The 71,863-nt window shown below is 45.0% G+C and overlaps 1 protein-coding gene across 1 annotated transcript; it reads left to right on the forward strand.

Moving 5' to 3' along the window:
* The first annotated feature begins 34,577 nt into the window (after nucleotides 1–34,577).
* On the forward strand, nucleotides 34,578–55,123 carry OLFM4 (olfactomedin 4). Its single transcript, XM_047082145.1, has 5 exons — nucleotides 34,578–34,763; nucleotides 39,573–39,725; nucleotides 45,976–46,188; nucleotides 47,169–47,328; nucleotides 54,321–55,123. Exons 1-5 carry the CDS (start codon nucleotides 34,578–34,580, stop codon nucleotides 55,121–55,123), a joined length of 1,515 nt encoding a protein of 504 aa, XP_046938101.1.
* Nucleotides 55,124–71,863: the final 16,740 nt, after the last annotated feature.

Here is a 71,863-nt window from a genome sequence, read left to right on the forward strand (position 1 = left end):
GAAGAGATCCTCCACAAACATTTGCTGGATGAGTGAAGGAATGATCTGGTTGACCTTGAACAAGATACATAAACTTTCTGCTTAGGAGTCTTTGTCTCCATCATAAAGATGGGGGAAGGAAGGAATGATGCTGTCATTCTCTGGGGCTGTATTAGATGTGGATGCCTTCCTCTGATGACTTTGGAGCCCTTATAAAATAAAGGTGCAATACAAATTCTAGGCATTCTCATGGACAATTGACCCTGGAGTAATACCTTTGTTCTCCCATTTTGTAGCAAGACATGAGTGAATTCTGATGACATTATGGCAGAGCTGATGCTGGTACAATGAGTCTACTAATGTCTTCTAAACGAGATGGCTGACTTTTAAAGTAGTACAGAACACAGCCAGGGCCCAGAGTCTGAGAAAGAAATAAAAGTCCAAGAGGGTAGCCTCAAGACTTTGGTCATGACCAAGGGACAGGGGCTAGGGGTCAGGGGTCTCCCCACAGTCCTCTGTCCCAGGGCATGGTTGACCTCTAAGTGACTCTTTCATTAAAATTCTCTTTTCAAACCCTGTTTGCAAATGCATTTATTTACTTGGAAAGGGAGTTGAAGTATAAGTAGGCTAGCATTTTTTTTTTTAAGATTTTAATTTTAAGTAATCTCTATACCCAACGAGGGGCTTAAGCTTACAACCCTGAGATCAAGAGTCCCACGCTCTTCTGAATGAGCCTGGAGGCTAGTATTTCTAAGAAAATGTTTAGGACACTAGTATTTCTTTTTTTTTTTTTTTTTTAAACTTTTTTTTTTTTTTTTCAATATTTATTTTTGGGACAGAGAGAGACAGAGCATGAACGGGGGAGGGGCAGAGAGAGAGGGAGACACAGAATCGGAAACAGGCTCCAGGCTCTGAGCCATCAGCCCAGAGCCTGACGCGGGGCTCGAGCTCACGGACCGCGAGATCGTGACCTGGTTGAAGTCGGACGCTTAACCGACTGCGCCACCCAGGCGCCCCAGGACACTAGTATTTCTAAGAGACCAGTGGTTAGAACTCATTTATGGTGACAAATTAAGTATCGATGTCTTTTTCTTTTCTATGAATTAGTTTAAATATGTTTACAAGTAACTCCCTCATTTTTTTCCTGTCCACAGTCTTCATTGTAATAAAAATTAGCACTCAATGCTCTAAGCCACGTATTCTAGATTACCGGAAGGCTTCTGCTTCTCAGAAAACATTTAGGCTATTTAGGTGCTGTAAATTTTGTGTAAGCGTTTATGAAATCCAGGCTCATTTGTTTACTTGAGGTTTAGAGCCCAGGAAGAGCCTCCCACAATGTCTTCATCCAACCTCTGCTTTCTGAAGCCGAGGCCAAATGCTGACCTCCCTCCACCGTTGATGAGAAGGAGCAGACCTCCTGTCTTATATTTAATGAGCAGATTTTCTCCTTTGAGATCAAAATACCTTTAAAATTTTTTTCGGGTGGGAAAACTAAGGCCCAAGGACATCAAAGGTCGCCCTTTTTGTTGTTTTGTCTCTCTGAAGTGGGTCTTTTCCCAGGGTGCCTCTCGCCTATTTATTTTGGAAAAAACATGAGTTCTGACTGTCATTAGGGAAAGTGGTATCATTTAAAGGTGAATTAAATATTCCCCTCTTCTAAACTGCTGTGGGGAGAGAACAAAGGAAGTGTCACATGATGGCGGTTAACACAAAGGTGCTTTTTTTTTTTTTCCTAGTGTAAATGGTAACCCGGTAATAAGAAAGGCACTTTTGTCAAGACAGCGGGGCATAACCAGCGACAGTAATTTCAAGGACTTTGAGTGAGCTGTGTGGTTAGGCTCGGTTGTCAGTCCCCAAAGCATCAGGCTGGAGTCAGTTCCCAACATCATTGAGCTTCAACTTCTACCTTTAGAGCAGGGCGATTCTGCATGTCAAATCTGGAATCTAAATGAATGTGAAACTCTGTTGGAGAAACCTCAATTCCTCTTTGCAGCCACAGCTGGGCGGCCACCAGAGAGTTTCAGGCTAGACATGTTTTTCCCCAACATCTGTCAGCTTAGCTAAATCAGAGCTCCAAATGAACAGTGTAATACCCAAGATCATTATCTGGATTTGTGACACTCCCTCCCTGTTCTCCCTGGAGGATTTAGGATTCAAAATGAAAAACAACATTTGTAAGGGATCAGGAAAGGGAAGATTTTCATCTTTATTATTATTACTACCAATAATACATTTTCATTAACATGGTTTTAATGGTATGAAACGAGAGAAATGAAACATGCCCCCTCCAAGTCAACACATTCCCCTGTGCCTTTTGCCTAAGGTACTGTATCCTAGACTCATTCAATCCAAGATAAGCCTATTAATTAAGCTTCCGTCTACAGGTGCGGTCTACACAGATGTAATTTGCTCCTGTGAGCTAACTGAGAACTTGCAGATGGGCTCTGGGTTTTGCACTTTTTTCTTTTTTTTTTTTTTACAACATGGAAAAGATGTGGTCTCTGCTCCAGGTAGAAGGAGAGAGTTAATCCACTAATCAAGTCAACAAATATTTATTGAGTGCCTACTTGATACTCAGCTAGGTGCTGGTGCTGTAAGGGATGCATGAGGAGAAAACTTACACCTTTAATGAGGAAACATGACTCACATTACAAGCAGTGTGGCACTGTGGACAGAGCATAGTGTCTGGAATCAGGCAGACCTAGTTTGGAAATCCAGTTCCACAGCTTAAAAATGGCATGACCTTGAAAATTTTATTTCACATTGTAGGCACCTGGTTTCTTTTTATTAAAACAGGATATTAATACCTTGAAGATTGTTGTAAGCATTAGCAATAACTTTGTAAAGCACCTGTTCCATCAGAGACACTCCAAAAATATTATTATAAGGTGGAGATATTTTACATATATATTATGCTTTGGTTATGGTTATGCAAAGATAGTTATGCAAATACTCAGAGTCAGGAGAGAATAGTGCCAGCCAGAATAGATGGGTAAACATTGAGCACAACTAAGGTAGCCCTTAGTAATGACAGAATCAAATTGCTGGAAGGAATCTTACAGGTCAACCGGTGGTCCAAACGACTCATTCTACCAATGGAGAAACAGAGGCTCAGATAAGTTGAATTCCCCAGACTAGTAAATAAATTGGGAGCAGAGGCCAAATTGGACTTATGTGTGACCCTGCTTTTGGAGCTGGTGCTATGTGATGTGGTGGTTCCCAAACCTGGCAGAGCCCTAGGATATCTTGTGGGCTAAAAAAAAAACAAAAACAAAAAAAGGCTTTTAAGAGAGTCTGATTCACGAGGTTGAAGTGAGGCCCAGGAAAATGGTTTTGCAGTGAGTTCCCGGCTTGAGGACCAGCTCCCTGGTGAGCTTTAGGAGCACTGAACTGGGAGCTACAGACCCAGCACTTCCTCTCTCCTGCTGTGGGAAAGCCAACCTGGGCCGTTCTTGGCCTTCTCTGGCTCTTGAAGGGGTTGCCCTGGTTGAGATCCTGGGCACCTCCGTTGCTCATCAGCACTCTGTTATACCACGTCAGCTTAGCCTGGGACTGAAGTTTGGGTAGGGTCTGGCCCGGCAGGGAGTGAAGCCAACAGAGGTGGTGGCAGGAAGGTGGGGCTGTGAGACAAACCTGGCTGGGGAGGTGGTTCCTGAGGGAAGGAGAGGGAGGCCTGATCACATAGCTAGGAAAGGGCTCAAGGATGGAGAGCTCTGTGGCATGTGTGTGTGTGTGGGGGGGGGACATCATTTTATAGTGGAGCACGTGCTAGGTTGTGTTCTGTGGTGGAACATGAGGCCTTTGAGATGCTCTAAAAGAGATCTCTGTGCACATAAGTTTGGGGAGATGCTACATATTGCATCCCCGTGAGATTCATAATGCACAGGGAGAGCTCTGATGAATCTTATTAACTTCACTTAGACTGGAATGTTCCAAATGTATCGGATCACAGGGCACTTCAAAACAAAACAAAACAAAACAAAACAAAACCATTAAGTAATGTTCCACGGAACACATTTTGGGGAACACTGTTATAGCAAATAGAGTCATTATGAGTTCTGTGCTCGGTCTTAGAGAACTTTTAGAGGAACTCAGGGAAGTGATCATTAGAAAGAGCACTTAAGAAGAGCAGGAAATGAACTGGAATTTCTCAGCCTAGAGGAGAGAAGCTTTACGCGACGCATTTTTAGTTATATGAATTGGTATAATGAGGGATATGATTGATTGTTCTTCATATTCACGGAGCATCAAGCCAGAAGGAATGGGCTTAAGAGTTAGGCCTAGAGATTTAGGAGGAAGAAAACGGAAATCTTTCTGATAAGGGATATAAACTAGGATAGTTTGTCTAGGGAAATAACACAATTTCCAGAGTCTCATCCATTTCATGGAATAAAATCAGAAAGGAAGCCTAGATAACGATGGACTCAAGTCCCCTGCATTTTCTTCTCTGTCTTTTGATCTTCAGGGATCTATGTACTTACACGGATGACACAGAGCAGCCTCGCGATCTGAACAAAGATCCAGCAGGTTAGAGAACCATAGATTCAGAAACAACTCAACCTCTTCTCCAACTTCCTACCAAAGTGGGCGTAATTTTGGCAACACTCTTGCCCCCTGGCCTTCAGGAATATGCTGGGAACACCTCCAATGACAGAGAAATTGTTCCTTTTCTAAGCAGCTCATTTCATTTATGGATGGCTTAAATTGTCAGGCAGTGCGGCCTTACCACAAACCAAAATATGTTTCAACTCATTTTACACATTTCAGAGCTGGCTATTTATGTCGGAGCTCCACAGAGCATGCTTGTTACTTTTTCCCTATGAGATGACCATTCAGATGTCCAAAGACAAATATCGTATCTGCACTAATACCTCCCCAAGACAAATCATCCAAGTCATTCAGCTGTTTCTCCTACCCCACATTTCTAGAAACTTCACCACGCCTCCGGTGAATATGGGTTGATCATCGTGAACTACAGCTGGGTTACATCCCCTCTGGCACTGGCAGAGTCCCGCTGCAGAGAGCCATGCGTGCAGGGTGAGTCTCTAAGGCCAGTCTAGGATGTCTGGAGGGCTGGTCCGGCAGATCTATCCGGTCTCTCAACACGTAGGATCGAGGGGCCACTAGAAGGAACGAAACACACACTGATATAAAAAAAAGGTTGATGAGCACTAGCTTGGCAAGGTCATGGACTCGCAGGAAAGGGCATTGTGCCAGAGCTTTAGGGGTTAGAAAGGGTCAGACCTATGATTTCTCCAAGTCCCTGAGCGCACTAGCCGAAGCCGCTTTGTGAACCTATTAATGGGGTGAAATATGGAAATGCAGGAGATGTCCCCGCAGCCTCCTGTGTCGCATCTTCCCAGCAGTTATGCCATTGCTAGGGGGAGTAGGAAAGGAGGTTTGGAGGGGCTCTGTACCTGGGGGTGTACGGGAGGCATTCCTGTGGGGGTGGGCAGGAGTCATTCCCAGAAATACTCGTCATGGCCCTCACTGGGACCACGCCTGCCCAAGACCTCACCGGCCTGAAAATACAAGCCGGACTTTATCCATTTGTTCAGTCCTTTCCGCTTCCAATAAAAACAAAACAAAAAACAAAACAAAAAACTGCTCTTCTCAGTTCGTGTTGGTTAGCAATCTTGTCACTCAGTTAATGAAAATACTTCCCCCCCCCGCCCCCGCACAAACCACTATCAAGTTCTTCCTCATAATGCAGTAAATTCTTTGAGTCTAAATGCAGGATTTTACAGTTGTCCTTGCTATATTTTTATTTATATGACTTTATTGATGATTTGTAAAATTGTTTCTTTTGAAGTGCTGGATATTCCTGATATCTTGGAGTCTCTGCTTTTGATAAACAAGCCTTCCACCTCTTCCTCAAAGCCTTGGTACGGGCACACCAGAAAAGGATCAGGGACGAGAGTTTTGTGGCTTGCTGCTAGAGACTTCTCTTGAGCGGGACACCAGCCCTTTCATCAACTCTTTGGGTTAAAATGTCCAGAATGAAAATACGATACATTCATAGAGTAGGACGATTGTCTCTCCGTGTTTCTCCGTCTTGTTCACAGAGAAAGGAAGGCTACTGAAATCAAGATACATTATGCAATAGTTTGATTTTTTTCCCCCTTTCTGTCTGATATTCATGGGAAATTGGACTTGCTGGGAGACTGATGCTGTCTTTTAGCAGACGGAATTGCTAACTCTGGGTGAAAGAAGTCTTGCCTTCCCACTCACAGGCACGTCCGCTGAGGAACAAGAAACAACTGCCTTTCACAGTGTGGAGCTCCAACTCTTGGAGCAGTTTACATGGCCTTAGCCAATTGGCTCCCTTTTCTAGCCTGGTCTTTCTTTGCTTTCCCCCTCCTGCTCCAATCCTCTTAATAGGGCCACACTCCCTAAACTTGCAGCTATTAGTGCTTTCCTCCCAGTTCCTGAACACAGGACACTCTTCTCCCTCCATTTTGTTTGACTACCTCCTGCACAGCCGTCCCTTGAGGGCACTAACCTCCACGTCTCCAGGCTGGATCAGGTATCCTTCCCATGCACTCCCTCCCATCCAGACTTACCCCTGTAGTAACACCTGCCACTCAGGTGTCCTGGCAGATGGACTTCTTCCACTTGGCTGTTAATTCCTTGAGTGGAGACTGTGTCTGGTGCAAGGCAGGCTCTCAGTGAGACAAGTAGAAACCACCAGGCTGGGAGATCACAGGGTCTGAAGACATATTAGAATATTCTGAAAGAGCTCAAGGTCCTTTGTCGATATTTAGGATCTGGCCGTGAGCAAGTCATTGTCTTTTGGGGCTTCAGTTTCTTTATCTGTGAAATGAAGATGATCTCTAAGACTCTAAGCTAATGCAACAAAGAGCCTTCAATTGGAAACTTGAAGTCCTGACTTTGACCTGCAGAGAGATTGGGAAAGACATTTAACCCACTCACTTCTCTGAGTCTCAGTTTCCTTATTGATAAAAAGGCTGACCTCTGTGCAGTTGGATGGTGTTGGAGACAGACAGGTGGCTGTTGAGCAAGTCACTTCGTGCCTCAGTTTCCTCAGTTACAAATCCTCATTGCTCGGCGGCATCCTGGTGAGGACTAAATGAGCTATAACCCCGGTAACTAGGGAAGAGGATAACAACATATCGAACACCAACTCTGTGTTACCTGCATTTGCTATAGAACTTGATCCTGCCAATAACCTATGTGATAGGTTTTACAAATCTCATTTTCAAGAAGTGGTTCAAGGTCACACTGTTTGTAATTGGCAGGAGGGCTTCCCAGGGTGACTCATGCCTGTCCCATTTCACCCTGTGGCTCCGTTCCTCCTTTGTTCAGTGCTCAGCACTGGGCTCTTTCCGCCTTTCGAGGTCCAAGTCTGGCTGCAGGACCCGCTCCAGCCCCAGGAAGGAGCCCATGCTAACATGAACCTCCCTGGCTTGCAGATGGAGTGAGGTCTGGCTGGAGCCTGCTGGCACTGAGGGCATGGCTGGCTCGAAGCCCCGCTCATGATCTTTCTCCGGAGTGGAGGCGGCTGGGGGGGGAGCAGGCACAGAGGCGTCCAGGCAGCGTGCATGGTTTATAAAAAGCCATCAGGAGCACTGTCCTGGGACTGCAGTCATTTATCCGCACTTTTTCCTTGTAAAATGTTACTGACTGTTTTACACCAAGGGCAGTTTATCCTGAATGGGATGTACAGGCATTCAATTCACCTCTACTTTTTGCCAACTCTGCTTTTTCCCCCCCTTGCTTCTGAAGTTATATATGGTTCTGAGAGAGGAAGCCATTTTCTATCTGAGGGAAAAAAAGAGCTGACGGCTTTAAAGAGAAACCTTCCATCATAGGAGAGAACATTTGGTTGGAGAGATAATGCCTTTGTTTTTAAAAATGGAATCCTGCTTCAGTGGTATTACATTCTTCTGAAATTGACCCCATTTCCGGTCAGATGCTAAGAACATTATTACAGAGGTGATCTGTATCAGTGTTCCTGGTGAGGGGAAAGTGGAGGAGAGATATGATCAGCCCCATTTTTCAAATGGGGAAATTGAAGCTCAAAGTGGTTAAATCACTTGTTTAAGAACCCAGCGGAAGGCTGCTGGGGCAAATTGGGGTTAATAATGGAGAACGGAAAGAGAGAGCCCACCTCTGAACCAGATGCTGCCCCTCTCCTGCTCCCCCCCCCCACCGTACTTCTCCCCAGTTTGTGAGACAGGTATCGCTTTGTGCTCCATTGCAAATGAAGAGACTGGGTTTCTGTGACATTAGCGATTGGCTGAAAGTCACACACTTTGTTATCGCAAAGCAAGTCTCAAGCCCAAGCCTTCTGAATCCAGGCCCTCCAGCTGCCGCCCTTAGTACCAGCCACTTGCCTGCCCCAGCTTTCGCGGAGAATCTAAATATAATGGATTACTGCTGCAGAATGCCAGGATATTTTAATTTATAGAAAAGAATAATGGGGTTCAGGTGAATGCCCTCTTCTGTATATTCTCTTTGGAATGAGGCTTAGCTTTATTGTCCCTTTCACTTCCCGTTAGTTCTAGCTAAAGTGATTCCATAATGACATATAAACCCAAACATGAGTAATTGATGGCAGCCTCAGGAGCTTGAGCAGAATAAAACCAGACCGACTAGAATCTCCAGGGTGAAGAATTAACATTTATTGGTTTAGTGAAATGAATTTATGTCCCAATAAAGCTGGTTACGGACTAGACAGTGATTTAATGAGGTGCCTTCTGTAAAAAGAGCAAATATGAACTTCTGGGCTTGGGTTAGGGTGTAACTGAAATGGCACCCACTAAACCAGTTTTTCAGGTGGGTTCAGAAAAACCCATGAAATTTCCTCAATCCATGAAATTTGTGTTTAACCCATTTTGCTTCTATAGAGTTGAAAGTTGAAGGGACATTGAATCAGCATCTCTAAAACCATGAACGGTACATTTGTTCATGGCTCCCACCAGATCAGGGCTCTGAGCACTCCTGGAAGCTTGAAGAGTGAGTATTAGGACAAATGGCATCAGAAAAGAAAAGAGGAAACAACTTAATCTAGATATGCATGACACCGTTTAGGTCTATCGGTTCTTGTTCTGGGTCTGTAGGAAGATGGGGAGGGAAAGGGTGGAGAGAATAAAGGTCCAAGGTGCCTTGTCAGGATGTGAGCAGAAAAGGATGTCCTTGGCAATTGTCCCTTGGCCATCGGACAGTTCGTATCTGCCATCATAAGCCAAGACCATCCCTGCCCCCGCCCCTGCTCTCTTTGCTTCTTCATTAACAGAACTGAGGAATTGGTTTGCTTTGATAATAAAATTCTCAGGCCCCAAGCATCAGAGTCATGTTGACTCTTTTTATCTTGCAGCCCATATCTACCATCAGAAAATCCCAAAGGCTCTCCTTTCAAAATACCTCTAAAGCCTTGCCATTTTTCACCACATCCACTGCTACCTTCCCAGTTCAGCCGCCTACCCTCTCTTCGCCTGGGCAACTGCAATGGCATCCTAATTGGTCTTCCTCCTTCTATTCTGGAGTCTCCCTCCCAACTTCCACACACACATTTACAATCTGGACTTACTGGAGTGGCCGGAGGGGGGTGCTTTTCGAATAATAGTCGGATGCTGCCTCCTCTCTGTTCCAACCTGCCGGTGGCTCGCCATCTCACACAGAGTGAAGCAAAAGTCATTGTAATGACTCACCGACCCTTCCAGAGCGGGGCCCTCTCCAGGCACCCCTGCTCTCTGACCTCTGCCCCTATCACCGTGTTCCTGCAGCTTCCTGCTGTGGCCTCGTTGGCCTCCTTGCTTTTGCTCTTCTGCCTCTGCCTGTCTGCTGGCACTGCTCTTCTCCCAGACATCCGGGTGGCCGGCTCCTTGACGGACTTCACGGTTTTACTCACTCTCGCCTTCACAGCAGAAGTCCACTCTGCCTACCCCATTGAATGCTGCAGCCCCTCCAAGCCCCTCAAGTGCTCCTGATCCTCCTTATCCACCTCTGCTTTTCCCAGAGCACCTGTTACTTTTGGAAATGTTTTCTAATTCACTTATTTATTCGCTTTTGTGTATCTATGACTCTCTCATTTGAATGTGAGCTCTGCAAGGACTGGAATCTTTCTGTTCTGCTTACTGATGCAACCCCAAAGTCTAGGACAGTGCCTGGCACGTCAGAGGTGCTCTGTAAATGCTTGTTCAATGAACGAATGAATGAACGAATGAATGGGAAGTCTGCTGAAAGTCATCCTAGAGTAGATTTCATACTGACGGGAGAAGCAGGAGTAATTCAATTTTGTTTTCACCGTTGGATTTATTTGCAGCCTGACTTTTCTTACGTGTTTGTTTTTAACTCTGGAAAATAAGATACATTGAATTGGATTCAAGTGGCATTTTCTATGGCTACAAAGTCTTGAGATCGTGGGCAAATGAACTGCAGTTAGATGAAGAGGATTTTTATTTGAAGAATTCCTGTTAAATTCTATCTTGTTGGGGCATATTGGAAAATTTGAAATTTGAAACTAAGTGGAATAGCATTAGGAAAAGTGTACCCTCCTGTAATGTCACCATTGACACTGACAAAATATTTGAGCGCCCACTGGGTGCAGAGCAGTGGAAAAAAAAATCCCGTTAAATGTGTGGCACACACATCTGTGCCGCTGTGAGGCCAGATGTTCTAGTTGTGGGAGTTTTATGTTTCCAGTACTTCTAAACAGGAATGTCAGATTTCGTGCATTTAAATTAATGCTGTGAGGAGTACCTGTTAAATGTAAGATGTGGTCAACAGTGAAGAAAGCAGAAGCTGATTGGCTCAAGCAGAAATATCCTGCAGCACTTGGCATGATTTTTTCTTATTGTACTTTATCAGACAAAACGTAGACCATAGTTGTCATCCTAATTCACATTTGTTTAGCACCGTGCGGCTTACAAAGCACTTGCTTGTAATAGATCATCTCAAGTGTATCGTCTCTGGGAAAAGATTTGCCCAAGCCATTGTCTCTCCTGTTGTAGTTGGTATGTAGAGTTTGGTTTTGCAGCCCTGGGGGCAAACTGTTCAGTGTTGTGTGGGTGAAAAGGAACCCAAGACTAGGGGGCGGGCCGCAGGGCACTCACACATGTGCATCCAGAGCACAGGCTTCACCACCGTGCCTCCTGGTTTCAAATCCAGGTTTGCCTTTTACTTCCTGTGACTCTTGTGCCTCATTTCATCATCTGTAAAATGGGGTTAGTAATAATAGCTCCTTATAAGACACCTAGGAGAATGGAATGAATTTCTTTCTTTTTTTAAATGAGAGAGAGAGAGAGGGAGACACGGAAAGAATCCCAAGCAGCCTCCATGCTCAGTGTGGAGCCCGGCATGGGACTCGATCCCACAGTCCTGGGATCATGACCTGAGCTGAAATCAAGACTCTCATGCTCAACCGACTGAGCCACCCAGGTGCCCCAAATTCCTAAGTGGAGAGTACTTAGAGCAATTCCTGGTATCTGGGAAATCTCCCATGCATGCGAGCTGTTAGTATCAGTGAACGGACCTGCTTGTCCCTCATATTTCTTTCACTTTGTTGGTCAGACTATTGGAAAATTTCTTCTTGGGGTCACTCTTTTGGATATATGATTTTAACATTGTTAAGAGATAGAACCATAGGAGAATCAGATGAAAACTGTGGATTCCTTCTCCAGAACAGGCATATTCACATGTGTTGACATTTTTGCTTACAATTTCAGGAAGTTTGTAAATTTCTGAAATCCAGAGGAAGGATCTCCAGGTGAGAGTACTGTGTCTCCAGAGGCTCACATTAGATTGTCCCTGCTTGAGCCATCACATTATGCCACCCATGCCTGTGACCACAGAGCAGGAAACATTTGACATATCACATTTAGAACCTGGATCACTGGAAGAGATGACTCAGGGGATTCTGTTGTGTCCCATGAGGGAATAAACAGAGGGGACACAGACAGTGGAACAGGTGTCTTTAGAGACCAGCTTTCTTCACAAAATCACTCTCCTGGGGCACCTCTTCTCAACGACGCCCGGCTGCCTGGCTCTGCTCCAAAACCTGAGTAAGCCTGACATTCTCTCCTTCAGCTTCCTCCTGTGCTCAGTGACTTCTCCCTGGGGCAGCCAGCTGCTGAGAAGCCCTGAGAGGGAGGGGGTCATCCCGATGAAAGTGAAGAGGGTCTGAGCAGATCATAGCAGCAAGAGTGATCTGACAAAGGGAGTTACACCGTGGAGGCAGAGCTGTATAATTGGATGTCAATATATGTAATTCAAAACTCAGTCTCCAGGTATCCCAACTTCCCAGGGAGATGAAAAAGAATCTTTCAGTATGAAAGCTTGTTACATCTCAAAGCACGCTGGTGCTTCCCAAGGACAGAGCGAGAAAGTAGAGTCACAAGAGCTGCTGCGACATGGCATGTCATTGTCACCTTCTCCCATCACAGTCGGAGGGGCCTTTAGATTTTTCTTTTGTGTCTCTTCTTCTTCTGCAGCTCCCTAGGACAGGGCAGGGTGGTGCGATGGCCAGCATGTGGCTTGTGGAGGTAGCAGCCTCGTAGTTTGGACACAGATCCACTCCGTGGAGGAAAATGCTGATTCTCCATGTTTTCTCTCCTTCTGGAAGAAGATAATAAAAGCTTTTTTTTTTTTTTTTTTTTTTTTCCCTCTTGGGGACTTGGTGAAGATTAATTAGATGCTGCCTACAAAGTGTTTTAAGCTCTGGCAGAAGAAGGTGCTAAGCACTATTTCAAAAGTTAGCTTCTTTAACCCATTCTGTGTGACAGGAATCTCCATCCACTAATCGGGGTCTGGGTGGATGCAACCCATTCTCCAAAGTAAAATGGCTGGTAGGGGGATGGGGGTAGTGGGGGTCTGATGGTGGAAACAGAGGCCAATTTCATCCACTCACTTCAAATGGGAGACCTTATTATGAACTGAGGGTGCTGACTGAACACACCAGGAAGAGACAGCAGATGCAGCCAGGCAGGTGCTGCCAGAGCAGGTGGGGGCCCCTCTGAGACTTCTTGCCTTAGGGGTTGGTGACAAAGGGAGGGGGGACTCATGACTGAGAATGGGGTAGCCAGAGGCCCCCAAATGGGAGTTTCTGCCTGGCTTCCTGCAAGGCGGAGGGACAGACTGGAATACCTTGGCCAGGAAAAGTCAACTCATTCACTGCCCAAGCTTAGAAGTAGGCCCAGGGTAGATTAACTGTACCCCGCTGTATCCCGGTGTGTGGCGAGACCCAGTGTGAGAAGGATCTTCTCAGATGGTCTTCCACACTTCCAGAGGAAAGTGTAATCAGACCCCTATTCTAAAATTGAGGATAAGGTCTTGAAACAAGAAAATTTCTTTCATTTATTCATTCACTACATATTTATTAGGCGTCTCTGATTTTTTTTTTTTTTTCAACGTTTATTCATTTTTGGGACAGAGAGAGACAGAGCATGAACGGGGGAGGGGCAGAGAGAGAGGGAGTCACAGAGTCGGAAACAGGCTCCAGGCTCTGAGCCATCAGCCCAGAGCCCGACGCGGGGCTCGAACTCACGGACCGCGAGATCGTGACCTGGCTGAAGTCGGACGCTTAACCGACTGCGCCACCCAGGCGCCCCTAGGCGTCTCTGATTTTTAAAAACTGTTTAGAGAGAGAGAGAGAGAGAGAGAGAGAGAGAGAGCAGGGGAGGGGCAGAGAGAGAGGGAGAGAGAGTCATAAGCAGGCTGTGCACTGTGAACACTGAGCCCGATGTGGGGCTTGATCTCACGAACTGTGAGATCATGACCTGAGCTGAAATCAAGAGTCAGACGCTGCTTGACTGACTGAGCCACCCAGATGCCCCTAGGCATTTACGACTGATCATAGTTCTGCATAGTGGAGGCACAGCTGATCAAGATGGTCAAAGTATGCCTAAGGAGCTTGCATTCTAGCAGAAGAGACGGCCAATAAATGAGTAAACCAACTCCCTCTTTGTCGATATCTGAATGTAAGTTCTACAAGGGCACACTGTTTGTTTGTAAATGCTGTTTTGCTCATTGCTGTGTTGCCAGCTCTGGTAGCTAGGTATTGGGTGCTCAATAAGTCTAAGGTTCTGTAGGCTTTGGTAAAGTTTGGGGAAGAACAATAGGTTTTAAGCACAGGAAGTGTGAAATTTACTTTTCATTTTGAAAAAGACCACTCAAGTGCCTTATAAACATGGGTGAATGAAGGGTGGCTGGGTCACGAAGATTACGAGTGTGAGGCATGGGGCAAGGTCTAGGGAGAAGCTCCAGCAAGGAGAAGGGGTCTTGTACGGCATTCTTGCTGAGGTCTGTTGAATTTACATTGTGTGGACGATTTTGCCTTTTAGATCCCTCCCCCCATCTTTAGGAAGCTTTTAGTGCCTTCTTCATTTCCTATTGGTTTTGATAAATTTTGCTGAGACACCGCGTCCTCCTTCGTCTGTTCCTCGGCAATATTTTACGTTGTTGCTAGTGCCAGAGAGTTCAGAAAAGCTTGGGTCTTCTTCTGGGTAAGACACTCACAAGGGCTGGCTAGACCCCTCCCTGCTGCTGCCTTCTCGCCCACCAGTTACAGAGATAATGCATGGGACTACCGGCAAGAACAGATAATGGTTCTTTCATTGGGTTAACTGTAAACCCCCAGGGACCTTCCCGGGCCCAAGCAGGTGGCCTCATATACTGTGGGTAGGCGGGAGATATTCTCCAGGAAACGATTGCCAGCCAGGTAGTCACTGGACACTGCTGTGACACACTGATGAGAGCTAATGAAGGCTGTGGACATTTCCCCCAGCATAGGCACATTCACCAAAATTGTGCTCATTAGTTAATCAAAATTGTGTGCTAATTAATTAACTAAAATTGCGTGCTATCTGAAAGGTCTGATGGGACCTTGATGTTCCAGCTCCGGAACCTCGAGGGGTACATGGAGACAGGTTCAAAGTCTCTGAAGGAAGCTAGACCCTAGATGCCATCACTGCCTTGGAGGTAGTCACTGGTCATTGCCACCGATATAACCCATCAAAACCCTGCAAACCAGGCTGACACAGACCACAAAAAACAGTGACTGAAAATGGAGTCACTCACTTCTTTCCTGAGCTTCAGGGTCTTCAACCACAAGATGGGGTAATGATACCTCCCTACTTAACTCATAAGGTTATTGTGGGCATCAAAGTGATTTTAAACTGTTATATATTGCTTGGGAATCAAAAATCCAACTGCCTCTTAGGGTGGAGGTGGAGTCCAGGCAACTAACATAGATTTGTTAATTGGGGCCAGATGTAAGAGAATAGAGAATGGTGAGGCCTGTGGCACACTTGAGACATGCATTTTGTAAAATTCAAGATTTATGAAACAACGTGGAACCAATTGTGGGTGTTACAAAACCTCTGTGGGCTAAATTTGGCTTTGGGCCATGAGTTTTAAATTCCTAAAAAATGTTAAGTAAGGCACTCTATTAGTTGTCGTGTGGGGAGTCCAGATGGGACAACCAAGGCCTACGTCTTGTGTACAGAGTAGAAGGCTGATCATTTAGTGTGGTTTGGAGGGGCTTCTCCTTCAAATATCTCCCTCTTAGGCCTTCCAGGAACCGAAATCCTAACCATTAGTATATGGGGGGTGGGGTAGGAACAGCGATGATTAATTAAAGGATTAATGGTTCTCATTAAGATGTAAATATGTTATCTATAATGGAAAACCTATTGATTCTGTTTTGGCCATTTACACTCAAGCATTTTAAGACAGTAATCAAAAACTCCTGTAAACTGTAATTATACGCTTTAGATTTAATATTGCAATTTGACTACCTACTATGTATAAGGTGCTTGGATTTCATACATGAATACAACTTGACCCTGCCTTCAAAGGCATTTGACTGTAAGGGCCAACATGTTGCCTTTTTAAAAAAAATTTTTTTAAATGTTTATTTACTTTTGAGAGAGAGAGAGAGAGAGACAGAGTGCAAGTGGGGGAGGGGCAGGGAGAGAGGGAGACACAGAATCCAAAGCAGGCTCCAGGCTCTGAGCTGTCAGCACAGAGCCTGATGTGGGGCTCGAACCTGTGAACTGCGAGACCATGACCCAAGCCGAAGTCAGATGCTTAACTGACTGAGCCACCCAGGCACCCCCAACATGTTGCCTATTTCTTCACCACTGGATACCTGGACCCCCACATGGCCCCAGACATAGTGGGAGCTTAACAAATGGATGGGAGCTAGGCATTGCCACAATCCTCTGCAATTCATGCAGGAAGTAAACGATAGTGGGGACTGTGGGTGAGTTTATCAGATTAACTCTAGAAGGGAGGGAAGAGCAGGGAGAGAGACACAGGTGGTGGGCCAGGGACTGGGGGTTGATGAGGAAACAGAGGATACTGCTGGGAAGCCCTTTCCCCAGCAGGTTTGGGGAGCTTGCATGGTGGAATCTCTGGGGGAGGAAGATGTCAATGGGCAGGGGGAACCAGGGAAGAGCAGGAACTGGGGGAACCAGCTGGAGCAGAGTGGATAGAAGGAAGGTTCTGGGGACCCAGAGGGGCTGGTGGTGGCCAGCTGAGAAGGCTGTGTCTGGTGGGCACTCAGATCAAGTTGCTAGCAGGCTTCTAGCCTGGGACGGCTTCCCAGGGGACCCTACCAGGCAAGCAGAGAGCCACAGAGGCTGGACGTGCAGGTGGCACTGGGCTCTGTTGCTATAGTCGGCCTCATGAGAAGGTTCCTTGGGTACCAGTGACAGGCTTTTCTGTGAGCCCGGTGTTCTCAGAATTACCCTGCACCTGGTGAAAAGGGTTATCTCACAGTCCTCCCAGGATTAAGTGATAATTTTAATAACCGCAGGCTTTTATGTTGGTAATGCGCCCCTGATAACAGAACTGCTAACTGCAGCTCTTATCAATGGCCGTTAGGACAAGATGGTTTGAAGTGAAAGCAATGCTTTCTGGTGTAACTTGGACTCTCTCCCAGGTTTGGCAACTTGTGTTAGTTCAAGGTCAGAACATCCTGTTAGAGCCTGGAGGCGAGGATTTGAGCTTGACTCATAGATTTGCGGGTAGCATTAGTGTTTTTTCCTGCTGCCTGTAGCCTCACTTGCAACATTTCAGCCTCGTTTTCTGCTGGTCCAACGTTCAGTACAAGGAGCCAGTGTTTTGTTTCTGCCGGTCCAACGTTCTGTACAAGGAGCTGATGTTTGCGAACCTGGAACTACCCAGTAATCCCACTTCTCTAGCTTCTAAAAGCCTTGATTTGCTCATTTAAAAAATGGAGGCAATCATTTCTAACTCATCAGTTGCCGTGAAGATGTGTAGTGTGGTTGAAAGAACATGGCGTTCGGAGTCAGAGGGACGGGCGTTTTCATTTCTTGTCTTCTATTTACCACATTACTATGTGGTCTTAGTTATTAATAACTTGTTAAGAGTCTCAGTTTCCTAAGTTGGTACAATGCACATGATCCTAGTGACCTTCATTTGGCACGTAGAAGGCAATCCTAGATGATAGTGCCCCCCACTTTCTTCCTCATGTGTATGGCTCATCCTTAAAGTCTTCATTCCCTTGTGGAAGTGATGAGGGACCATAAAGCAAGCTGAGAGCCAAGCACAAGATAGCACACATTGGCCCCCCACCCCCCAGGTGGGATATGTGTGATATTCCGCAGGCACTCCCGGCTGCCCAAGAACAAAGGAAAGGACAGAAAACAAATGGTTAAACTGATAGAGTCTCCGTGGGTTTACAAATATCTTAGTACAATTACAAGAAAAGGACACTCTTATCAATAGCCTATTGTCCAGAAACTCCCTACTGTCTTAATGTTAATGCTTTGCTAGAGGGAAAAAACAACCTTAGCTTGACAATAGCCAGGCCTCCAGTAATCCATGAGTCTTCTTTAGCATATGGAAATCCCTTTAAGGAATTTCCCCTTGACTTTAATCTCCCCCCAACTCCCTAGTATATAACCAGTCACTCTGCACAACCCCAGTGCAGCCCTTTCTGCCCACGGGTCCTGTCCCTGTGCTTTAATAAAATCTCCTTTTTGCACCAAAGACATCTTCAAGAATTCTCTCTTGGCCATCATTTCCAATCCCCCACCACCACCCCAAGACCTCATCGGAAGTGTCATGGAGACTCCTCATGGAGACTTACTCTTTCACCTTCCCTGGGTTCTCAGAAAGCCCCTGCACCAGGCATTTCCACCTGTCTCAGCCTACAATTACTCTTTGCTGCAAAATGACCATTCCTTTGTCCTTCATTCTACTCCCCGAAGAGGTTGGCCTCAATTAGGTGTTGGGAGGAAAGCAATCTAATTAAATTGATTCATATCAATGTGCTAATGAATGGTTCACCTTTAAGCTTTACAGGAATATTTGCATTTCGTAATGGAATTCCTAATCAATGGCAGAATCACCCTGGTAGAATTTCTGGCTGGAGGACAAAGCGAAGTGTAGACTTCCAGGCATCATGGAGAAGGCAGTGGTATTAAGGTTTGGAGAGGGAGAATGGTGTTCAGGTTGGTCAATTATGTAGCCTCATTGCCTGCAGGGCCCCCACCTAAAGCTTTCGCTGGCCACGTGTGAGCAAAGAACACAGCCATTTGAGAGCTAAATCTAGAGAGAGATGCTATCTATCTGCACCCAAGTGCAATTCCTTCAAAGATCTGAAGGATTAAGATCTGGCCTGCTGTTAAAATTATTGTTTAGAATTTGCATGGCCCATTTTATTTTCAGAGTTCTTTTTATTCATTAATTAGTTATTCATTTATTTAATGCAGTTTTTAATTGTGTGCTTATTCCATCTTGCAAGGTGGAATTATTCAGAGGAACATTTAAAAGAAATTAACAGTATGACAGGGCTTATAATTGTGCTTTAATCTTAAATTAATATCCCTCCTGTTTTCACGTTACCAGGACAATTATCCCGAATGGTACCAGAAGCAGGAAATTATGTATTGCCCTATATATGGCATCCCCTCCCGGAGAGCACACCATTTATCATGGCTTTTTAATCTCCTCCGTGTGCAATGGAAGATAAAACATCTCAACAATATTTCAGTGTTTGGAGAAGATTAAAGCCCTGCAACATTCCTGTTTGTTTCACCCACTTCCTCTGCTGCATCTAACTGGGTCAGAGTTGAGGTGGGTTTAGATATCCCTCTAGGAGTGTGGCTGTGTGTTTGGAGTTTTGGGGGACTCCCGGAACAAGTCTTAAAAGTTACCTTAGCTGGAAAAACTGGAAACGTGTTGGTTTCTCTCAGTATTTCCTTCTCCTTGCACTTCCTTTTTTCTCAGTGCTAGCTAGAATGTGCCTGGTGACATTCACTGAGTTGAGAGAGGACAAAGCCAGCAGTTAGATGCCTGGACTCGCCGTGGCTTCCTTTTCCTTCACGGAAGAGCTTCTGACTTTAGGCAGTAGCCCCAAAACGAAAGTGCCTTCCCCACCTTGTCTGCTCTCCTGGGAGGCCTGAGAAAGATGCTTTGAGATTCTGGAAAACAGCCTATTGGAAGCTGCCTCAGTCAGGGTTCTCCAGAGAAACAGAACCAGCAGGGTAAACCAATATGAATAGGAACTCTATAAACCAATATTTATGTAAATTGGCTCATGTGATTGTGGGGGGCTGTCTAATCCGAAACGTGTGGGGTGGGCTGGAAAGTCAAGTAAGAGCTGATGTTGGAGTCTTGAGTCTGACGGTTGGAAACTCAGGTAAAATCTCCATGTTGCGTTCTACAGGCAGAATTCCTTCTTTTTTGGGAAACTGTTTTTAAGATCTTCCATTGATTGGATGAAGCCCCTTGCATTATGGAGGGCAATCTGCCTTCCTGAAAGTCAGCTCATTGCAAATGTAAACCACATTTAAAAAATACCTTCCCAGTAACACCCAGGTTAGTGTTTGACCAAACAACTGGGCCCCGCAGCTCAGCCGAGTTGACATATAAATTTGATCGGCACAGAGACCAGTGTCCTGCTGACTGCAGGGTTCACAGTGCCTTCTTCATGTGACAAGTAGTTAACTCCAAAGCTGCCTGTCACCCTGACCATGCCTGGTGAGCTCGACCAGTTGGGATGCTCTGCCATCAATCAACCAGATTCCCTCCTTTGGAGCAAAGCGTGGCCCTTATAGGATGGCCAAGGTTTCATTTCTGTGTTCCTCGGCCTCCCTTTGGCATATCCTCCTCTTCCTGTTTCAGGGCTCCTGACCTCCCACTCAGGAGCACAGGGCTCTCTTCCCCCAGAGCATGTTTAAAAAGCAAACTCTTTCCTATACATATAATAGACATACAGAAAAAAGCACAAGTCAGAATTTTCACCAATTCTGTCTCCTTGTGTAAGCAGCCCAGACCTTGAAACAGCACTCCTACCCCTCAGAAGCCTCCCCTGTGCCACAACGCTGTCACCACACCTTGCCCCCCCAGGGTTGTCTCTCTGTCCTGACCTCTAGCCCCACACGTTAGCTTTGCCTTTGTTTTGAGTTTCATATAATGAGACAATACAGTGTGTTTTCTTTCACCATAGTATAATTTTGGGTAAAGAAATACCACAATGGGAAGTACTTTGAGTGGCTCTATCCCTTCTCTCCATCTATCCCTGCAATCAACACACATGACTGGTACCTTACACATGGGGCATTGTGCCTGAGACTGTGGACACACACGGGGTTGCCCAAGAGACATTACAGAACAGCAACCTGGAGGCTCTGTGGGGAAACCAGGAAGGGGCCCTACCACAGCAGTCTCAGAGGTAGCTCCAGCCCCTAGGAGTCCTCTCAGAAGCCTTCTGTGAGCTAAGGCAGCACTCCTGACTTGTCCTGTGGCATCATGGGGCCACCCTATTGGCAAAGTCCCAGTTCTGTCACTCCTAACCCACCTGTTCCAAACTCTTAGCACCCTCCTGGTTCTCTGTAGTTTTTCAATAGACTAGTTGCTGATAAGCACCCTGGCTGATAACAGTTTACTGCATTTCCTCTCCGATAAGGTGTTCATATCTTAATAGTGCCAGAAGCCACAGAGCAGCTCTGCTCCCTCTGGGTGGCCCATAGGATTCATTTGCTTCCATCTCCTTCAGTGGCTGCTTTGCTCCTCCAGACCCCTAAATAGGATGTCACACGAGGTCATGTCCTCACGCCCCCCATCTTCATTACATTCCTCTTGATCACAGACATTAGCTCCTTCCTGCCACTTCCCCAGGCCACAGTCTGTGTTTCCACTTTCTTATGGGAATCTAGCCCATGTCTCCGATGCCTGCTCCTCAGATGTCCTCTTTCCCTCTGCCCCACCCCCCGGCCACTTTCTACAACCCGTGGATCCTCTCATTTCGCCTGCAAGAAACCCATGTGCCTGTGCCTTTCTTTTCAGCCCTGTCCCCACCACCATCCAAGCCCTCTCCCTTTTCCATCCTTCTTGATTGTTGAAAATGTCGCCCTTCCCACCTTATCACTCTCCACCCCCATATCCTCTGCATCAACGTCAGATGCATCTTTTAATCAGCGTTGATTGCTGCTCAGTGCTTTTGGGGACGAGCTTTGGGCCAGGCATCCACATCCTCTGTGACTGGCGCCTGGAACCTCATCTCTGTAGAGCATCCTCATCACGGTGTGGCCTTTCCCACTGCTACTACTTTTCCTATTGCTGCTTCTGTAGGACATAACACTGTAGCACTGGACAGACTCAAGGGGTCACAGAGATCAAGCCCCTCATCCCAATGGCATGTCTTGGTGTCTCCTGCACATCGAGTGGCTCTTGGCCTGGACAGTCTCTTTTGGTACCCCTGCAGGGAGGGGTCTTTCCCCTCCTGAACTCTGCTGCACTTATGATCCGCGTGGCTCTTACTTTATGTCAGAAATAATTTTATATCTGAATGTTTAACCTGTGAATATGTTAGGTTACATGCAGAGGGAGAGGAGGTAGCAGATGGAATTAAGGTTGCTAATCTGCTGACCTTGACCTTGAGATCATCAGGCAATGATCCTGATTATCTACAGTGGCCCAATGTAATCACAAGCGTCCTTAAAAGTGGAAGAGGGAGGCAAAGAAAAGAGTCTGTGTCAGGGAGGTGTGACATGGGAAACACTTGACCGGACACTGCTGGCTTTAAAGATGGAGGCAATGGCCATGAGCCAAGGACTGTCCAGCAGCCTCTAGAAGCCAGGAAAGATAGAAACGTGGAGTCTCCCTCAGGGGCTCCAGAAGGGAATACAGCCCTGACAATGCCTTTGATTTTAGCCCAGTGAGATGAGCTCTAGAACTGTAAGACAATGAATCTGTGCTGTCTTAATCCACCCATTTTGTGGCTGTTTTTTTTTTTTCTTTTACAGCATCAATAGAAACATTATATACTCCCCAACTAGATTTTCAGTATGTAGAGGGCAGAGACATTCCTTGTACTTCTTTGTGTATCCCACAAGGCATATAGCTTAGTGTCTTGTTCACATTAGGTGCTCAGTAAATGGCCAGAGGTTGTTTTCAGGACCGTTAAGAGGGTGGTGCCAGCCTTGGTACCTTCCCACAGCCCTATAGAGCCCCATTGTGTCCTCTGGGCTCACATCCAGACCCCTGGTCATCAGCTCTTTCTGTATCTTCGTTAATGGACAATATTTTAAGATCGGACACTTCTTGGAAATGTTTTCATTTATAAGGGTAGTTCTAGAGCTATAAACACATCACACCCAAAGGTTTTAAGCCACACACTGGAACAGTTAGGCGATGATACTGGTGGCCTTGAATCGGCTTCCTACTGGGTGGTTAACTTCCCGTGCACATTTCTATGCTAGGAAGCCAACGAGCCAGGAGATGTGGGTCCTAAACTCTGCTTCTCCACCAATTTCTTGGGTGTCCTTGAAGGAGTCACTTAACCTCCCTGAGCCTGAGATACAGGTTAATATGCTTTCCCCATTTCCCAGGCTGTAACTGGAGGCCTCCTCCAGAGAGGGGGGTGAGGCCCCACCCTGCCCAGAAATTCATCCAGTGAGACAGTGAGTCTGGAATGTGCCCATGTTTATTTTTAAAATAAAAATTCATTTAAAATGAATACACCTAGGGCTCTTGGGTGGTTCAGTCAGTCAAGTGTCTGGCTCTTGATTTCAGCTCAGATCATGGTCTTGCGATTTGTGTATTTGAGCCCCATGTCGGGCTCTATGCTGATGGTGCAGCGCCTCCTTGGGATTCTCTCTCTTTCCCTCTCTCTCTGCCCCTACCTCTCTCTCTCTCTCAAAATAAATAAACTTTTAAAAAATGATAGATGGATACAGCTAGAAGACATGGCACAGCCAGCCTGTGGCTCTCCAGATTCCTGGCACATTTGAGGGTAAGACTATCGTAGTCTACGTGCTTAGCTCCACTAGCCTGTGTCCATCTGAAATTTTATTTTGATGTTTGTACTTCCCCTTCTCACCAGATGGAACTTCTCTCTTTATCCCAATCCTGCTCAGACAGGTGAGCAGAACCCATAGCTGGCCACCCACTGCCTTCCTGGACAATCACACTTCTCCCTTTTCCTCCCACGGGGGCTTAGTTCTGGACTCTCTTGCCTCACCTGTTGGTGTGATCAGTTCTGTTACAAAATCTGCCACGTGGAGAGATGGCGTTTCCCCTCTTGCTCAGACACATCTGTGTCCTGCCCGGTGGGAGAGGAGAAGGATCTTGTGGCATCCTGGTCACCATCAGGGCTCCGGTCTCAGCTCTGCCACCAGCCAGTGGAGCACTCTAAGCAGCTCACCTCCCCGATAGAGGTTACCCGTTCTGTACTGAAAAAGAGGGGCTTGAAGTAGATGGACCTGGAAAATGGGGTGACCAAGCATCCCCCTCAGAATTCTCTAAGGACTCCCATCACCCTCAGGAGGAAGTCCAACCTCCTCACAAGGCCTTTTGTGGTCCCTCCCCTCTTTATCTTGAGAGCTTCATTCTCAGTCTCCTCAGACTCAAAGATCTGGCAGCAATGAATGACTTAAGTTCCCAGACATGCCATATTCTCTCTGACTCCCAGGACTTTGCTGCTCCTCTGTCTTCACCACATTTCCTGTGCCCTGTCTTGCCTCTCACTCTCTTCCATTCTTACTTACTTTTAAGGGACTAAGCTAAGACTTCCACTTTCTGAGGCAGTCTTTCTGACCTTGGGCCCTCAGATTTGATGAGGTACTACTTTCTTGCAGGTCACTAACACGCTGCCTATAGCTTTCATTTGGCATGATTCTGACAGCCTGCTTTCTTGGCTGAGTCCTGTCTATGCCTGACAGTCTTCTGGAAGACTTCTTAAATCTTCTTGAAGGCAAGCCATGATTTGTTCACAATGGAATCCCCAGTGTCTAGAGCTGTACTGGCCAATATGGTAGCTACTAGCCATAGGTAGCTACTGAGTACTTGAAATGTGGCTACTTCAACTGAGATGTGCTAGAAGTATAAAATACACATTGGATGTAAAGACTCAGTAAAAAAAAAAAATAGAAGAGGAAAAATGTGAAATAATTTTATACTCTCATTCATAATTTTTTATATAGATTACTTGTTGGACTGATAAGACTTAGGATATACTGGGCTAAATAAAATGTATTATTAATATTAATTTCACCTATCTCTTTGTATTCTTTTGAATGTGGCTGCTAGAATATTGAAAATCACATATGAGGCTTGCATTTGTGGCTTGTATCATGCCTGTATTGGACTGTGCTGGTCCACAGTGTATTGCCCGGTGCATCTGTTGGGTGAATGAGTTGGTAGAGGGATCTCTAGAAAAGCACAGAACCTCAGCTCATGTTGATCGAAATGCTGGCTTTGCTCCAAGTGTGACCCCACTCCCCTCTCATACTCAGTCAATGCTCTGAGCTGGGCGGTCTGGCTCTAAGTGACCTATGGGCCTGTGTCCTCCAAGGATGAAGCAAACTGGAGTGAGATACCCTGCCTTAACCTATGACTCCTGCAGGTACATTGTGGACCTTCTGCATATCTCTGGAATAAAATATTAACTTGACATCCTGAATTGGGAATAGGACAGATGTTCATTTTGAACAACTGTAATACCCTTTGATAGTATCAGAGGTGTTCATTCTCAGCAGCAGAGGGTGAGAACATTCTCTTACTGGAAATTTCTTGTTGTATAATATCTTGATGCTGTAATGAAGTAGGATGTATTGGTTATTTTGGGAACTTTCCAAGGCTCTGCAACCTTGAAGAACAAAGAACCTTTTATTAAAGTGCAACTGTAGATTTTCTTTGGGTCTATATTCTGACTTTTTCCTCATCCTGTACTTTGTGAGCTGATTGTAAAACTAGGTTGGAAAGGTGAGTTTAGTAGACCATGCTTATCACAGTCAGGAGTCTTCAGACTTTGATTTTTTGAGGATTTAGTGGTTGCTTGAAACAGCACTAGGTGTAACGAAACACAGTCTTTTGAGGTGCCAAAGCTCAAACTGGGCACAGAAATTCTTGAGTCTGGCTGACATTTTGAAAGCCATATTCTTACAACACAACAGGTTTGGGTTTTTCCATTCACAGCCAGCATTTACATAGTGCTTTTGTAATTTTCAAAATATGCTTGCACACACATTATCTCCTTTGGTCTTTGTATTTATTTGGTACCCTTGTAAACAAATGTCTTTGGTAGTATTGTCTGTACTTTACTGTCTTCCATTTCTTTCTCCTCACTCTCTATAAACGTCCTCAATCATGCTTTCAGGCTCACCCCTCTCTTGAAAGTGTTCTCCCAAAGGGTCACCCTCATCCACACGTTGCTAAATCCAGTCGTCAATCCTCAGTCTCATTTTACTTGACTCATCTGAGTCATTTGACATAGTTGATCGCTCTTTCCCCCTTGAAATTCTTTCTTTTTGGCTTCAAGATGTCACACTTGCCTGGCTTTCTTCTGACCTTGAGGGCAGCTCCTTCTCCATCTCCTGGACTGTTACCTTCACAGTTTCCTGACTTTTCACTTTGCAACCTTCCAGATCTCAGATCTCCGATGTCTTCTCTTTAAAAAAAAATCTATAATCTCTCTATTGGTGATTCACCGGGTCTTATGGTTTTAAGTATCATTGCTATGCTAACAATTTCTAGATATGTATCATGGACCCGAACCTCTTCTCTTAATTCCAGACTCATAGATCCAGTTACTTACACAACATCGCAACTTGAATGTCTAAAAAGTATCTCCACCTTGACATTCCCAAACAGCCTGGAACTTCCCCCTCTAAATATGCTCCTTTCAGTTAACACCAACATCATCCTTCCATTTGCTAAGGCCAGAGACCTGAGGGTTAGCCTTGACTCCTCTCTTTCTCTTACATCCCACAGCAAATATTCTCCTCTCTCACACCATTTCCACTGCTGCCATTCTGGTCTGACCCATGTTGTCTTTTGCCTGGATTCTCTTGGAAGCCTCCACAACTTTCTCAGCATAGTCTGTTGACTGATCCTGTTAAAGTGTACATTAGACCATGTTGCTCCTCAACTCAAATGGCTCCCACTTACCCAGAGTAAAAGCCAACATCCTTCTAATGCTCTTGAGGTCCAGTGTGGTGTGGTATTCCTTCTGACACCACCAATCCTCTTCCACTTGATTCTGTGCCAGCCACACAGCCTCTTGGCTGTGTTGTTCAATTCCAGGTGACATGCCTGCCCTGGGGTTTTGCATTTGCTTTTCCCTGGAATGCTCTTTCCTCAGATAACCTCATGTCTTTGTCTCTTACCCCCTTTTACACCTTTACGTAAATGTCTTCATCCCACAAAGGCCTTCCCTGACCAGCCGATTTAAGTATGCAACCCCTGCCCCAAACTTCTCCTGTGTCCCTTTCTTACATTATTTTTCCCCAGAGTACTTCATACCATCTGACATACTACATACTTTACTTATTTATATTGTTCATTGTCTGTTTGGTATGAAACTGTTAGATCCCTGAGGGTAGGGATTTTTATTTTTGTTACTATATCACTCAATGCCTAGAACAGTGCCTCACACATAGGACACGGCTGCTAAAGATTTGTAAATAAATGAGTCCTATTAAGTAAACATTATGATTATTCTTTCCTCCATTCTATGAATGAAGGAATTGGGATCTCAACACCAAACATTCACATGCAAACTAAGAACAGGTAGAGCATCATCAATGTGCTTGACCCAGGGAATGGTCTGGTTCAAGATATGCATAGACTGCTTATATTTGGTAATAGTTGGTCTAGTCACTAAAGGATTGTAATGAAACAATACACCTAAAAATTCAGTTAATGATTTATAAATGTTACTTATTTAAAAAATAATCTTGAAGAAGCACTTGGGTGGCTCAGTCGGTTGAGCATCTGTCTTGGCTTAGGTCATGATCCCACAGTTCGTGGGTTCGAGCCCTACATCGGGCTCTGTGCTGACAGCTCAGAGCCTGGAGCCTGTTTTGGATTCTGTGTCTCCCTCTCTCTCTCCACACCACCCCCCATGCTCTCTCTCTCTCTCTCTTTCTCAAAAATAAACATTAAAAATTAAAAAAAAATTTAAATAATCTTGAAAACTTTTCATTAAATATTAATTTTCCCAAAGACATCAAAGTCTCCATTATTCATTCTAAGTATAGTAGCAAGCTGTCCTGTAAGGAAAGTGGAAACTGAAATGTCATCATGTAGCAATTGAAATGCAAAACTCTTAAAAGCAAGATGAAATCAGAGAAGGCTTTGTCCTCCTCATCACAATATTGCTGGATCTCTTGGGTTCTAGCAGTCAGTTGCCAGTTCCTACTTGATAGGCACAGGTGATAGCTTGAGGCTAACTTTTCCAACTCGCTGCTGCCACGTCCATGATTAGAAGATAGAGACTAGAAAAGGAGGTTTCAGGCATTGTCTTGGGACTTACCTCCTGTAGGAAGACTTAACCCCCACCCAGAACTGATTAGATACCATTTTCCATAGTCACAGTCAGCTTCATGGGCATCAGACATCACAGGGACAACCTGTGCTGTCCCACAGGGCCCCACACTTAGGAAGGCTTCACACTTGCCTTGATGCTTCGCTATGACTTAGAATTCTTAACCATTTTGGAACAGGAGACCCACATTTTCATTTTCCCTGTGCCCCTCATGGGCCAACTCCCTGATAAGTCAAAGCTGGGTTAGGTAGTTAAGTGAAGCCCAGGATGGACAAGCCAACAGTCAACTTCAATTATGTTAAAACGATCATAGATGAGGTTGAGTTATTTGATAGTTCTGTGATCATATTTGCATAAATTTCCTGCACATGTTTGGCTATTGCTTCCTTTTATGATTCATTAAATTTTGTTCTATTTAAATAGCAGGTTGAAAATCGGTTCCATTGTGTTCTAATTGTTTTCCAAAACTCATAAATCTAAGTTTAGTCATATGGCATGTAATCTGTGGTAATACCTTTTAACATTATGCTGTTCTGATGAAATTGAGGAAACGCAATATCCAAATTGCCACATTCTTGTTGTGATCTTTTCTTTTCTTTTTTCTTTTTTTTTTTTTTTGTTGAGAAAATTTTCTTTGCCTCAGAAAAGCTAGCTTTTCAAATGTGAAATCTTTGGGATAGTAATTGCCTATCCAAAAGGCCCATAAAAGCTAGCTAGGTCACACACATAAAGGAAAGAGCCCCAGTGAATGGTATGGACCATGGCCAGCTGGGGAGTAGGTGTGTGGTTTAAAGGGGCAGCTGCTGTCTATCTACCTGCTCACTGAGAGGGGAGTGGAGGCCTGCCATTACTGTGTCTTTCTTTGGCCCCCAAAGGAACTCTGAACAGAAATTTATGTGAAATACCTTAGTTTTTACTCCTGTTCACTGAGAGGGGAGTGGAGGCCTGCCATTACCATTACTGTATCTGTCTTTGGCCCCCAAAGGAACTCTGAGCAGAAATTTATGTGAAATACCTTAGTTTTTAATCTCTTGAGCTCAAATAAAACCCACTTGACTGCTGTCAGAGAGGTAATTCTTAAACATGATTCTTTCCCTTTGTCCCAAATAGCTCAGAAATATCTTTCCTTTCTCTCACATGACAAACTTTTTAAGATAAAGAAAAAAATTACATATAATTTCATTTTGAGGCTCTTTAGAGAGAAATTTTGTAACATTTAACACTCATGAAGAAATGTTAAATTTGAAATCCAATGACAGTAACCCACCTGGTTAGCTAACCTCCTGTCAGTGGAAACAGCCACTTGGTACAACTTCCGATGTTTCAGTAACCTCCAAAACTTCTCTATCACAATTAATAATGCTGTATGCTCCATCATAGCACCAAGCAATAGAAATATAATATAGGTCACATATGTAATTAGAATTTTTCTAGAAGCCACATTAAAAAATGAAAAGAGGTGAAATTAATTTTAACAAAATGTTTTATCGAGCTCAGTATGTCTAAAATATTACCATTTCAACATGTGATCAATATAAAAATTACTAATGAGATATTTTATGTTCTTTTCTTTCATACTAAGTCATTGAAATCCAGTCTTTATTTTTTTACTTATAACACACCTTGGCTCAGACTAGGCACATTTCAATGGCTTGATAGACACATGTGGCCAGTGGCCAGCATATTGTACCGCTCAGGTTTGACATGTTCTGCTGTGCTTACGTGTCCAAAGTCATTCAGCTAGGAAGTTGGCAGATCCAATAGTTTTGCTCAGTATTTTGGACTCTTTGTCCTTCTCACTACATTGATTTGCCCCTAAGTACAGAATTCTTCACTTGGATTTGGCATTTGCAGGATTTGAGAAGATTCGGGGCCGGGCAAGTGATGGAAACAACAACAAAAAATAAAAGACATGACTAAATCTGAAAATGCTGTCGTGGTTGCAGTGGTCACGTACAGAATTTCCAGGCGACAAACGTTCTTGGATGCAGAAAGAGTTTGACTCTTTCTCACAGTGAGAGATGTATGAAGCTAGACACATACAACTAACTATATGCTAGTGGAGAAGCCTGACTTCATAACTCATGTGATCTGGATATGAGGCAAGCTTCTGTGAAGGGGGAGATGAGCGAGAGGAGAAAGTACCTTCACTTCTGGCTGGGAAAACCAACTCACCTGGCCTTTGAGGGCTAACAGGTGACTTACAATGGCCAATAGCAAACTCAGGTGTTGCTATAAGGTTGCAGTGAGGGGGTGCCTCAATGCAGTGGTCAGGAGAAGGCAAGAGGAATTTAGGGAGCAGTCCATGGTCTTAGGTCTCTGGGCAGAGACTCTCTTGTGGGCTCCAGAGATAAGCCTGAGGCTGTCCACCCTGGTGGTAGTGGGTGTTTCCTGACTCCACACCAGCATCCCTGAGGGAAATACTCTGAGCGTACTTACGGCTCATTAGTCCAAACTTCCTCCGTAAAAAGTGTAAAGCTTTTCTCCTTCCTAAAAAGTTAGTACACTATATGTTACCTTCCAACGCGTTTTTGTTGGTGGTGTTTTTCAGCATCTACAGAGAACTTTGCACTGCTTGTGTTAGTTACGCGTTTAAATTTATTTATTTATTTATTTTTTTATTTTTTACTGTTTATTTATTTTGAGAGAAAGAATCCCAAGCAGGCTCTGCGCTTGTCAGCACAAAGCCAGACGCAGGGCTCCATCTTGTGAACTGTGACATCATGACCTGAGCCAAAACCAAGAGTCAGTGGCTCAGCCAACTGAGCCACCCAGGAGCCCCAAACTAGCTTGGTTCTGCATTTTGTCAATGTTGATGATTTTCCTGCAGACTGAATACATAAGTTGTTGGTTGAAAATTTGGTAATTTGAATCTTCTAAACCATTATGGGATAGCCAAAGCTAGGTAGTTCCTGAGATAGGATATGCTTATGGAATTGGAATGTTGATTTGGGGTTTTGGGTGAGGCTGAGGAACAGCCTTAGGAATTCTGATCTGAGGAGGAGTCACCAGGATTGGCAATTTGAGATTGCAGAGGCATGGGCATAATCATGACCCTGGAGAGAATTCAGGTTGCCTGAGTTCTTTCACTCAGGTAATTTCCCTTTTCCCTACTAGTAATTGAAAAAATTCATATTTTTCTCTAATAGTAATTTAAGAATCTCCTTCACAATTATTATTAAATCACCCCATTCATTCATTCATTCATTCATTTATTAAATACGTTTTTCCAGTGAGCAAATATTGAACACCAAGTGCCAAGCACTGGCCAGGTTTTCAGGCTCAAAACCAACAAGGACTTCCTCTTCATCCTAAGAAGCTCCACCATCTGGTGAGATTTTCCCCATCACCACCTGGATTGGATGACCATAGGCTATCCAGTCATTCCTCAGTGTTGATGCAATTTCTTTTGTGTTCAATTTGTTGTTATTATTTCTAGAATATTCTTTGAAGTGGCTCTGCCTCCCCAGAAGGATTAGACACTGTCATTAGCAAAAATTATGCTGTTCTCTTACTTGCTAACTCTTCCTAGGGCCTGATACTTTGCACAGAGTGGGGCCTAATACACATTGTTAACCTTCTCTCCAGGGTGCATGAGTGATGTCGGTTGATTATTATTTTTACACTTGATGATGGGCATTGCTAATAGAGTTTTGAGGGTTGCTGGGGACAGAGTCAACAGACATGAGAGTGATCACCCCCAACGCAATCTCTGTAGTTAGTTTGTAGACTAAACATGACTTCTCTTGTCTTTTCATAGACAGGTACCCTAAAGACACTCTCTTCCGGAAGAACCACAGTTATGTTTGGCATTGGTTTTTAACGGCAAGGGAATTAAATTAATGCTATGTTTATATGGACATCTTTCCTGCGTGTTGCAACTGTCCAAGAAGTACACCTTTGGGGGTTTCCCCGATGAAGTGCCTACAGTAACTTTACCTCAAGCTGTCAGTGAGGAACGCTGTGTTACTCAAGTGAATTTCAGCGACCTCTTACTCTAGAGAAACCCAGTGTCAGAACACATTTTTATAAATAATACACTGTTTGCTTTGTGGTGCTGATAATTTTCTCCTGTCTTGGAGGCTGTCATATAACCAGGAGGCTTATTGTTTCTCAGGACAAGGATATTTGCAGAGGGCCTGATCAAACTATTATTATTAATAATCTCGTTATTGAGGCATCGCCAGTTCTTTTGTGCTTTTGAGGCTACCAAATAGATTCAAGTTTTATTCTGAAAACTAGAGGCACACAGGAACAGAGCAGCTCATGAGCACAGTGTGGGGGGTGGGGGTGGGAGTTCTGTTCTGGCGGGGCACAATTGTGTTTGGGAGAACTGCTGCCTCATTTCTGCAAGAACACAACCCCCCTGGAAAGGGGTCTCCTAAAGCATTGGTCGTAGAAGCCCCTGAAGGTAGTCATGACTACGGACTACTATCGTTAATGAGTTTTTTTTTTTGTTTTCTGTCCCCTGACAAGGGCACCGACATGCTCCTTGGTAAAAGGGACAAGGAAAACTCATTAGAGCCACAGACAGAAGCTGGCAAATGAGAAGAGATTTTGCCCTTTGCTTTGGTGGGAATCTGGAGGAAGAGGGGAAATGTGATGGAAGGGAGAGGCAAGCTCTCCTCCTTATATCCATATTCATAGCGTTCAGTCTCAGGATAATGCATTCGGTGTACCAATTTTCCATTCTCACAGATGCCCTGTGCTTCTCCTGTTTTGGTTTGGGCGTCTAATAGCTAGAAACTTCAGCCAAAGAGGCCAAGGCTGAATTGCTTCCCATAGGGAACAGTGAACTTTGCGGCTCACAGCCTGCCCCAGGAGGCTCTGTCCAGGTGGTGCAAGCAGACTTCAATGGTAGGATTCCAGAGAAAATACGGGGCATCCAGTTCGATTTGAATGTTAAATAAACAACGTACAATTATTTTAGTATAAGTGTGTCTCAAATATTGCGTGGGACATACTTGAATTAAAAAATGATTCATTATCTGAAATTCACATGGGACTGGGTGCCCTATATCTTAGTTAAATCTGACAACTCTACACAGGGTAGAATATGAGAGGTGGGGGCTTCAAAATACTCCTCTTACCCTGGCCATGGATTACCTGTCCCTGACCTCAGTCTCCACCACAGATTAGATAATGTAGGCAGAAGTTGTGTCCTGAAAGCTTCTGGAAAAATGCTCCTGCACTTTCTGGGTCTCCACTAACTGCCTCTGATCACCACATCCACACATCTACATCTTATATGGGTATAAACTTGGCTTGCGACGTCCTCCTGTGTGGCTCAAGTGGTGTATTTCAATGGGGAGGCAGCAATGACAGCCTGGCTGGCTGGATTCTAAAGCTGGGGAGACTGATCTAGGTGGGGCATCTACTCAACCCCCCAAGTCAAGGGGCAGTGTGGGGCACTGAGCCAGGGATGCAGCCGCATGGGCCTTGGGTGCACCACAGAGAGAGAGAGAGAGAGAGAGAGAGAGAGACTTCTTTTCCCTTTCCCTCCCTATCCTCCTTCCCTCATTCATTCATTCATAGTTTTTTTTTGCTTGTGCCCTCCCATGAGAATCTGAATAGTGTACCAAGGGTTTGAGGCTCTGTTTTTCACATTAACATCTGAGACCTTATGCAGCGCATGAGGTAAAGGAACCCTTCAGATCAGGCTTTCCAAAGCATTCCTATGGTAGGGTGGGTGATGGAGTGGGGCAGCGGCCTTCTTTCCCTGCTGTGAACCCAACAATCTTACATATTGGGCCAGGCTTTAGGAAATTAAAAATAAAACCAAAAAGCATAAAATCTGACATTTGTATAGTGCTTCAAAGCTTATAAGCAACTTCTCATATAATATTTCATTTAATTCTAACAATTTAGGAATTGTTACAACACTAGAGGGGCTAAGTGATTTGCCTAAGGCCACTAACTAATGAGTGAGAAAGCTGGTTTTTAATATTCAGGCTAACACATTTTTACTCTACAGGGAGGAAGGCAGATTTTCCAAATGGAGCCTGAAGATGCATCCCTATTTCTCAGTTTCGTGACAAATGTGCCTTGACCAGTTCACAAGACGGTCTGGAACAATGGAGATCAGACAGAACCTTCTGGAGAGGGAAACTGTTCAACATGGACCTCCCTGACTGGATCTGGGGCAGCCTCCTGTTTGGATTCTTTCTCCTTCATCAAGCTCATAGTGGCAAGTGCTCAGCAATGCAGAACCCCTCATGAGTATCCATGGCGGAAACACTGCTGATATCTCGCTCTGGCTGAGGTTGTTGGAGAACATTGTCCCGAAGCAGACTCCAAGAGAGAGGTCAGAGACAACCTGGGCAGTAGCAGCTGAAGACGGAATCCCCCTAGGGAGACTCACAGTCTCTAAACCAAGTTCCCTAACTTTCCTCTGAAAAGCATCATTCAGTAAAATGGGAGGTGGGGGCAGGGGTGGGGTAGGGGGGAACCACTAGGTGTGGCTTCTGGGCAAAGGGCTGAAGCTTGTTCACTCCTGGGACCTCCAAGTTCTGTTTCAGCCATAAAGATTACCTTGAACCTATCTGTTTCAAGGAAGTATCAAGTTGGAAACCAGATATTGGGCTTGAAAATGTACATTTGAGTTAATATTTGGCAGGAGATATCTAGATCTAAGGGCAGCTGGCAGAGTGGGACTCAGCGACAAGGTGTGAAGGTGACTCAGGTTCCTGGGTGTCCTGACCCTCCTGGGGTGGTCACATGCTCCCTGGCAGCTTCCTCTTTTCCTACAAACTGGACGTGGGGAAATCCCCACTGGGCACTATAAGAAGCCCCTGGGCTCTGTGTAGAAACCAGTGGCTCCAGCTAAGAGCACAAAATGAGGACAGGCCTCCTCTGCCCCCTGGCCCTTCTGTTCCTCCTTGGCCAGACCACAGGGAATTTGGAGCCCCTGGTCCCTGGCCCCAGTTCCAGCTCTTTCCTTGACTCTGTGTTCGGCTCCAACTTCATCTCTGGCCCCAGCTCCAATGACAGCTTCACTCCCAGCCCTGGCTCCGAGTCTCAGGTGAGAAGGCCCCACGGCCTGAGAGCTGTGTTAATTCCCTTCCTCTCACTTTTTGGGGACCTGAATATAATTTCATGGATGGCTAGACCTGAGCACTCTAAAAGATTTACGACTCCCTTTGTTAACTGTAGGCGCCCTGGAAATGAATTAAAACCTGGGTAAAATAATTAAATTGTTAGCAAGAGAGACGACATCTTGGTTTTTCTGCCGGAAGCTTTAGGGAAAGAACTGAAGGTTTAAAGAGGTTCTCAAACCTGGCTACGCTTGGAATTGGGGGTGGGCAGGGGTGGGAGGGGTACACCAAAAATAGAGATGTCCGGATCCTGTTCCAGATGAGAACTCTTAGGGAAGGGGCCCTGCCAGGAGTAGCTCCAGAAAAGTCGGTCTGGTTTGCTGCCCATTGGGAACCCTGAGGATGATGAAGAATCGCCCTGAGGGAGTGAGAGCCTCTTTGCTCCAGCTGGAGCCCTGAGGATTTCTTTGGGCCTAGATTGTAAAGGAGATGGGTGGCCGAAGCAGGGGAGGTCTTTAGGAAAGTGCTCTTACACACAGATATGTCCCCAGAAGAGTATTAACTGTCTTCCATTTTCCTTATAGGGAATCATAAGAGCCATTTCCGAAAACAACAACAGCAGTAGCAATAAACAGGCCAAACAAAATCAGCAACAACAACAAAACCAAAGCCTGTGCTAGGAAGGGACTGTCCCAGCTAGGCTATATCCCTAGACCGTACCCCGAGCCTAGTTCTTTGGGAGATGAGTCCTCTTCGTATCTCCTTCGAGGAGAGGGGAAGAGGCACCAAGGGATGAGACATTAGGGGGCAGGAAGCATTTCCTTCTTCCAACTCTGCCTGCGTCTGCTCTGGGCCTTTCTGTAGGAGCACTGCTCTGGAAAACCCACGCTTGCCTTGGGGTGGAGGAGTCTTAACTCCCCCAAAGCCTGACCCTCTGCACTTCTATGATCTTTATTCACAGGTCAGGTCGCTGCTCACGTGATCATGTCTGAATGGGAGGGCCATTGGGATAAGGAGAGGAAAAGGCTTTTTTATTGTTTCCATTTTGACATCAGAACCGTGTAGATGAAAATTTGTTGATCAACAAATGGTTCGGATGAAGGCTCACATAGAAACTGCCGCCACAATGTTTGTTGAGCACCTGATAAATGCCAGGACTTGGTTAAGTACATAATATATATTATCTTATTTAACCCTCAGAGACAGGTAAAATTAATGGTCCCATTTTAGAGATGTGGAAACCGAGGCTTAGAGAGGTGCCGTCGTTGGCTTAAAGTCACTAAGCCAGCAAATGATAGAACTCAAACTTAGTCTGCCTGTCCTCTTCAGGATCTCTGTCTAGGCAGCTTTCTCTGTTTGAGGGGAGTATAGATGCAAGTTGCTAATTTTTAGGAGAAGCGTGGTTTGGGAATCGTGACTATGCGTGAACATTCTTTGCAGCCAGAAATCAGATGCATCATTTTATTCCACGATACTAAATAATTTCTGGGGACAATTAGAACTGGTTAACACTAATGTCATCACCAATCAGAAAGCAGCATTTGGGTAAGATGAGCTAAAATGACAGAAAATAAAATATAGGTCAAGAAACGGAGAACTCCAATATGCCTGTTGTTTGGCAAAAAGACAAATATTTAAAAGTAGATAAGGAATGGTAGTTAAATTGTGCTTAGAGGTTTTAATTTCCTTCCCAGTTCGCTTATCTCCCTCTGGTGAGTCAGTATCACTACCCCAACTTCTTTTTTTATGGCAGACAAGGTGTCACTTCTACTATAAACCCAATTTTCTAGGGCTGCCTGTCAGCTTGATGAGCTCTTTGGAAAGTGGTGGAAAACCCCTTTATAACTGTCATTGAGCAAGTTCCAAACGTATCATTTTCTGTACTTTGAAAATGTTGAGTACCATTATTTTATGCCTTGAATCTTTACAGGCACTTAGGCTTGGCTGCTAATTAGAGCCAATTGCAACCTTAAGTCACAAATGTGAGTCACACCTTCAGCTCTCGTGCTCAGAGCGCTTCACATGCCTCAGATGTCCCCCTCCAAAGAAGGGGCCGCTTGCAGGGTCCTCATTTCACAGACAAGAAAAGGCTCCATGCTTTGTTCACACGGTAACTGGCAGAGTCGGAACCAGGAGTCATGTTCTTCTGTCATCAGGCTAAGGGGTTTGGGCTTGTCGGAAAAAAGGACACTAAGGCTCCCTAATGACAATGGGGCTGATTCACTGGGCGGGAATTGGGTCTTATTTGTCTCCCTGACACCAAAGGCTGGCAAGTTGTAGACACCAATAAATGTGAATCGAACACACGCTGAGTGAGAACCCATCAGTGCGGGGTGTCTTGTAAGGTACAGAGGGTCCTATTTGTCCTCCACAGGGGGACTGCATACCCTCTCAGAGGCCAGGGGACAAGCACACGCCTGGGTCTCCCATTCCTCATGCTACACTCACACCGAGTTTAAGCAGTCACTGCAGACGGAGTGAGACCCATCACCATTAGCTTCATTGTCTTTGAATGTGAGGAGCAGAAATGTCTCTAATGGGAGACACTGATCAAACTTATGGACCATTTTGATGTCAGCTGAGCACGCGGGGCTGATGATAAGCAGGACGGCAGCTAGGGAGTCCACAGTGCTGGGACAGAGACGTTCAATAGAAGACAGTGGAATGGCTGTCAGCAGAGCTCATAATTATTTGCCTGCCTTTCAGGTGAACTTCAGGACTAAAAGTTGTTAGCGAGTTGATTGTCTAGAGACTGCTTGATGATCTCCACTATTTTCTGATTTGACAGAGCTTTCCAGAGGAGTCTAAGCCTGGTTCAACCCCGTCCTGTGCAGCTAATTAACCTCCCCTTGTCAAAATGCAGTGCGAGACATTTTGGGGGGTAGACAGTTGTAATAATAAGCTTTTTTTTTTTTTCAAAAGTCCATGATACATTGGTCCTCCTGCAAAAGCCTTGGCGTGCTTGAGCCAGACGCTTTCTATCTTCAGTGGGAGTGATAAAGCGGGTTCCATTCTGGTGTAGCTCGTCCAGTCCTTCTTCATCCCTGGCAAAGACCCTTACCTTAATCCCCTCCCAGCCCCAATGTTTAGCATAAACCTACTTGTCTCTCCTCCTTACTCCCCAATTCCTGCAGGTATGGGATGTGATTGGCAAAGAAAATTGAGGCCAGTGTCAAGAATTTACCTGATGTGCATATATATATATATATATATGTGCATGCGTGTGTGTGTGTGTGTGTGTGTGTGTTTGCTTATCTTAAAGAAGATTAGGTTAAATTGACAGGCAATTTAGTTGCAAAAGCCTGAATTGATTGGTCCAGAGGTCACTGACAGAACACATCTTGACTGTAGAAGCATCTAGGTCCCGCTTGTTCGGGGATCATGGAGGCTGGTAGGTACTAAATGCACAGAGCGCACCACCTCCGCTGCAGCCAGCTGACCTCCTAAACGTTGAGAGGTGTGGCCTGCATCTCTTCAAATTCTGCAAACCAGTGTTCTCCCCTCGGTCATTTCGGAGAGACACTTCGGCCTAATGTTCCACAGGTGAGCTTTGGGCTAGCCATCAGATGAGATCATTGTCAAGCACAGCCAGTCCACTGCCAAGAGTTACTCTGGAAGGCAATAGTTGTAATAAAAAAAAAAATGTTAATTGTGCTGGGATCCCCTTGGGGAAGTTCGAGGGGGACAAAAGAAAAACAGGATCTTTCAAACCTGTCATTTTAAAATATGCAGCGGCACCAAAGTGTGAGCCTGAATATCTTAAAGAAACATCAAATATTTTAAAATGACTTTTCTGCAAGTGGTAAGCTGGAAAACTTAAACATTTTTTTTTGCACAAAACCTTCAGACTCCTACATTGTTCAGTCTTTTAAACATGGCTGTTTTTTTCCCCACTCTCAAGAATGTTAATTATGCAATTTTGCAGGTGGAGAGAGGATGTGAATTTGCATTGTATATTTTCCCCCGTAACTCCTATGCGTGAGGTTTTTCTCTTTCCCTTGGAAGGAATTGGGTTGCGATTGGAGGTAAAGGTGAGGAAGAGAAAATGAGTACGTGGAAGGAAAGGGAAAGTGACATTTACTGATCGCCTACGGCGTGCCAGGGACTTGGTTTACATTACTTGGTGACTCATGGGGACAACCCTGTGAAGTGGGTTATCTCTGTTTGGCAGATGAGGAAATTGAGACTCATAGAGGGTTCACGTCCAGAAAGTGGGAGAATTGGAATTCAGGATGCTCATCACCTCCTTCTTTCCCTCACCTTACTTAGGAATAGTAACAATTACCTTGAAACCTACTCAAGAAAGGAGAATCTTCCTTTAGGTGTAGGTGCCTGACCCTGGTTTAGCCTGACTGGTGGAGATGTGGCTACACACGGAGTGTAATCACTGCCTGAGAAACACGAGCTCTTAGCTCGTGTCTTTGATGCTATTCATTTAAGTATTGGACTCTACTTGCTTGCCTCTAAGCCCTCTTTTTTTATTTATTTTATTTTTTTTTAATGTTTATTTATTTTTGAGACAGAGAGAGACAGAGCATGAACGGGGTAGGGTCAGAGAGAGGGAGACACAGAATCTGAAACAGGCTCCAGGCTCTGAGCTGTCAGCACAGGGCCCGACGCGGGGCTCGAACTCACGGACCGCGAGATCATGACCTGAGGCAAAGTCGGCCGCTTAACCGACTGAGCCACCCAGGCGCCCCTGAGCCCTCTTTTGACAGGCCAATTTCTGGCACTCCAGTTACCCAAAAGCTCACTTCCCAGCTTCGTACTGATGTTGAACTTATTTTTATTTACAGTCGCTTTCCAATTTCACTGGCTTCGAGGATGACCATGGGACCTGCCACTGCTCCGTGACCCTCCCAGACACAACCTTTCCCGTGCAGAGAGTGGAACGCTTGGAATTCACAGCTCACGTTATCTCCCAGAAGTTCGAGAAAGAGCTTTCTAAAGTAAGTATTGCTTTTCCTTCTCTTGCAACAACTTCTTGATAAGAGCAACCCAACCAACAAAACACAACACTTTTTATTCAGGACTTTGTCTGCAGGCTTCTTCGGTTGTGCCAAAGCCAGCATGTTTGCATCCTATGGAGGAGTTAGCCTTTATTTCACGGCACACCTATGGAGTTCTTTATAGCGGGAAAAATGAGGGCACGCGGAAGAAAATGGGCTGGAGATTATGCACGCCACGGATAAACTCACTTCAATATTGTATGCGTGCAGTTGGAAAGAAGCCTTGAGCTCTCCCTGCAAAACGCAACCTTGCAATTTGTATTTGGTTTTGGTTTTGTTGTTTCTTCCTGTTGATCGTCCTCGTCTTCCCTCCAGCTTTGCCTTCTCTGTCCTCTCCTCTGTTCTCTCTTCCTTCACTTTCACTTTTTCTTCCTATTTCTGCCCATTCTCCCTTCCCTTGTCCACCCTTGTAATCTTTCTCTCCCTTTCCTTCCTGATTTGTGTTTCTGTTTTTTGTTTTGTCTTCTCTTACTTTTGGAAAGCCCCGCCTCCTTCTCTTCCTCCTCCTTCCCCTCCCCAACTCCTCCACTCTTGGAAGCTTCTCCTCCTTCCTTTCTCCCTCGTTTCCTTGCTCTTCCTCTTGTTTTTTCTTTCCAATTTACGCTCTTCCCTCCCTCCCACTCTCTGTCTCTCCCTCTGGCTCTGTCTCTGCCTCTCTGTCTCTGTCTCTCTTATTCTCTCCCTCGTGTGTTATTCTCTGTTGTCTCAGCAGGAGCATTACATTAGGCCTGTCCCACATTAGACCAAACCTGGAGAATTTGAATCAATTCTAGTAGGTCACACAGCCTTGGTAAAAACCCTGACTCCAACCCCCTGATTAGAGCTTTTTTTCTAGCCAGAGGAAGTTATCCCACCGGGTGTACCTTTCTCTGAGCCAGTGGGGCAATGTGACCTGGCATTCCAGTTTTGACCCCTTCTTCATTTTTTGGCCAAGTTAAAAATCAATTAGAAAGGCTCCCATTTTCTGCACAGGTGAAGTCCAAGCTAGGCTATAATCACATTATGCATTATTCAATACAACGCCATTAATTTACAAGGAGCTCTGGCTTTACTGCAGGATTCAAAATAAGTTTTCCTGAGAAATTTAAACTTAGCTGCCTCACCATCCAGCACAGTTATCCTTTAAGACAAAAGTGATGATGAGGCTGAGACCCTGCTTTCTTCCCGAATTGGCAGATAAATATTCTACGTTTCAGTGGATGTCCAGGAAAATGTGTTTGACTACTCTAGGAACCTAGCTTCTTAAGAAATAAAATGTCCTTGAATTAATCAGCAGAAAAGGCACGGCACTAAATTATAAATTCCAACCATTAATATTCATAGCCTTATTCCAGCATAATCAAGTACAGATAAGAAGTTATGCATAAAAACATAACAAGTGGAGGAAAATCCTAAGTAAAGATCTTTTCAGTTAGAGTCATTTGCTTTGAAATAGTGGAAGCTACTGATTTGCATGTCTTCTTTGCTGGCAGGAGTGTGAAGGGCAGTTTGAAACCCCACACTGATCCAGAGGAGGTGTGCAGCTCGCCAGGGCTGAGAGTACGGGACGTTTAATTCCGATCCTGTGAGGGGGCAGATGACATCTGCCTTGCTAATAGTTGGCAGGGAGGAAGGGAGGAGTAGGTGGGAAAACTTTTAGTTCCCCAAACGTCAGTAGCTAGCTGGTCCTAAAGAAATCTGTGATTGAGGCCTGAGACAGGTATTGACCTGCCGGCTGAGATTTGCATCAGAAATTCTGTGCGACATCGATAATAACAACAATAATAACAGCTTCCTTTTCTGTTTCAATAAATTTTATTTATTTATTTAGAGAGAGAGAGCATGCAAGTGAGCGAGGGGGGTGGGAGAGAGAAAGAGAGAGAGAAGTGGGGCTCGAACTCACGAACTCATGACCTGAGCCAAAGTCAGAGGCTTAACGACTAAGCCACACAGGCACCCTTGTTTCTGCTTTTTAAAATGCTTTCAGTCCTGTTCTCCTCTCAAGCAGCTCTTTAAGGCCGATAGGCCAGCGCTCTTCCCATGTTAGGGAGGGAAACATGGGGGTCCATAAAGGTCAAGAGCCATAAATGTGGAGGTCATTCCTCTCTTGGCCGAGTGAGCCAAGTCAGGAATTTGGGTCTCCGACATCATCCCAGTCCCTTTTCTCTCTGCCATGCTGCTATCAACCTCAAAGAAGAGATGTAGAAGGACAGTAATGCCTTCAATCCAAAGTTATCTCTTCCACTGAGGGCTTTTGAATTTTCAGGTGAATTATTATAGCCGTCCCTAAGTTGCCTTGGAAATCACCATTCATCTGGAGGCCTGGAGGGAACGCCCGATTGGACAGGCCCGCAGAAGAGGGTTTTGACTGCCTTACGTTGATTCATTATCTGTCAGTACACAGGAAAGACAGGGAGCTGCCTCTGCATGAGCTGCTGAAAGCATTTTATACTTTTCTGTTGTTTATGGTATGTCTTCTTGTGACTATACTCAGGAGGGGACGACAAAAAGACAGCTCAGGGTTTTCTTTGTCCAGAGGGCTGTGGCGTTTGGGGCGAGTTATTTCATATGACACACGTTTGCCAATGGATCCTCATGCATGAGAAGGTCAAGGTAGTCTGGGAGACATTTAGGCAACTTATAAACAAAGAACTTTGACGGAACAACGTGTCGTGCACTGAAAGAGAATAAATTAAAGAGTGAGATTGAAGAAAAAACCCCTGAAAGCACTGTTTCTCTAATAATTGCTGTAACTTGTAGACATCCAGTAAGTGAAGCACTTAGTATGCATTTTCCCTAGTCTTTGCAGAAACCTGGTAAGCTTGCTACCATTACCCCCAGTTTATAGGAGCAACTCAGGCTTAGAGAAATTAAGTGATTTGCCTACTAAGTACTGAAGTCAGCTTTGAGTTTAGGTGGACCTAGCTCCAAAGCATTTCTCATGTCTTCATGGTCAATTCAAGCTCAACTCCTCTTGTTGTTAAAGACATATTAAAATAACAGTATGTTGCAAAGTACATTTATCTGTTTCCGATAATACGGCCATAATTATGATCAGAGGTTTTGAGGCAGGAACGTGAGCCAGGCTGATTCCTTAGCTTAATAGCCAGCTGTGTTGCATCCTTATATTATGAGACCATGTCTACCATGCAGAACAACAATGAACACCCCAAAACAACCCCCCCAAACAAATGTTGATTCTTAGAGCCCATCCGTGATATAATATGTATATAAGAAACAAAATGGAAGCTCTGTTAGATTGGTGATTTGAAGGCAAGCATAGATGAGTCTTTTAAAGCTCAAACTGCTAGTGATGAGGAGCTCGTAATAAAGATGTTGGCACAGGGGGGTGTCCTCTTAGGGCTAGACCCTTATTATTTTATTTTTATTTTTATTAGAGAGAGAGAGAGCTGGGGAGAGGGGCAGAGGGAAAGAGAGAGAGAGAGAGGGAAAGAAAGAAGGAGAGAGAGAGAGAGAGAGAGAGAGAGAGAGAGAATGCCAAGCAGGCTCCATACTCAGTGTGGAGCCCGACATGGGGCTCAAACTCACGAACCAATAGATCACGGCCTGAGCCAAAATCAAGAATGGGACACTCAACTGACTGAGCGACTCGGGCCCCCTGTGGCTAGACCCGTATTCTTGCTCTACATCTCTGGTGCAAGTTGCACTGTGGCTTCTGACCTTGCACTTCCAGGGAGAGCTAGATGTTCTGGGAATTGCCCACACCAGCTCAACACTAGAGATCTGTGCATGTAAAGGGTTTACATGAGCAATCTACTTAAGTCAGTAGAGTCCTCAAATTCCCTCCTGCCTTCTAGTAACTCTATGGACGATTCTAGTTTTCCTGAACGTCATCGAGCTTTCCTTTAAATGTCAGCTGAAAAGAACCTCGAGTTTTTTCCCGAAACAGATCTTTAGGGACTCTTCATTTTGTGGCTGAACGAGGGCAGGCATGCCACACATCCTCATAGGTAGCAAACTCCAGGTTATGCCTTGGTTTTCAGTGAGAATCTGGGAGAGCCACATTTTATTTAGCAGGGATGACAGTTGGATCACTCATTTTTGTAGAACAACAGCTGCGATGTGCCACCAACATGTTCCAGGAAAACAGAGGGTGTTTCATTTGTTCCAAGAGCTGGCAAGACCAAATGCCAACAAGAATATTCATTTTGCAAACTTCCATTTCTGTGATGGATTGGCACTTTATTATTATTATTATTATTCTTTTTACAGGCAAGTTTTTATGCTTGATTTTTGCAGAAATTAAAACCTGGCTACCTTATATTTGTGTTTATACTTTTGAGGGAGACTCGTTAGGTTTTCTGTTTTTTTCCAACTTCCTTAACCACCAAAACGTCACCAGCCTTGACAGCCTCTGACGATGGCGCATCTGATGGCAGTGAGCATCAGTTGCCCGAGGACATACACCAGCAGTGCCGAGGGCTGCATTTTCAACTTTCATTAAAATCCTCTTTGCCTGGAGCCCTAGCCCTTTAGGTCTGTGGCCTATGAGTCTGCTCTAATTTGCACAGTGGGGTTAAGTGGAAGGACGAAAATGACAGAAGTTAAGACTGCCTTTGGTATTGGGAGGATTACAGGCCAACATCTGGCTCTGAATTCATCCAGGCACCGTGGATCAGCTCCTTGACATTAGCACAGTTTGGGGAAAAGTATCACTTATGTTCAAATTTTTAGAAAGAGTGTAAAGCCAGCAACTTTTAATGAGCAGGTCCTTAAAAAGGCCATGGCATTTCTTTCAGAGATCAGATACAAAAAGAACCACCAAATGTGTTTATTGAAATACCCATTTGGAGCTTCCAATTATACACTAAACCACCAAGGGAATTTTTGGAAGTATTTTAACTTAATGATCAGACATTCAAATATATGCAACAAATGCGTAAAGGTCTGATTGCAATAATCAGTTCTTGGAATAAATGTGGGTGCACTTAATGAAATGTGCACTTTATAGTCACATACACACTCACATATTGTGTAGTAAAGTTGGGTCTTTATGGCACTTTGTAAAAGGTAGAGGGGCTCAAGACTCAATGCATATGGCCACCAGAGAAGGAACTCTACTCAGTGCACTTCTCTCTCTTCTAGAAAATACTTAGATTTAGAGCGGTGTTTCTAAATGGAGGGAGGGTGGTGGTGATGGTGATTTTGCCCCCAGGGAACATTAGCAATGGCTGGGACATTTTTGGTTGTCACAGCTGAATGGTCTGTGGCTGTTATTGGTGTCTAGAGGCCAGGAATCCTGGTACACATCCTATAATACACAAGAAAGCCCCCCCCCCCAACAAGAAAGAATGATCTAGCCTAAAATATCAATAGTGCTGAGGTTGGGAAACCCTGGTTTAGATCCAGTATGTGCATTGAGGGGAGGAGGGAGGGCAAGGGAGTCTGGTTCAAACCAGTTCAGTTTGGAGACCTAATATCTTCAAACATTAAAATGGAAATTAAAATATACTTGTGAATGATGACTCTGAAGCAAAATTATTTTTAGTCTAGGCAAGCGCAAAATCCACCCCACCAATTGTAATAATGTTTTTTTTTCGTTTGCATTTAGATAGATTAAAGAAAAATTAGTTAAATTTTTAGTATGTGTGCTGTGGAAGCGAGCACTAGTTAAATATATTTTCGATCCCTTTCTTTTCTTTTTTAAAATTTTTTTTAATGTTTATTTATTTCTAAGACAGAGAGAGACAGAGCATGAGTAGGGGAGGGGCAGAAAGAGAGGGAGACACAGAATCAGAAGCAGGCTCCAGGCTCTGAGCTGTCAGCACAGAGCCTGACGCAGGGCTCGAACTCACAGACCGCGACATCATGACCCAGGCTGAAGTCGGACGCTTAACCGACTGAGCCACCCAGGCGCCCCTCTTTTCTTTCTTTCTTTTTTTTTTTTTTAAGTAGGCTTCACACCCAGCATGGAGCCCAGCACGGGGCTTGAACTCAGGACAGTGAGATCAAGACCCGAGCTGAACTCAAGAGTGAGACGTTTAATCAACTGAGCCACCCAGGCACCCTGATATTTTTGATCCATTTCTTTACCAAAAAAGAAAGAAAGAAAGAAAGAAAGAAAGAAAGAAAGAAAGAAAGAAAGAAAAAAGATTGACAACAAACAAATAGTCCCCAAAGTCTTGGTAGTGGAGGAAGACTGTATAGTATTACTTTGGGAATTGACTTAAGCTTTTTGATTCCCTTTCAGGTAAGGGAGTATGTCCAATTAATCAGTGTGTATGAAAAGAAGCTTTCAAACCTAACTGTCCGAGTAGAGATCATGGAAAAGGACACCATTTCTTATACTGAACTGGACTTTGAGCTGATCAAGATAGAAGTGAAGGAGATGGAGAAACTGATCATACAGCTGAAGGACAATTTTGTTGGAAGCACGACAATTGTTGACCAGCTGGAAGTGGAGGTAAGTCATGAGCTCACTTCTGAGAGGCTTAATAATAAATTAAGAAGTGGGCAGGTGTTGGGACCAGGCTATGGATCTCTCTTCTGACTTCTAATTCTGCACTCTCTCATGACCACCTGGCATGTCCTGTGTTCTGCTTTTGGGGGGGGGGTGTCTGAATAGTGAGTGGAACACAATGGGAATGCGTTCATTGAGGAGCAGGTGTCATCCAGTGGGCCTGCCCCAGACCCAGGTGGCCTTTCAATGTCTCTAGAAAGGTGATGATATAAATCTGAACAACTCCATGGCCAAGTTAGATTGAGTGCCTTCTCTGTTCTGGATTTATCCTTGTGGGACTAGAAAGCCACAATTTACCGGATTTTGGAATTGCTAGGTCTGTTTCTCCTTTTGAATGATCATGTGATCCTTGATTCCTCTTGGAACACTTCTCCACATACTGGCAACCCTCTTTAAAGGAATTTCATGCGATTATGTTTTAGTGAAGCCTTTTAAGCTCTATGGATAAAGACCATCACATTAATGTTATGGTTGGATAATTTATCTCAATGAGAATTTACTAGCATGGACATGATGTGGGCTGTAATGGAGAAGTCTAGTTACACATCTCAGATAAGTTTTCTCTGGCCCTCGCCATTCGTTAGAAACTTAATTATAATACAACATGAGTAAACACGAGTTTATAGGGGAAGGTTATTAGAAATGAACTTTAATGGACCTTTGTGGAGGCTTAGACTGAGCCTGTGCTCTATTATTAAATCTGTTAAAATCTTTGCCATTTTCTTCTTGTCACACACATCTGCCTGAGATCTGACAGGCGTTCACGCTAAACCATAAAATGTATTCTTCCAAATGAAACCATTCCGAAGAATCTCGGGTGTACTCTCTAGCAATGTTTCACTAAGTGACAAATTCAGCCCTGGAATGTTTATGAAAGAAATTGCACAATAATATAAAGTCACTCTGCATTTTTATTTCCTTAGATAAGGAATATGAGTCTCCTGGTAGAGCAGCTCGAGACGCTAGACAAAAACAACGTCCTTGCCATTCGCCGGGAAATCCTGGCTCTGAAGAACAAGCTGAAGGAATGTGAAGCCTCTAAAGGTGAAAATGTTCCTGTCTCCCCACCGCCTCCTGCCCCTGGTAAGCCTGCCATGTTGTCACCACCTGAGCCAGCCCGGTTAAGGGCTGAGAGTGGGGCGGGGAAGGGATTTGGGATTGCAGAGTTGAAGCGGGGATGGGATTTTTGCAGGGCTGAGTTTACTCTCCTGAGCTCCGAGATCTCTCTCCTAGTAGCTCCACATGCTGGCAAGTTCTGGGGCTCATCGAGGAGAACCACCAACAGTGAGTGGATTTAAAGCAAAACTCACACATTACACGTGTCCCCTTTGCATTTGCTAACAAGGAAAACAGCTCTGTGATGATGGAGTTGCTGTGGGGGGCGGGGGGGGGGAGGGTAGTGGATGGGGGGGGGTCTGGTGAAAGCCTCTGGAATCTGCAAGGCGTCGGTGCTGTCCCGCGGATGGCAAGGGCTGATTGGCTCATGTATCCGATGAGTTGGGTTATGCCTTGACTCTTCCTTTCCTCTTGCTTTCTTTCCGTCCCTGCTTCCACGCCTGTATTTTTCCTTTACGCTTTCCTGAAATGCACCTGCTGTTTTTTCGCGTGTCCGAGGATTCAGGGAGGATTTAACGGTCCACCTGTACAGTACTTGTGGGTGTGGCCTGCCATCCTGCCTAGAGTGTGAGTTCCCGGAGGGCAGGGATGGCCTCATACTCTCTAAATAATCCTTGGGGCTAGGTATAGCATAGAGGTGGGTGCTCCATAATACCTCCATGAATGGAGGCAGTGGAGTGTAGAGGTCAGGAGTATGGCTTTGGGACGCCAAAGACCTGAGCTTCCCAGCTATGTGGCCACAGCAAAAGATCCTTAATCTCCCCCTCGATAAAACGGGAGAATACTACTTACCTGTGAGCGGGTTAATGAAACAAGTCTTGGGAAGCACCGCGCTCTATGATTGACGCTTATATGCTGGAATTTGTTATTATTATTAACGATGATAATTGAAGTGAAAACCTGGCTGTGAACGAAAGCGGTCCTTGTGTGCTTCAGCACGTCCCTCCAGGTGAACTAAAGCCCTGCTCTGTCGCCCTGTGCAGCCCTGTCACAGGGAAGCCCTCCCTGTGGGTCATAAGCATCTCAGCCTGAAAAGGGCCTGTACCTTCTCATCACATCATACAGCTCTTGTTACTTTCGTTAATTTCTGTTTCCACAGACTGTTTCCTCTTAGGCTGTGTGTTTCTGGATCCTTGTCAATGTAACTGGCTTCTTTAAGGCTTTAATTCGATACTGCCATAGTTATAAGCCTCTCGGTGGTGTTCAGGAGGCTCTCTTCCCTCCCTCTGCTGTTGGCAACCTGTCATAGTATGACATACAGAGAAGTTCAGGACAAAGGCCATGCCTTGTCCTCTGGAACACACTGAGGTTAAATTTAGTCTGGGATCAGCGGTGTCAGTGTGGATTGAAAATGTGAGCTCTTTCTGCTGGGCCACACAGGGCTCCTTGAGGACAGGGTCAAAGCAATGACAAGCCCTGATAACACGTGAACAAGGTTTTCTTTCTTTCTCCCTCCCTCCCTCCTTTCTCTCTTCCTCCCTCTATTCCTTCCTTCCTTCTTTCCTTCTTTCCTTCCTTCCTTCCTTCCTTCCTTCCTTCCTTCCTTCCTTCCTTCTTTGGAGTGAGGACATTTTAGAACCGGAAGGGACATTTAGGGCCATCTAGCTCAGGTCCATCATGTCTCAGAGGAGAGAACTTAGGTGGTGAGGGTGCTGCTTTTCCTGAGGCCACACGGGTGGTTAGTGGCAGGGCTGAGGCCGAAATGCAAGGCCCCTCACTCCCTGGGTATCTCAGGACCTAGAGCATCCGTGGCGATAACCCAAGAATGGCAGTGGAAGAGAAAGTACACTTCTTAGTATATCTACAGAGGAAAACAAGCGAGCCTGCTGGATTATTTTTGTTAGAAGTTTTTTTCGAGAACTTTCCCCTAGGTCCTCACACTTAGACTTTTGTGAGTCCTCCCAGCCCAGCTGTGTTGTTTAAGCAAATTGGACCCAGATTTCCTCTCACTTTCCCACAACCTTGGCTGTACCTGGATCCCGGCCAAGCCACTTGGCCCTCCTCCAGCTTTGTTCATATTATATTTATGATGTTTATATTAAACTGACTTTTTGTCATGTTTTTAAATCAATTTCTTTTACTTGCTCTCTTTCTGTTTGGATTGGTTGATAATGCAGAATTGGAAACTCCCCAGGCACCACAAAGTTGTCAGCCTGTGGAGACTTTAATTAAAGTTACTCACTATTATGGGACTTTAAAATCTGGCCTGTCTGCTTTTTTTCACTGCAGAGTTGCACAGAACAAAAGACTGCACGCAAGTCTCAGCTATAAAGGAATTCCGTGCTCTTGGGGCTCCTCTCTCCCAGTTGCAGGTTGCTGTCTGTGGTCAGCTTGATCTTAGAACCAGTACATGTAGTGAGGGTTCAATAAAATGCGCTTTGTATTTGGTTTATGCCGCAAATGGTATCCTTTTCTGCTTCATTTCATAGAACCTTCTAATCTAAAATAATTGCCCTTCTGCTCATTAACTTTTTTTCCTGAGAACAACTCTCTCTCTCTCTCTCTCTCTCTCTCTCTTTCTCTCTCTCTCTGATCTTCCCCTGAATCTAGATGACTGGAGATAGGCAAAATGTACGTATACGCCCAGGGGTCGATTGCGGTTGTGCTTGGAGATGATGTCAGGTTCTGTGCTGACACACAGTAGGTGCTCAGTAAATGGCTGATGAAAGATAGTGACCTGCCAAAATCCCAAGCCTTAGGAAAAGCAGAGTGTTGGGGAGTATGTGCCCAATAATTTAGTCTTCATCATTTTGTGATTATGATCAGGTTAACTGCCTAATTCCCACAGGTGAATTGTACTCTCCTCTTTGCTCAAAGTGCAGTTGTCTAGGTAGGAGACTGCACTGATAGATCCAAGATTAAGTTTCCCCTGCAGATAGTCATTGACTTAAGAAAAATGCTACTAAGCATGAGACTTTAAAAAAGCCAACTTAGGGAGTGCCTGGGTGGCTCATTCGGTTAAGCGTCTGACTCTTGATTTTGGCTCAGGTCATGATCACATGGTTTATGAGATAAAGCCCAGAATCAGGCTCTGTGCTGATAGTGCAAAGCCTGCTTAGGATTCTCTCTCTCTCTCTCTCTCTCTCTCTCTCTCTCTCCCTGCCTCACTCATGCTCTTTCTCTCTCTCAAAATAAATAAAAAGCATTTAAAAATTCTTTAAAAGATAAAAAAGCCAAGTTAGGGTGTGTTAAAGTCTTATCATGTGGCTTCCTGGGGTATTTTCAGAACACCATGACAAGATCTAATGAATTGCATGATGAGATTGCCAACCAAGGCGACACTTGTGTGGAGAGTTCCCTTGCTTTATGTTCTGCTGAGTGAATACCAGGCTTTTTGTAAAACATATGTAGCAGGGTAGAGTGCTAGTTGTTTTATTAATAAGGTAAGCTGGGTTTGGGGGCTTTGATCAGTCTTTCATTCTTTTATTCCATGAACATAATTTGGTGCCACTGCATGGCTGGTCCTGTTCTGGGAGCCAGGACGGATACAGGAACCTCCAGAAACCACTATGTAGGAAGGGAGACAGTCGTGTGAACTTTCAGCTATATATAACATGATGTGATTATAATGCTGATAGTTACCATTTGTTGAGTTGCATGTACATACCTTCTCTCTCTTCTTAACAGTTCTACAGAGTGGGTATTATTATTATTATTATTTAATACAAGGAAACTGAAGCTCAGAAGCTTACACAGCCAGTAAGTACCGGAGTCAGGATTTGAACTGGAATCTGTCTGCCAATAGCTTCACCTGTACCAGGCTGCCTTCCATAGATGCTCTGATAGAGAGGTGCACCTGTGATTCCCGCAGTAACAAGAACGTTTCAACCACTCACCAGCCTGATTAACACCGATGTATCTTTACTTCCTTGCCTGTAGAATAGCTAAAAGTGTACTTTTACTCTTAGTTCTGTGGCGTGTTCTTGTCCACTAGGAAGACGTGAAGCGATGCATTGGTCTTTCACATTCTTGGATTATGGTTGGGCAATGGGTGGTTGTGCCAGGGGTGGAAGCTTGGGACGGCCGAGAAGGCTAAGACCTTGGAATGAAGGAAGGGGCGGGGAAGGGATATGAGACGAGGTAAGGGGGGGTTGGGGGAAGCTTGGCACAGATTGGGGGGAGGAGGGGTGGAGGCTCCGGCTGGGCAAAAAGGAGCAGCGGGCACCAGAATGGCTGTCAGTTTCAGTATCGTTTCCAGGCCAGCTTGCTGCCGGGAGTCGAGGAAGCCCGCCATAGCCTTTTCTCTGGCCTGTCACTGCTGTAGCCACATCTGTAGTATTGGCAACAGTGCCCAGTTCTCCTCCCTGTTTCTGCTTCCTTCGACCACAGCCAGGGCCCCCCAAATGGCCCAAAGGACATTGAGGATGAGAGAGGGGTAACAAAAAAGGGTAGGAGAGTGTTTAGGAATGGCTGGGAAGTGAGAAAAAGAGATGTAGGCTTCATACAGTTCTGGTATTTATACCAGGTACAATGTTTAATTTCCTGGTTCGACTTGTAAAATGATAAGCCATTATCATTAGTAGTCGTAGTAGAAGTAGTAATTTTGAAGAGAAGTTTATTTGGATTCCTTTATATCTAAGGATTTCCACATCCAAGACAGAACAGTTTATTATCTTTAACCCCGTGATAATGCTTGAATAAGATTATACATCGTAAGTTTTCCTTACGTATCTTGTTACTGTTGGTTCGGGATATTTTCTTTCCAGGAAAGCAAGATTCGATTAAACAAACAATTCCTAAGTCTTCCAACCTGCAAGAAAAACGTGACTTTCTTACATTTCCTTAGAGTGAAATGTAGTTAAATAAGTAAGTTCTCGGGAAGGTATTTTAACTAGCAAATCTGGTTTGTAGCATATGGAAATTCAAACAGTTTTTGTTATCATTAAACTGAACACACCATTAACTTTATTTTAATAATTCATGCATTGTTTCATAAACAAAAGCAAACAAGCATTCATCTGAGAGATCACTTTTAGGAGAAGAAATAATAATTTATAATTTTATTTATTATTTCTTTGGTGGAGAACAGTCTCTTGGCTGAACACACGTTGCTTTTTTATTTATGAAATGGTGCATGCATTATTAAAATAAACCAGCGCCTGTGTTCTGCTTAATGATATGCAAAATTATTTGAGGTTGGGTACAGAATGGTCTCATTTTTCTACCTGTTGTATGGTTGGCTGGCTTTCCCACCAACTGCGGATTTATGAGAGCATTTAAGGAGCACGTATTTAATTCTGGGACCAAAAAGCCCCAGCAGATTGGAAGAATAAAAGCAGGGTTTCTAGTAATGGTTTCACCTCTGAGCAGTCCTTGAGTGAGGAGGGGAAGAAGGGGGGGGGGACATTTAGCAAGGAAAGGAATAGGTCTTTCCATGTCGGTCAGAGGCACAGACTTACAGGCAAAGCTTTGCTCTCCCTTAACCAATGTCCTAACCCCCCCCCCCCCCCGATAAATCAGGTAATTCTTTGGAGCTCTGCTTTTGGCTGTAGCTCACATCATGTGCTCTCCACGGCTCCCTGATTCCCTCCAAGCATTCAAAGCCAGAGCAAGTGATTCAGGTTCTGTTCCTTCTTCCCTCACCTGCTCAGCTCCAGGCAGTAGGATGAGGGAAAATGACCTCAAATGTACTTGAAGTGGAATTTTCTTTGTCATCCAATAAACAATGTTACCCACTTTTAAGGAGATATTTACTAAGATCCCTCAAAATGTGTGTTCAACTCTGGATAGTTATTATAAAGACCCTGGAGGAGTTTTATGTTATTTTTGTAGCTCATAAATGATTTGGGTTGGCAGGCGTTTCAGAGTGTGACGTGTAGGGCCAGTTGTCCAGCCTGGGTTGTTCACTGCTGGTACAGGGAAGGTAGAGTCAGTGGACCGGTGAGCCTGGTCCCACTTGATTGTACACATTGTGACGACAGTGTCAGATTGAGAAAGGTGAAGGACTTGCTGTCATTCTATGACCCAGTAGAATATGTGGTATAAACAGCAAGACCTACTTTACAACTGCAGCAAGGTGGTCACCAAGTGATCTATGCTTTGGGCACACATCAGGCCCTATTGCCCTAAAATCACTTCCATGGCTTCTCAAGGCGGAAATCCCACCATTAGAGGACTATCTTTTTGTATCTTTAAAATACCATATTTAAAACTTCGTCTTCTGAGATTGGCTTGGGGCAGCAATGGTACCTGGCGTGCATATGTACTTGGGGTTCCAGGGAGGGGCAGAAAGGTGAAGGGCATGGATACTTGTCCAGGGCAGTCTTCTCCTTCGTCACAGTTGTCCCTGATCCTGGCAAATAGCACCTTGTGGCTTTATGGAAAAAGGGTAGGATCTGGGATGACCTTGCTCTTTTTGATTTCTCTAGAAGAAAAATGAAATAAAAAGTGGCTCAGTCGGTTAAGCGTCCGACTTCGGCTCAGGTCATGATCTCGCGGTCTGTGAGTTCGAGCCCCGCATCGGGCTCTGGGCTGACCGCTCAGAGCCTGGAGCCTGTTTCAGATTCTGTGTCTCCCACTCTCTCTGACCCTCTCCCGTTCATGCTCTGTCTCTCTCTGTCTCAAAAATAAATAAACGCTAAAAAAAAAATTAAAAAAAAAAAAGATTGCAAAATGCTTTCTGGTAGAAGAAAATCTGTCAAACCCACCAAGTCCTTCTTTCCTCTTTCTAGGCCCTCAAACCTTTTTAATATGGCTCTTGGCAGTTCTAGCATCCCCATCTCTGGAATGAAAGCCCATTAATGGAAATAGGAGGTGGTTTTCTCTAGAGCTGACAGGAGGCTTGCATTGAGACTGACACCAAAAGAAGGTCTTGATCCTTCTCCATCAGAACCATGGTCGTCGCCAAACCTTGACAAGAAAAGTATTTATGGGTTCCTTGGTTCTTAGGACATTAAACCATTTGTATCTCGTCATTCATTTTTCTCTAAGAATGCCCTTGTATGTTCTTGTTTGTACAGGGAGCTGTGGCCATGGTGGTGTAGTGAATATCAGCAAGCCGACCATCGTTCAGCTCAACTGGAGAGGGTTTTCCTTTAAGTATGGTGCCTGGGGTCGGGATTACTCTCCCCAGCAACCAAATGGAGGGCTGTATTGGGTGGCACCTCTGAATACAGATGGGAGATATCTGGAATATTACAGACTCTACAATACCCTGGATGATTTGCTATTGTATATAAATGCCCGAGAATATCGGATTACCTATGGCCAAGGCAGTGGTACAGCGGTTTATAACAACTACATGTATGTCAACATGTACAGCAGCCAGAATATTGCCAAAATTAACCTGGATGACAACAGGGTTGAAGTGACTCAACCTGTCCCTGATGCCGCCTATAATAACCGCTTTTCGTATGCTAATGTTGATTGGCAAGATATTGACTTGGCTGTGGATGAGAATGGGTTGTGGGTGATTTATGCAACCGAAGCCAGCACTGGTAACATGGTGATTAGCAAACTCAATGACACCACACTCACGGTGCTAGACACTTGGTATACGAGACAGTATAAACCATCGGTTTCTAACGCCTTCATGGTGTGCGGGGTTCTGTATGCCACCCGCACTCTGAACACCAGAGAGGAAGAGATTTTCTACTACTATGACACAAACACAGGGAGAGAGGGCAGTCTAGACGTTGTAATGCCTAAGATGCGGGAGAGAGTTCAGAGCATTAACTACCACCCTTTTGACCAGAAACTTTTCGTCTATAATGATGGTTACCTTCTCAATTATGATCTGATCTTTAACAAGGAACCCAAGTAAGTTGTGGAAGGATGAGAGAGAAATGAAAGGTTCCTTGAAAAAAAATGGTCTTTTTCACTTATTTAGCTATCCGCGGGGGGGATTTGGAAGTGAGTTTGCTTAGTAGTGATACTTGGGAGCATAGTTGTATCGCACTGAAGACTTAGGATATTTGCCCTGATTTGGTAAGTTCTTTTGGAAGCCGTCTGCCTCCAGAGAATGCATTTCCCTAGTGAAAATAAGGTCCTTGCAGGGTAGATGGGATTGTGGGGGTCTAGGGACATTATAGGTTCAAGGAAGGTGTCAGTGAGACAGCTCTGGAAATCAAGGAACTTAAAGAGAACCTATGGCTTTTGGGGATTCTTTGTAAGAATGCGTGTCAATGACCAGCTCTCCTCCATGTAGCCAGGTTAATTCATCCATGCCTGAAAGAAACCTGATCTCAATTAGGCAGATTAATACTTGAAACTCCTTGAGGGATCAAGTCTCCATCTTTGGTTTTTCTTACTAGCATCTGGACAGTGTTTTATATGTAGCAGATTAGTAAACTTAGCATGCTTGTATTATATCTGTGAGATGCTCAGAGTTTTCTAGATAGAGGCTCTTTTATGCACTAAATTGTACACTGTAAATCAGTCCCAGATGGACCTGAAGGTGGGGGATTTGATTTTTCTTTTATCCCTTTTGTCCACCTCTAGAAGAGTCAGTAGAACCCTCCTACCTCATAACTCCATTCCAAAGGCATGCAGAAGACTAGAACCAGACTTACCAACCAGTTCCCTCCACCCATTTCCTACCTCCTGCTTTTTATGAAAATTAACCAGTTTTTTTATGGAATGGGTAGAAGAAAAACAAATACATTTTTTTTGTCTCATCATGAAATTACACTTACATGACTCTAGGACCGTAAGAACAGATGGCAGTGATAAAATAATAGCATATCTGGTTACATGACAAAGCCCTTGGAGCATATGTGACATTTGTATTAAGTCATATCAATTGTTTCATGCAAGTGTTGTCTTTGTTTAAGCCTAAAAGTTGTAAGAAAATAAATTTTTTTTTTATTTGAGGAAGACATATTTTTAAAAAACCATTGAAAATATCTAGTAAGTCAGTGCAGTTTGAAAACCTAGCAGGTGTATGTGCTTCTGTGCTTTTGGATGGCTTTCTCTTCTGGTCTTGGTCTGTTTCCCCTTGATGTTCACGAGTCCCAGTCTATAGGACTGGCTCTTTAAATGCTATAACCGTCCCCTTTTAATAAATGATTAAAGTGTGTTTTGATATAAATGTTGTCTTTTGGGTTTTTTTTAACTCTTTTATTTTTATTATAAAAAGCCTCTTAATAGGATGGTCTCCACCTTGCTGTGAGGTACAGTGTGGCTACCTCCCGAACACTGATGCCCAGGAAATCATACACCTAGCAGCAGATAACATCAAGACTTTTAGAAAGAGTCCAAAGTCAGGGCTGGCTCTTTAGTTTTCATTTCCCTTTAAAATCCATTCTTTCTGGCAGCTTTTGTTGTAGGAGACTGCACTCTTTTCTTTTGGGATATGACCTTATGTACTTATTAATTTGCATGACTGATCTGATTATTTCCAACGTTAGACTATATTTGTGTGGCTTATGTTCCTTTTCCAACCGAGCTGTTAAAATGGGTCAGAAGCCTCCAGATCTTCCCTAAACAGAAGGTCTTGGCCAGAAAGCAAAGAGACTAAGTGGCCATATTGGAGAGAGAAATACCTTTACCAAAGACAATGTATAGGGGGACAGGTGACCTAGAGCTAGAAGGGAAGATAGACCTGGCTAGTGCAGTTAGTCCTACTGAAATGCTCATTTTTAATACATGCCATAGTTTTTTTTTTTTTTTAGGCAGGTGGTAGCTATGATATTTAGTATTTTTAGCAGTATTATTCTGTATTTTTCAGGCTGAGCATAGAGACAGGTATGGCCTTCAAAATGCAACAAGATGTGAAGATAAAGACCAGTATGTCATGTGAGATATAAGTTAAAAAACAGTGATGCTACCTTAATCTGGCCAGCAGGCAATTTTCCAGATGAATGTTCTACCACATTCATAGTATGATCTCTGAAGATCTGGAAAAGAAGGCAGGAAGCCAAAGTAACCCTAGCAATCAGCTTCTTATTTAAATGGCTACAGAAGCATTTGCCTGACATTTCCCTTCAGAACCTTCTTCCACTGGATGTGGTGTATCAGGGGTGTATGCAGGGGCTGCCTGCTGGAAATTTCCCTACTGGGAAGGCTGAACAACTAATTGAAGGATTGAGATGCTGGAGTTTATTGCGATACAGTTGCACAGTGGAAACTTTAGCTCAGGATTCATCAGCTAGTGCCCTTTGGGGGGGGGTGGTGGGAATTGGATGTATATATTTTAAATCAGCTTTATTGAGATGTAATTTACATGAGGTAAAATATATAAATTTTTTTTAAGTTTATTTATTTATTTTGAGAGAGAGAGAGCACAAGTCGGGGCGGAACAGAGAGAGAGGGAGAGAGAGAGAGAGAGAGAGAGAGAGAGAGAGAGAGAGAGAGAGAGAATCCCAAGCAGATTCCACACTGTCAGCACAGAGCCCGACATGGGGCTCAAACTCACGAACCATGAAATCATGACCTGAGCTGGAATCAAGAGTCAGACACTTAACCGACTGAGCCACCCAGGTGTCCCAAATCTGCCAACTTTAAGTGTGCAGTTAAATGCCAGTTGTATAAAGGCTACCACAATTAGGATGCATAACATTTCCATCACCTCCCAAAAGTGTTCTTGTGCCCTTTCAGAGTCAGACCCCACCCTCATCTCCTGGTGCCTGCCAACCACTGATCTCTTTTCTCTCTCTGGAATCATATAATATGTAGCCTTTTGAGTCTGGCTTCTTTAGGCTGAAAAAGAGAAGTTGTGGACTGAAATTACCCCCAGGGGTTAACAGCATTGCTCTCAAGGTTCCCTACATTTTTGTTATTTGGGGGAGATCTCTGGTGACCTCCTTCCTTGTACCTGTTCCCCCCTGGCCTGGAATTGCCGTGGGAAGGACCTAGCTCTGGGTGTCGATCAAACCTACCTACCTGGCAGCATGCCCCAAACCTGAAACTTCCTTTGTCCGCAGCCTTAGTCAACATTTGGTCCCCGATCTCTACCCCTGAGCCGCAAGCATGTCTACCCAGATGAGTTCTGATCTTAATTAAAGATGCCCGTAGCTAAGAGCACAGGATTTGGAGTCAAACAAAACCAGATGTGACTTTTGGTTCTGCTGCTCACAAGTGGTATGGCTTTGGGACAGTGTCCTTAATTTTTTGGAGACTCAGTATCATTCTCTATATAATGGAATAAAACCACCTACCTCAGGGTCCTGTTGGGTGAATTAAATGATATCAAGTATGGAAAGTGTTTAGTACAGTTTTCAGCGCATGCTCTACCCTCAACAAAGAGTTATTACCCTCGTTTCTCATTCTGAATTTTAGGTTCAGTGTGGTTATTGGGTTGACAAGATACACAGCTCCTTGGGGTCAGAATTTACATCTTCTCCTCTACAAGACTTGTTGTGAGTAGGAACTCTTCAAGCGGGTGCCATTTTGTTGTGAAAGAGTTTCAAAGGCAGGAGCACCCTCTCTTCGTCCTCAACTCCAAGACTTCCCCTCAGAGCCGATGTTTATTGTGTTCTGACGTCAAAACACAGATTGGCACCAGCAGCAGGAGCGGAGGCCCCTTTCCCTTTCTTTTGAGCCCCTGAAAGCCTAAATGAAGGCTCGTTTTTATCAGGGGTGGGACCAAAATAGATGCATGCGTTCATCTTGTCAGAACAGGGATGGGTATTTATTTTGAACTCTACTTTTAGTCCGGTTTATTTCTCTTTTAGGGTGTGTTTTCATTGCCAGCCTGAAGGACATCCTTTCTGTCTCTTCTTGATTCGTGAGCCACTGAGAAGGAAATGGCAGTGGATGGACCGACGGTGACTATAGGGCTGCCTTCATGACGACGTAGGGAGGTTCTGGGCCTGAGCCCTCGGTCATCTCAAACAGATGTCACACCATGAGGGATGATTAGCCTCCTGTGCTCCAGAACGTTCCGAAACAACGAAAAGGGTGAATTGTGACACATCAGAAAATAAAAGGCAGGCACGTTTGTAAGGCACGCTCCCAGCCAGTGGGACAGACCAGCTGGCCTGGCTCATCGACGAGAGATGCTATTTGAGTTGTCAGTTCAGTTGCCAGGCCTCACATCTGTAGCTTGGGATGCGCCCACTTGTCTCTGAGATCTGCATCTGCTCCTGGAGTTCATTCAAAGGGAATGGCTCTTGGAATCAAGGTCCGCTGTGGAAAAGGATGGCCTTTAATCTGTCCAGCAGGGAGGCTTCTCCTTGGGGGCCATCTCTAGGCCTGGAACCTGGAAGGATGGTTTCCCGGGCCCCGGCCCCTCTGGGGAATATTAAAGAAAGACCCGTGGTGTGTTTGGGGGCTTCTATGTGGTTTGTCTGGAGCTCAGTGTTTGTGGCAGGCGGAGGAGGATAAGGATGGAATGATACCGTGGGCCAGGGTTTATATGACATCAAAGGAACTTCATTCCTGAGGCTTCACTCAGGAAATTTAAACTGACTCCAAATCTCTCTTTTTAGGCAAATTCTTGCAGCTCACGTGTTCTTTTTGGTTGTGGCCTATAATGTTTTTATGTATTGTTTTATGTATTGGTTTTATGTATTGTTTTATGTGTGTTTTATGTATTGGTTTATTTTGACTTTCTTTCACCTTGGTAGCTGATATCAGTCCGTTCAGGGCAGAAGCAGAAACAGAAATGTCTTTTAACTGGGGTGCCGCTAACTGCCATATTAAACCTCATAGCCTTAGAGACTTAGCGCCATAGCAGTAGCCGGTGTTGTTTTCTCCCTTATTCAGTGACCGCTACTTTCACCATTTTGTTCTTGGTCATTGTGTCTATAACATCTTCTTCATCTCTAACACCTCCTTCCCCCCCACCACCCCCAAAGACTGGTTGTGGTTTTATCCGGTGCCATGATGACGGCCAAGAGCTTCTCTTCCAAACAGTGATGCAGGGACCCAGGCTCATTCTCTTCCATCCTGCAGCTCCCCCGCCTCCACACATAGCTTTCAAGGTCACTGTGCTTGTCTGCATCCCACAAGCAGAGGGGAGAGAAGCACGGAAGCTTTGAAGTATTGGCTGTTTAGCTCAGATCTGAAAGTGGTGTCCAACTGTGATGGATTGGGATGGGTCCCAGTCCATTAACATAGGGTCACACCTAATTCTTTTTTTTTAAATTTTTTTTTAACGTTTATTTATTTTTGAGACAGAGAGAGACAGAGCATGAATGGGGGAGGGTCAGAGAGAGAGGGAGACACAGAATCTGAAACAGGCTCCAGGCTCTGAGCCATCAGCACAGAGCCTGACGCGGGGCTTGAACTCACGAACCGTGAGATCATGACCTGAGCCGAAGTCGGACGCTTAATCGACTGAGCCACCCAGGTGCCCCGGGTCACACCTAATTCTTAAGGAAGGCTTGGAGACATACAGGTTAGTTGGGTGCACAGGAGAAAAGAAAATGGGTTGGTGAACACTCAGCCAGTCTGCCTCACCACTCTAGGTATTGCCAGAAGGATTTAACATAGAGAAGCAAGTGCTTACAAATCCCCTGAAAGGCTGGAGGCAGGAGAACTAGAGGCTGCCATTTAACATTCGGCTTTGAGGTCACACTTTTTGCCAACTGCTACTACGTCTGGTGTCATCCTTGTACCCTCCAAAGTGGTACCAGCCATCGGCACGCGGAGCCCCTTTGCTGCCAACCCTCACCTCTGCTGGTACCCACTTAACCACTGGCACACTTGCAAAGCCTTCCACCTTCCAAAGCTTCTGTAAGTGGATCTTGTTCACTGAACCTGCACGGACCCAGAAACGTAGCCATACCGGAGACTGGGAGATGTGGTTTCAGTCTTCCTTTGCTGGGATACAGGGAAGATGATACAAGTTGGAATTGATACCAGAGCCAATAGACTGGCACAGCAACCTTATTCGGTGACCACTGCTTTTCACCATTCCTGCTGTTCCCATTTTGTCTCTGGTCACTGCTTTTTTTTTTTTAGCTTGTCCTTCATCTCCTGGTCATTCATCACTGTTTTCTTTTTAATGCTCACTCCCAGTGGTCGCTTTGCCTGATGCTGCCATAATGGGAGAGTTTCTCCTCTGACAGTGGTCAATCTGAATGAACTTTCAAAGGGAAGCTGGCTTTTGCAACTGTATAGTTCCTCTGTCAGACTCCATCAGAGATACTGGAATGGTACCGACATCAAAGGTAAATCCATCCTAAGGATCCAGTAGTGTCCTAGGAGAGGCTCCTATTTCTATTGGTGGAACCATCTAGAAAGTTCTAGAACTTGGGGTATACCCTGTTTCACATTCTCCCCTTGGATGATGTTTCCCTCCACTGACTTTGAGGGTCCTTGACTGACAGGCTGACTTTTGGAGGTGACGCTTTACCCAGAACTCCTGAGGTGACAGTGCAGATAGGGACACCCCTCCCCCACCCCGAGGGCCTTTCACCAGGCTCTGATCTGCTCCTGAAGAGAATCATGGTAAGGACAGTAGCATGGTGTTGCTTTCCAATGAAAACATAGCTTGTCACTTTTCTCAGAGCCATCCTGAGCGGGGCTGCACCACAATGAGTTCCACAGCCCCCCTGAGACCATCTGCTGCTTGCTGGAGTCCGGGTGGCAGATTTTCCAGAAGGATCTCAGAAGTCAATGAGTGAAGGCAGAACTGCCCTGGAGAGGAGGAATTCTGGCAGCATAAGCTCAGGGAATTCGTTTGGGAAAGAAAGTTTATAATAACAGTGTTCTAGTTACTGCTGAATAAAACATTCACAGAGCTTTTGTTCTCCCAGCAGAAAAATAGAATACCCTGGTGGCAATAGAGTGGTTGTTCTGTTTAAATGTTGTTTTTAATAAAAATCAGATGGCAGCAGTCATTTGACCTCTACACTGCTCCCCTCCGGGTCTTGTACGGGGCCTCCTCTGGGAGCACACTGGACACCATGTCCTGGGGCTGTGTGGAGGCGCTCTCCTCGAAGCAGATGGGGAAACAGCCATTTGAACGAATGGGGCATGAGCCCAGAGAAGGTACAACCAGCTGCAGAAAGACCAGTAAATATGGTTGTTACACATCTGGTAGGTAGTTCAGCAGCGACACAGCTAATGGTGCTGGTATTTAAACGGCCATTAGTAGACTTTGGCTTCTGCGCGCCCAATTAAGAAATACCCCGGAAGCTCTCTCTTGGTGCTGCTCTGCTGTCGCCGGGCCGCAGAGCTCCGGTTTGCATGGCCGTCTTCATTGCCTGCAGGGAGAGAAACTTCATTTTTGTCAACAGCACAGAGCAGATTCTGGAGTGGCCCCCGCCAAGGGTGGGGCATCTCAGTATCCTAGGGAAAGATAGGATTCGGTGGGCAGGGGGGGAGAGGCTAGGGCCTGAAGGTCCCTGGGTGGGGGAAAACACAAATTTTAAAACATTTCTCCTGGGCGCCGCTGACCTCCAGCAAACTCCCTCGGGCATAAAGTTCCTCTTAAGCGTGTGACATCACCTACTCCCCTTCAGGTTTGCCTCAGGAATTTGACAAAAGACCTAACTAAAAATAAGTAGACCGTACAACACGCGAGGCACAAAGAACAGTACGGCCAGAGACCACCCCTCATGCAGTGGAAACGAGTCAATCAAAATAGAATGTCTAGTGGGCCTGGGTGGTTCAGTCGGTTAAGCTTCCAACTCTTGGTTTCAGCTCAGGCCATGATCTCACGGTTCGTGGGTTCGAGCCTCACAATAGGCTCTGCGCTGACAGCATGGAGCCTGCTTGGGATTCTCGATCACTCTCTCTGTCCCTCCCCTGCTTGGGCACACACACACTCTCTCTCTCTCAAAATAAATAGATAAACCTAAGAAACAAAAAAGAAAGGGATGACTAGACACGTAGAGTTATCTACCCAATAAGGGTAGAACCTGTGAAGAAACAAGGGAGAAGGAAATGGGGCCCCCCAAACCCTATAAAACAAGTCCCTTGCCTATAGTCCGTGGGCATTCACTTTCAGATGCCCCCTCTCTGTAAAGAGAGCTTTCCTGTGATTCTTACTTTCTGATCTTATACTCTAATAAACTTTGGTCTGTTGCGCCTATTATTCTGTGTCCACCTGTTCATTCTTCGAGCGACAATGAACCCTGGGTATTGAGGTAAAAAATCCTGCAAACCCTGGGGCTATACCTCCGAGAGGTGCTGCTTGGCCCCCTCCTACGTGGGTGAGGGTGCCAGCCTGGCACATGAGGCACGCTCAGCAGCTTGGCCCTCATTAACCCTGAATCGACAGCACTTAGAGCCAGTTAATCTTAAGGATTCAGTATTCGCCAGTGCCAGGTTATTCCCTTTAAATCTCTGAAAAGAGAGGAAGGGGGAGGAGGCGTTTTCTCTTCTGAAAAACCTCACCGCAGGGGGCAGCTTGAGCAGGCTTCCTTCTACCTTTTGTAGGATTCCCAGGTCCCAGGCTGCTTGGAGCCACTCCTGTCCCTCAGGGGTTCCTTCACAGTTGCAATGCAAATATCTCTGGCCCGAGAATTTATTCAGAATGGTGCCTGCAAAGAGCAAAGGCTTTGAGGAAGGTGGGGCCCAGTGTAGGGACATCTCTGGCTGTTGACAGTTTGCAGGGAAAGATAACGGCAGGAAAGGCCACTTTACCTACTCTGCTGGCCCCAGCCCCATTTCTTTTCTTCTCATTTCATAGGTTTATTACTGAAAACCACCACCACCTCCTAATATGCTACGTGCTGCCCAGGAAAGAGCCATGACACGGACCCTGTTTGCAGAGACTTATTCCACGGAAACATCTTGTCTTGCACAGGCCGGTCCAGTTTGTGCTGACGGTCCTGATGTAATTATTAATAGCCGGGGGCGGGGTGGGGGGCTTCACTCCCAGAAGGTTCCAGTTCGAACTGCCCACCATATAGGCAGGCACCCTGTCTGTAGATACATCATAGGAAGACGCCATTTGTTTTCTTTTGTTTAATCTCTTCATTTTCTCTCTTGTTTTGGGGAAGCAGCAAGGAGACCCAGGCTTCTGCTTTTACGCAGCAAGGCGGTGACAACCAGAAACATGGGTTGATTGGAGGAAAGCCAAGACAAGCCTAAAAGAAGTCAAGCTGCACAACAGTGCAGACTGAAGCGCGGCACGGGGTCCCCGGTTCCTCCTCAGCCCTCTGATGCTCACTGTGATGGCTGCTTTTCACCAAAGCCTCCGCTCCCTGGCAGCCGGAGAGAAGCTTCGGGAAGCTGGTGTGGTAGGCTGGTCTACGGGTGGCCCAGTGGCCTGCGTGGAACCTTTTCGGGTATAGTATGCTGAAGAGGTGGCCGCGTGGTGGGAGCAGCATGTGACACACAGGGGGGGTAGGTCACACTCGCCTCTACTTCCAGCCCCGGCAGTGATGGCTCGTAACTTGGCCTGGCTGCCTTCACAGGGGAGGATTCTCGGAATCAGGAAAGATGGCCAAGCAGAGGTTTGGGCGGTTTGCTCCACTGGACTGATCTGTGTTCAGATCCCGCAGTGTTTGGAGATCTCTGTACAAACACACACACACATATGACCTCTTCCTCTCTCTCCCACCCCCACGCCCCCCACCCCCCCAGACACTGCCATCCATTGTGTTTTCTATAGAACAAGCTCTCGACATATGGATGGGAGGTGACCATGTGGCATAATGGAACAAGGGCTGGTTTGGGAACAATCAAACCCCGGTCCCAGTCCCCCCAGCTGTGGGATTTACTAGCTGTGTTAGCTTGGTCAAGTTTCTTAAACTTTCTGAGTCTCGGTCTCCTTAACTATGACATGCGGTACTTGTGAGGACTGAAAATAACTCAGATGAAATAACTCTGGCCCATAGCACCAGGTCTGGTCCACAGCATCGGTCAAGAAATGGGAATCACCAGGAGCTCCTCATCCTTACTCCAGCTCAAGCATTAAGAACCTTTCAGTTGAGCAGGGAGGCTTGTGGAAGAGGAAGTGTACTCTCCCTTTGGCTGAGCGTCCGTGCCCATGGGCAGTCTTTTACTCACCGTCTGTTTTCATATTCACCCGCCTCAATTCACCCATCTCCACGTACTCCATGGGGCCTGCATGTGCCTGGACCCTGGCTGGCTAGATGTTACTGGTTTACCAGGGGCCACGTGGCTCAGAGAGAGGTTTCTGTTCCTTGAGGTTCCTGCAGGCGGATCCTGTTGAGATTTAACGCAGGTGTTTGTCCCTCAGACACCGCTGAGGGCCCTCTCCTCTTTCTGTTTCTCGCTGTCCCTGAACAGTAATAGGGTAACATTTTCTGGTCCCCGGAAAACAGCCTGCTCTTGGCGTGTTTCTATTGTGCATCATCTATGTTTGGCCTTGACCCTCCTGTGTTCTGCACTGTGAGCAGAATATCAAGTGGGCTGGAGAAGCGAGCCAGGCACTGCCAGCCCAGCGTGTGCATCGTCAGGGGGAATATCATGCTACGTGCACAGAAAATAACTTCCTTTTCTCATTTTATAAATTAGCTCAGCGATCCCTGAGATTATGAGCCCTCATTCCCATAGACAGTGCTTTAAAGGGGAAAAAGAAACAATAACAATGGAATCAGAATACAGTTCTCTGGGCAGTTCCAATCAGGAAGCGTGGGTAGGAATACGGTCTAGAGATTCTTACAGCACCCAAAAGCTCTCCATCATCCCCGATCCCACTTTCTCTCCTAGCCTCACCCCTACTTCGGCTGCTTTATCACAGAAAAGCTCTGATGAAAGGCTTGTGATCTCAGCTGGGGCTGCCAGGCTGGGGAGAAGAAAAGGGGTCCTCTTTCTAGAGGAGAAAGGTCGTGCAAAATGCTGGATTCCTGTGTCTGGGAGGCAGCCGACCAGCCTTTTCAGATACAGGTTTGTCCTCTGTCATAGAATTTGTCATAGAAGCAGTGACAATTTTGTCATAGAAGCAGTGATAATCAGAGCGAGGAATGTATAAATCATCTGGACCTACCCCTACAGATGAGGAAACTGAGACCCAGAGAAGGTAAGTGACTGGGCCGAGGTCCTCACTCAGCTGACGAGGGGCTGGCCTGGGACCCCCGTGAGCCTGACTGCACTTCTCAAAGCAGAAGGGTTCCCAAGGGAGTAAAAGGCATCTCTTTCCCATCTCATTTTATTCCAAAGTACAAAACCCATTCCTATTTTTTCTTAATCTACTTGTAAACTCTAATGACTAGTTCTAGTGTTAAATACTTCACATAATTTACTTAATTAGCTAATTGCTAACAATGTGAAGTCATTTTCTTTGACCTTTTATAATCCCCGTTCCTCCCACAGAAAACAAGGTCCTATCATCAGTGTTTTGGCGACACTGGCATAAAAAGTGAATGGCTTGACATAAAAGCAGAGTCTAGTTCTGGAATGTCTGGCTTTCCTCCACTAAGCACCCGGTATTCCCTTATAAAGTAGAGTGTGTGTGTATGGGGGGGGGTGGGGGCAGCGGGAGGACATTTTTGAAATTAGGAGCATTACCCCCACCTGTATATTTACTGATCTTAGAGGCGAGTTAATGAAGTAAGTTTGAAAGATTGGGACCACAGAGACCTAACGTCGAGTCTCACCTCTACCCTGTCCTCGCTGGATCGCTTTGAACAAAGAACCTGGCTCCAAGGCTCTGTTTGACTGTAATATGGATTTAATAATGGGGCCTATTTGATAGAGTCATTATGAGAATTAAGTGACTTGATATGTGTATGAAGTTTCTAAGACTGGATGTGGCATGCACTAAGACTTCAACCAATGTTCATTATTATTATTGTTAATAAATACTTACAGGAGTATTTGAAGGTTCAGAAAAGTAAGAAGAAGGAAGGCTGCCTCGATTCCCTCCCTCTGAGTTTGCTACTTTTCCACCATGGAATCATCATGGTATCACAATGTATGTATAATTTATCAGGCTGCTTTTTCCATTTAGCATTCTTTTGTGAACATCTTCTCTTATTCTTCAGACACATGACTTTTAATGTCTACAAAGTATTTCATAAACAGACATACCGTCATTTATTTAACTCTGTCCCTATTGTTGCCGTTCGGTGTGTTTTCCCCATTTTTTTTCTCCTTTGTAAATATTTTGGCATATAAATCTTTGTACTTTTGATCATTTTCTGAGGCTAGATTCCTAGAAGCAAAATTATTGGGTCAAAACATAAACATATGTCAGAATCTCAATTCAAACTGTGAGTTGCTTTGTAAGAAGAAGCAGTGCTTTACTTTGTAAAGCTCATTTGCCAAAGCCGTGCATGTCAACATTTCCCACTGGGCTGTCATTGGGAAAGGGGTAGTCGAATACTTAATGTCTGCAGTCAATCGAAAATTAATTTCCTCTTCCTTTTCTTCCTGGGTTGCCTAGAGGACTGTTGGAAATGGCCCTGACCGGGGAGTCCTTCGGGATCTCCTCCTCAGGAAGCCTCATGTACTCTGGTTCGGAGACGCTCAAGCCCGAGCCAACCTCGCGAGCCCAGTTGACCTAATTCAGTCTTCTGACCAGTGGAATGGCATCCAGCATCACGTCCAGCTTTAAAAGCTTTCAGAAAAGGTGAGCCCCTGGCTTCTTGGCTTAGTCTATTGTTGTGTGGGTAATACCCCTTATTTGTTAGAAAGTTACTGCTTAAGCTCATCCCCTAAATCCTTGACCAATTTGGTCCTGTTAAGCAGAAGTCTTCCGGAACGTGCGGTCTCCATAGCGTGTGGTGGTGACCACATCACAGGAGTGCTTTGCCGGTACCTTTCTAGGTCCAGCACAGGGATGCCTGCCACATGGCTTAGATATTGCTAAGCTTCTCCTCATGCTTCTCTTCCTTGAATATAGAATTTTCACCTTTCCCGGATTCACCCTTTCTATCCTTGCAGACGCTCCCCTCCAATCCAGGGCTCCCATTCTTCCAGCCTCAGATGCTTCTTACTTCCCTAAATGGTCTCTCTGCTGCTAAAGTGTTCCTCCTCCAGTCTGTCCTATGTAGAGCCACCAGGTTCGTCTCGCTTAGACATAGTTCTAAGCCTGCCACTCTTCGCTGAGGACCAGATTGAGCACGCTCTCAAGGCCATCCATTGTGTAGACTCTGTTTCCTGGTTATCCCATAACACTTTCCAACCAAATCATACTACTCTCTGTTCCCGAATGGGCCCAATCCTTGTCAGATTCGTTAATTTCCTTTTGCTTAATTGCCCTCCCTTTTCCCATGTCGCTCTTGAAATTTCAGGGGCACCTGGGTGGCCCCGTCGGTTGAGCGACAGACTTTGGCTCAGGTCACGATCTCACAGCTCACAAGTTCGAGCCCCGCGTCGGCCTCTGTGCTGACAGCTCAGAGCCTGGAGCCTTCTTCTGCTTCTGTGTCTCCCTCTCTCTCTGCCCCTAACCCGCTCGCATTCTGTCTCTGTCTCTCTCAAAAATAAATAAACATTAAAAAAAAATTAAAAAGCAGTAAAAAAGAAATTTCATCTACTCATCCCAAATATCCATATATGAAGCCTGTCTTAACACCCTGTTGCCAGAATGAAAGCTCAGCCACCATGAACACCTGTGCACATCACTTCCCTTTTCTCAGTTTTCCCCATAATACAATATTTTCTAACCCTCCCTTTGTCCCAATCTTGGTAGCTAATAACGATTATCTACCTTTATTCTCTATCTCTTGTTATCTAATCCTCCCTTTGTGCTAGCCTCTGTAGAGAATAAACTCCTGGAAGGCCGAACAGTGCTTGCCTCTTCGTTGCACCCCTTACATCCCCCCAGAGAGTGCCTTGTACATGGTGGACACTCAGGTTCTGAGACAGAAGTTCTCTGACACAGCCCCCCTCTCACACCGCCACAGAGTGGGAGCAGCACAGCTGCCTGGATTTATTGCTTTTCCCAGGAGAGGCAATTATAGTGCTTTATCTTCCCCTTTGGCTTTCAGCCAGTGGCTCTGCACCTAGTTTTTAATTTTCTTTTGTTTGAAGGGATGTTCTGTCTCCTCAGTCAAAACAAAATGATGACGGTAATAAGAGTTGCTGCTATTTATTGAAAGACTACTATGCGCTGGACGTTGTGCTTTACGTACGGGATCTCATTCATTAGTCTCCATATAAACCTTACAAGTTAGAGATATGATTATTCCCCTTTATGGATGAAAAAATTGAAGCTTGGAGAAGTTAAAAATCTTGCCCCCATGTCACTAAGGTAGATTAGAGTTTGAGTCAAGAGTTGAACCCAGATCTGTGGGCCCCAGTCCCTTCCATTGTGTCCCACTGGAAAAGGATGGCTTGAGGGTGGGTAGGCGTGAAGCTCTGGCTCAGTTTTCCTGGGATCTGAGAGCCTTGGGCTTTGTAGCTGGGGGAAATGCGTACTCCCACTGCAGCTCAATTATGCTAGTTATGCCAAGCCCCTGGTGCCCCTTCATCCTGTCGTGTTGCCTACAGGAGGGCAGGGAGATGGCGTGAGGCCACTGCTTGGATCTGAGTGCCCTTGGTGCCCCCAAGGTCTTTGGCTCTACACATACTCTGTGCTTCTTCCAGAGACCTCCAGAGCTCCCAGACCTATCACTGCACAAGGTACCCTGGACATTAAATTATTGGAAATCTGACAGTTTAACACAGTCTCCGGGTCATCTGTTTGCTTGGGAGAAGGCAGTTGAATATGGGTGTGATGTATGCCAACACTGAGACAAATGTCTTCCTTTAGGCATCAAAACTAGGTAAGTCGGGATAGTTCAATGCTAATTTTTAAAGAACTCTGGAAAATAGCATTCTAGCACAGTGCTTGAAATACACTAGTTATTTAATAGACATTAATTTCCCTTATTCCATCTAACATGTTAGCCTGTCACACTGGTTACCTATACACACAGTGAGCGGTGTTATATAGGAGAGTGACCTGGGCTTAGGGATCCTGAGTTTATAACAAGCAGTAAGTATGCCTGCCTTTTCCTCTGGTGAGTGATACTATCTCTACCTTTCCAGGCCATTTGCTATACAGATGTCCTTGAGAAGACATTCTGGAATAAAGGGAACTATAGCTTTGCTTGTAAGACATGTATGTAGAAATGCATAAGATCCATGAAGAATCATCTCCTAACACCCACCTCATGGATCTTTTTTATGAGGATTAAATGAACTGACATATTATATCAGTCAGGATAGTTCAGGTTATGCTGCAGTAACAGATGACTTCCTAAGTTTCAGTGTCTTAAACCTCCAAAGACATTCTTCTTGCTAATGCCACTCGCTCTTGAGAATTAGCTGGGCACTCTGTTCCAGATCATCCTCACTCTGGGTCCTAACCTGAAGGAGGCTTCATCATGTGGCACATCATCATGGGAGAGGGAAAGTGAGCGTGCAAAATAGCATGCTGGCTCTTAAAACTTTATCCCAGAAAGAATGTGTATCTTTTCTGCTCACATGTCCATCCCCAAAGCAAGTCATAGGGCTAAACCTGACTTTGAGGGAGAAGGGAAATGTGCCCAGAAGATCTAAGATACTTAATTTGTGGGCAGCATGAAATACTACTAAAGAAATGCAAAGTCCTTGCACAAAGTTTGGCACCTGAGAAATTGTGGCTTCTCTCTTCCTTTCCATTCCTGGAGACGTGAGTTTGGGAAGGGTCAAAAGTGTGGGTCATTGGTCCGGAGGAAGCTCATAGTGATCAGGGATTCAGATTATTCTCTGACTGTCTGTGGCTGTGGTCAAGAAAATGTGCAGGATTTCCAGAGTAAAGTTATGTGCCCAAGCTTGCAAATCAGATTAATCTATACTAATTGCTAACATGCATTCAAGTTCACAAGTTTGTTGGTCAACACTAACAAAGAAGGAACAAGAATTTCTCCCAATCCCCAATTATTGCACAGAGATAATAACTAGATTGAGAGAGAAAAAAAAAAATGTTGATTTATTTTTATTCATGAAGCAACGCAATCACAGATTCAATAGCTGAAATACTTCCTGACCTGAACTGGTCCGCCCATCTGACTAGAAATCATTGGATGCCATAGAATGAAATAAACATTAAGGATCATCACAGCCTCCATGCTCTAGAGTTAAACAATGCCAGATGGGTATTAATTCATTTCTTCAAAAGATATTCATAAAGCTTCCCCTGCCCCAACCTGTCAGGTTCTGTGTTCAGCATCTGAGTACAAGGTGCTAAACAAAACAGACATAGTTCCTGACTCCATGGAACTTAGAGTCTAGAGGGAAAAAAAAGATCATAATAAAAGGAACCCTTATTCAAGGCTTGCTTACTAGGGCCTGGGCACCGGGCTGTGCAATATGTTTGCATTTCATCAAAGACTCAACAGCCTGCGGTGGTTTATTATTCACAATAACCGTGTGGAGGTAGTGGGAAGCATAGCTTTGACCCAGTGTAGTCAAAGCTCAGAAAAGTTATTCTACATATTCCGTGGGTACCAGAGTTTTTAGGACAGAATTCAGGTCTCAGTAGCTCAGCGTACAGATGTATCCACACCCAGACATCGTCACTAACCTGTATCACAAGAACCACCCTTGTTCATGGGCTGTGGATCCCCCTTCTCCAGGCTGTGCCTTGTCCTCATTTACATCCTCCATCAATGAATGAGTTAGTCAGAGAACTCAGTGCGCATCGATTAGGTGCCAGGCAACGCGCACCTACAGTTATCTTCCTACAATCACCTGCAAGGGTAGGAATGACAATGATCACTTTGCAGCTGAC

The sequence above is a fragment of the Lynx rufus genome, unplaced genomic scaffold (assembly GCF_022079265.1).
Source record: "Lynx rufus isolate CCGP_SWC_20201006 ecotype Redwood Valley unplaced genomic scaffold, mLynRuf1.p SCAF_1, whole genome shotgun sequence".
NCBI classification, from domain to species: domain Eukaryota; kingdom Metazoa; phylum Chordata; class Mammalia; order Carnivora; family Felidae; genus Lynx; species Lynx rufus.

Excerpts from the sequence above, each read along its gene's own strand:
- OLFM4 (XM_047082145.1), top strand. The coding sequence starts at position 34,578 with ATGAGGACAGGCCTCCTCTGCCCCCTGGCCCTTCTGTTCCTCCTTGGC. Across the intron at positions 34,764-39,572 it reads GCCCTGGCTCCGAGTCTCAG|TCGCTTTCCAATTTCACTGG; the intron begins GTGAGAAGGCCC and ends TTTTATTTACAG. Across the intron at positions 39,726-45,975 it reads TCGAGAAAGAGCTTTCTAAA|GTAAGGGAGTATGTCCAATT; the intron begins GTAAGTATTGCT and ends ATTCCCTTTCAG.